General features: G+C 41.9%; 2 protein-coding genes and 1 pseudogene across 3 annotated transcripts; 1 reads left to right on the top strand and 2 right to left on the bottom strand.

Annotated features, from left to right (window-relative positions):
• Nucleotides 1–1,010: 1,010 nt before the first annotated feature.
• Nucleotides 1,011–13,415, bottom strand: SPAM1 (sperm adhesion molecule 1; the record flags this gene model as incomplete). Its single annotated transcript, XM_080665152.1, has 3 exons — nt 1,011–1,027; nt 3,058–3,340; nt 12,462–13,415. 3 exons carry the CDS (start codon nt 13,413–13,415, stop codon nt 1,011–1,013), a joined length of 1,254 nt encoding a protein of 417 aa, XP_080521278.1.
• Nucleotides 13,416–44,909: 31,494 nt separating this feature from the next.
• HYAL4 (hyaluronidase 4) lies at nt 44,910–59,344 on the bottom strand (the record flags this gene model as incomplete). The annotated part of the gene is made up of 3 exons (XM_080664656.1): nt 44,910–45,305; nt 48,004–48,093; nt 58,394–59,344. 3 exons carry the CDS (start codon nt 59,342–59,344, stop codon nt 44,910–44,912), a joined length of 1,437 nt encoding a protein of 478 aa, XP_080520782.1.
• Nucleotides 54,848–56,201, top strand: LOC308246443 (elongation factor 1-alpha 1-like; annotated as a pseudogene). The gene has a single exon. The product of its transcript is annotated as an elongation factor 1-alpha 1-like (transcript).
• Nucleotides 59,345–72,089: the final 12,745 nt, after the last annotated feature.

Here is a 72,089-nt window from a genome sequence, read left to right as displayed (position 1 = left end):
GTGACTGAGTGATGACAAGGAGGACCACAGGGGGAACACCAAGTTTGGGACAGGAAGCAGAAGCCAAAGGGAGCGGGGAGCCTAGCCAGGAGCCCTTAGTAGGGTGTTTTTGGGGAAAGGTAAGGCAGGGCAGATTGAACAGTTTATGATGGGCTAGTTGGGAGTATTTTCAGCTGGTCCAGGCCTTGGGGGGAGAAAAAAGTTTGACTCCACCCTCTTTGAGTTCCTGGCTGGGTATGAAAACTAAACTGATAAAGATAGATCAAGAGGAGAAGAGCATACAAATTTATTAATATAAGTTTTATGAGATATGGGAGCCTTCATAAGGAAATGGAGATGCAAGTGAACAGTTAGACCTGTGCATTTTGATGCTAGTGCTGCTCGTGGAAATTGTGTTCTTTCATGAGATCCTGAGTGAAAGGTTCGGAGTGGGCCGGGATCGAGCACTTATGACATGAGGCCATAATGTATCAAAATAACTTTTATTTCTGGCACCTGGGTGCAGGTGGGCTGAGTCCGAAAAAGGAGTTAGCAGAGACTGAAGGGAGAGGCAAGTTTTTATTAACTTATGTTGGCTGCAAACAGTTCTGCTGACGTAAGGGACCTGTCTGTCCTTGGTTCCTCCCAGCGGTTCACGCCTAGTCATTATATAGGCTATGTGGTGCTCAAGGTCGCAAGCTTTCTGCAAGATATCTGCTAAGCACAACAAGTTTCCTCTGTCCAGGTTCATTCTCTTTAACCCTTTCAGTGAGGAAGGCGTGGTGACATTTATTCAGGTGGAAATAGCAGGCTGCCCCTGGGTTTCCAATGCCCACTCTCTGTCTGCCCCACCATGGAAAAAAATCCAATTTTGTCTTCATCAAGGCAAAACAAAGGCCAGTGACTAGAGTTTCTGTTTCATAATAAAGCTTAGTCCTTTGGAGCTGGGCAGTCTATGGTGGGGGTGCGGGTGGGTGTGGGGGTGGGTGTGGGTGTGGGTGTGGGTGTGGGGGTGGTGTCCCAGATGGCTGCTAGACCTGCATGGTTGCTATAGAGAGAACACGAGAAGAAATGGGGTGAGCACATGTTACTGGGCAAGAGTGTATTACTGGGGGAGACAGAGAAATGACTTTGTTAGCTGGAAGTAAATTATCTTGGGGTTGGGAAGAACCAGCAGCTTTTTCAAAATAAGCAATCAATTTCCCAAGCTTCCACAGGCCTGTACTGGGTCCACCTTCTAACCAATCCATTCTTTCCCCCGGGGACACTGACGGGCCTCTATGATCATCTTCTTGACTCTTATTGCATATGCCTCATCGAAGCACCTTCCCCTACAGCATTTTGCTTACCTTCTCCTGCTCCCCTCACAATCTGGTATGGAAGGGCAGGGTGCTCCTTACATGGGGGAAGAGAAGGGTGTAAACCCCTTGGCAAGGCAATGCTGCAATCCCCCAGAGTGTGTGAAGCTGATTAAATAGGCTGATGCTCCCTAGTTGATTATGCTTAATAATGTCTCCCTTTGCTCCTTTCCTTTATTAACATCTAACACTAGTTTTGATGGAAAGTGGACAGTCGTTCTTTAGTATTTTGTGTGGATCAACTGGATGAGCTTGTGTTCTTAGAGCTCTTTAATGTTTACACTTTATGTACATACCACACACTATGGACAAGTTCTGTTTACATGTCCATTATCTCCAGCATCATACAAGCTCCCAAAGAGCTGGGATACTATATTATCTTCTTTGTACCTGAGCTATAAGCATGGTCCCTGACAAAAATACTTGATCTAAATAGAAATACAACTTTGCTTTTGAAAATCTAATCAAATCTGAGTTATGTATTATATAAACTATTCCTGCCGCGTATCTTTTACTACTTTAGTGGTCTTTTACTGGGTTCATGGCCAAGTCTGCATGGCAGAAGTCTACTGTTTTGGCATTCCATCTTACAACAGCAATAGAAGTACCTTTGTGTGTGCAATAAAAATGTACTCATCCCTTTCCCACAGACACTTATTATTTCTAAGGCCAAATGCTTTCCACATATGATACTACTTAATCCTCTTAAGAACCCTAAAAAGTACATATCATTGCCATTTTGTCGGAATGGAAGCTGAGCCAGGTTAACTAATTCTCTCAGGCTCTTATAGCCAGAAATGTTGGAAGCTGGGATTTGTTTTTATAACTGTCCAACTCCAAAACTCATGCTCTTTCCAATTTGCCTTGCTGCCTCTGTTTGTTCTGAATCCTGATCATCTGACAGCCAATAATGTATTCAAAGTAAACTAGTCCATATAAAGTGTCATTTTCAGGTCATTATCAAATTGTCCCTTTTCACGGCTTTCTTATGCAAAGATGGCTTTGACAGTAGAATCATAATTGGAGTGGAGGTGGAAGAACAGAGCTAAGGAAAAGGGCAGCATTGGTCCAAGAGGACCCAGATTGTGAAAAGTGGTCATGACAACTCCCACACTTAAAAATCTCTAGTGGTTCCCCATTGGATTTTATTTGTTCAACAAAAGTTTAGTGGGCACCTACTAAGACCCAGATACTGTTCATCACACTGTGGATAGAGCAGCAAGTCAGACAGACCAAATACCTGTCCTCAGGATGCTTACATTACAGAGAGGTGATTGGGGGGGGGGGGTGTAAAATCATGTTATGATATGTGTGCATGGAAAAAAAAATAGAGCAGGTCAAGAGGTTTGAGAGTGCCTTTATTGAAAAGTCATCATTTGGCCATCATCTACGTATCCCACTCTCAACACCACACTCAATGTTCCTTCTGAAGTTTCTTCTCTCTCATGTTCCCACACACCTCACTGTTACTCATCTTCAAAGCCATAAACCTATGATCTCTTCCATGACACTCTCAAAATTCTTCTCTGATACCTTCAAAGTCTTATTTGCATGCCAGAATATTCATTTTCCAAAAAAATTAAAAATAAGAAGAAGAGCACTAAACTTGTACTTGAATGGAATATTTCATTTTTCGAGTTTAGAACGGTTTTTATACAAATATCTTCCGTCACACATACATCGATAATAATTTTGTGTGTTAAATCAACTTCCTTCTCACAGTTGGTGTTGGAATAGCAGCTGCAATGAAAATTTTCAGCAAACTGTTTCAGGTCTTCCACCGAGGCTTTCCCTTTTATTTTGAATTTTCCGTTTTTCTCAGTTTCAATAGTGAGATGCATTGGGTTCAGATGGAGATAGTCACTGGAATCAAAGTTTTTCCTTGTGCAGAATCCTTGCTCCTGGCAAAACACCTGGCTACACATTTTGGCTGCTAGGGTGATATTGATTATGTAAGGATTCAGTGTGGTAGCCACGTAATTGCGTAGTTTTGTGCAGGTGGCCTGTAAAATAAAATTATAAGAAGGTCAGCATATCAAAATCCAACTTAGTTCATATGTGAATGTATTCACTGCAATAGGGAATTGCTAAGGAAACATAAAAAAAAAAAAAAAAAAAAACAGACCCAGTAAGAGTTAAGAAATATTTTATCTTTTTTACCTTAACAAACAAACTTATTCTAGTTTTTGGTAACATTTATAAGTTTCACATGTTATTTCATGCCACTGAAATAATTGACTGATTGAGGCTTAACATACCTTAGCTTTGGTCTTCTTTAGTAATTTATAAACTAGTGAGGGGGGGCAGAATGTGCTCTGGGGTCCATCTTCTCTGATTGGATTGGACTCCCAGTGAATTTGTAAGTCTCACAAGCCTTCTACATCTTAGTTTCCTATCGGGGTGACCTTGGGCAAATGAATTAACCTGGCTGATTACTGGCTGTGCTTTAGCTTCATCATCTGTAAAATAAGAATAATTATAGCATCTACCCCATGTTGTTGTTGTGAAGAAAAAGAGACATGAGGTATATAAAAGTGTTTAGTCCAGGGCCCAGCATATTATTAGTTAGCCTTCAAGAAATTATAAATCAATGTAATAAGTACCACTTATTAAAACTTGCCAGCTAAGTTTAAACAGCATTGGAAAGAGGGATTTCTAAATTGCTAGCTCAAAACAACTACACAGGTGCAACTGAGTATACTTTACATTAAATGTTATGTATCGTTCAGGTTATGGATGAATTATAACAACTCTTTTCCAAATACACTTATTTGGCAGAGTATGAGTGATGAGGAACTAAAATGATTCCTCTTGATATTAGCGCATTCTAAAATTGGGACACTGTCTTTTTAAAAACATAGGAGATAGTCACGTTCTTTCTTGAACAACAGTATCAAGTGAGCTGGCTGTGCTAGTCCTTCAGCAGACCAAAGGGACTGGTGGTGGTGGGTCAGCAAGCAAGTCAAGGAATCTTGGCAGCTTTCACTTGAATCTGTTTCTTGTTACCTTCCTTGGGGTGACACCATCGATGATAGGCAGAATAAAGGCCTTCCAAGGATGTCCATCCCTGCACCCCCTGGAACCTGTGACTATGATAACTTACAAGGCAAAAGAGACTTTACACATATGATTGAGAGTATGGACCTTCGGATGGGAAGATTATCCTGAATTATATCAGGAGTCCTTCGAAAGGTAGAAACTTTTCCAGCTGGGATTTAAAAAAACATTAGATGGAATAAGGAGGGGAAAAAAAAAATCAAAGAATCAACCGAGCATTCTGACCGGTTTGGCTCAGTGGATAGAGTGTTGGCCTATGGACTCAAGGGTCCCAGGTTCGATTCCGGTCAAGGGCATGTACCTTGGTTGTGGGCACATCCCCAGTAGGAGGTGTGCAAGAGGCAGCTGATCAATGTTTCTCTCCCATCAATGTTTCTAACTCTATCCCTCTCCCTTCCTCTCTGTAAAAAATCAATAAAATATATTAAAAAGAAAAAAAAGAATCAACCCAGCATTGCTGGCTTTGAAGACAGAGGAGAGAGCCAAGAGCTGAGAAATATAGTGACTTCTAGGATCTGGAAATGACCCTTAGCCACAGCCAGCCAGAAAATAGAGATTTCATTACTACAAGCAAGAGAATATTGTTTAACCCACTGCTTGTTGTAATTTGTATGGCAGCAATAGAAAATCTCCTCTTTTTGTAAATTGATTTTTTAGAGAAAGAAAGGGAGAGAGACAGACATCGATGTGAGAAACATCGATCAGCTGCTCCCACACACACCCCAACAGGGGATCAAGCAACTGCTGTAGCCTGGGTATGTGCCCTGACCTGAATCGAACCCACCATCTTTTGGTGCATGGGACGATGCTCCAACCAACCACACCGGCCAGAGCAAGAAAACTTCTTCCTAATTCTCCAATAGTTTTGCATGGTATTTAAAATTTAACTTCTCTCCACTTGTATATAGACTCATGTGATATAATCCTTTTTTTTGCACTTTAATAACAGCTTTATCCCATCTAATAAAAGAGTAATATGCAAATTGACTGTCACTCCAAGACATAAGATGGCCACGCCTATGTGGTCAAAGATGGCTGCCCCCATGTGGACACAAGATGGCCACCACAAGTTGGCCTGCAGGGGAGGACAGTTGTGGGCAGTTAGGGGTGACCAGGCCTGTAGGGGAGGGCAGTTGGGGGGGACCAGGCCTGTAGGGGAGGGCAGTTGGGGGGGACCAGGCGTGCAGGGGAGGGCTCTTGGAGGGGGGAACCAGGCCTGCAGGGGAGGGCAGTTGGGGGTGACTGGGCCATCAGAGGGGGGCAGTTATGGGAGGGGACCAGGCCAACAGGGGAGGGCAGTTAGGGGTGACCGGGCCAGCAGGGGAGGGCAGTTAGGGGGTAATCAGGCTGGCAGGCAGAAGCGGTTAGGGGCAATCAGGCAGAGGCAGGTGAGCAGTTGGGAACCAGCAGTCCTGGATTGTGAGAGGGATGTCCAACTGCCCGTTTAGGCCCGATCCTGGTGGACATCCCTCAAGGGGTCCGAGATTGGAGAGGGTGCAGGCTGGGCTGAGGGACAACCCCCCACCCCTGTGCACGAATTTTGTGCACTGGGCCTCTAGTTGAGATATAAATTCACATACTGTATCCCTTCCTTCTTCTTTTACAACCTTCCCTCACCAACTCTACCTTAGACATCCTAGTTGTTTCACAAGCATGGCAGTTTCATTTCAAACTGCACTTATTGTTCCCTCTGCTTGGAATACTCTTTCTTCTAGTTTCTAACGTGGTTCACTCTATCTTGTCCTTCAGCTCGTAGCTTTAATTAGACAGTGCCCTTCTCAGACATCTTTTCTACCTTCATACATCTATTTTAATTCTCTGCATGGTTCATATCACACCAAATATTTTTCTTGTGTGCCTATTGTTTCTATCCCTCCAACTTTAACATAAGTTCCATGAATGCAGGGACTTTGTCAACGTTCTTCAATACTGTATTCCCAGTGCCAAGAATATATGAGACTGTATACCAAGTTCAGATGACATTACAGTTGTCCGCAGAGACAAGAACTAGGCAAAAAGTGGAATGGAAGAATGAAAATGATTTGAGAATCATTAGCCTACACAAAGTGTAGTCTTTGAAAAGATCTAAAACTGACTTTAAGAAAAATACTAGTAAGTCCTGGTTTATAGCATTTTTTATTACCTATGGTGTAAATACTCCTACCATTGCAAGTTTTAACCTACCAACCTGACATCACTGAATGCAAAGCCATTATACAGTATGGTAGTATGGTGTGCAGTAACACATCATTGCATAATATTTCTACTTACAGAGACAATAGATATGAACAACGCCAAGAAATGAAGTAAGTTATTGAAACATTGTGGGTATTGATTACTTTATTTTAACACAATTTATTTTATTCTATGTTTTTATAATTTAATTTTTAGTAATTGCTGTGTTGAACAACCAGTTCAGAAAATTTATGAATATTGAATAATCAGGTCTCATGAGCTGGGACCAATAGAAGCTGGTTCTATCACACCAATGGATCTAATAAAATGGAATGGAAAGAAATGGTTTGCTTACATTTGATAACAATTGTTTTAAGTAAATTTAAACTGAATTTGCAATTACCAGTTTCTCAAGTTGTCAGTGAACTCAGGAAACGTGACAAGTAATCCATGACTATTGATTACAAATGACATAGAAAAAGAGGGGGAGTAATAATAGAACTAGCACTCAGAATTATCATAAATTGGGAAAATTGGCAAAAATGTATAGAACAGAGTCCATATGGGGCAATTACAAGGCAATGTCATTAAATAGAAAATAGTGACATTAAGGTTGAAGGACAGTCCCTATATGAATAATACTGAAGACAGTCTGAGTTCCTTGATAAAATATTGTGAATCTAAAATAAAAGTGCAAGTTAAGGAAAGCATGACAATTAAATAGTATGCCACATCATTCTACTAATTAGGGAATGCCTGATTCACTCATCAGAATAACAGGGAGTTCTCAGGTCATAAAAATAAAAAGAAGATAATACAGAGAATTTATAAATGGTCCACCATAACCCATCCAGGACCCTTGAAAAATAAGTTTATAGGTCTGAGAAAACTACTAATGAAAACTAGGAATATACTTAGGTGAATTATAATATTTAAATAATTATCTGACATATGAAAGATTTTGCAAAAGGAACATCTATACCTTTCTCTGAATTTATATTTTATGTTATTTCTCTTTATTGAGGATCAAACCAGAGACTATAGAAGTCTACTTAATAGGCAAAAGGGCTATTATCTTGAAAGTATTTCACAGAGATGACTTCTGTTAAGTACTTTTATAAATGAAGTAAAAATATGACTGGTCTCTCTAAGGACAAGAGATCAAAAGGTCTCTTCTGGTCTTAGAGTACAGTCTCTTCTCTATGGGTCATAGGATAAGACCCCTGGGCCATGAACTTTATTAGATATTCTTCATGGCACCTACATCACTAGTATTTCCATATCCATCAGAGAAAAAGTTCAGCTCCAATTCAGTAGTGTCCATGTGACAGCTTTACTCTTGCTTTGAGACAAGAGCATCAAAGCAGTGGAAGATAAAGCCCTGAGATGGAGAATCAAACAAGGATGAAAGTAAAGGAAGAGAGAAAATGATGAGGCCATGATAGTTAAAGGCTTTTTGAACTAAATAAAATGCATTAGGAGAAAAATGAATAAAATTCATATTCTACAGACCAAAACAGACATTTTTCCCCCCTCATAAAACAAGTTTTACTTAAAATTTTACTTAAAATAGACACCTCTAAATATAACCTGAGGGAAATAAAGAAGGGTTCCTTTTCCTTCCAGTTAAGAAAGCTTTGAATAATTTACTAATATTTTCAAAAAATAACTCCCAAGAACCCCCATCCCAATTTACTCTTTGCCCAGCCCTCACCACACTACTCCTAAAGTCTTCCCCATCTCAGAGGCAATTTCTTCAAGCCAAAAACCTTGGAGTCATTTTAACCACTACTGTCATCTATCCAACTCACCCAACCCCTCAGCCAATCCTCTCAGTTCTGCTGTTGAATTATATTCAAAACCCAAACAACTATGGTCCAAGCCATCAATAGCCTCCTTTTCCTGCTCCCACTTTTGCCCCTCTAAAACCTACTCTCAACTCAACTGTCATTCTTCTGAAATGTTCATCAAAAATTGCCACTCTTCTGCTCAACCTTCTAGTGGCTTTCCACCTCTGAGTAAAAGCGTATCATGGCCTATAAAATCCCATCTCTGATCCTCTGCTATCTCTCTGACCACACCCTTTAACACTCTCTTCCTTGCTCACTGCACTCTAGTCACATTGACTTTCTTGCTTTTTTTTTGAAAAGCACATTCTGGCCTCAAAGCTATTGCACTTACCATCCCCAGGTATCCAGAGACTTGGTCCCTTATTTCCATCAGGTCTCTAATCCAACAGGACTTCAGAGAGGCCTGTTCTATGACTACCACATCCTATCTAATAAAAGAGTAATATGCAAATTAACCACCACTCCGCTATGTCCACAAACCATGCCCACCAGCCAATCAGGAGAGAGTATGCAAATTAAGCCAACCAAGATGGCTGTGGCCATGGAGAGAGCAGGAGGGAGGCTTGGGTTTCCCCAGCGATGGAGGAAGCCAAGTTTTCTGCACACCCTGGCCAGCCCAGGCTTGCACTCCAGGCTACAAAGTTTCAATTATAGAAGATAAATAAATCCCAACAAAAATGGTGGCAGCCACGGAGCTGGAAAGAGCAGGAGGCTAGGGTTGCCCCTGGCTATGGAGGAAGCCAAGCTTCTGAAGTCCTGGCCTGCCTTGGCCTCCATTTAAGGCTACAAAGTTTCAATTATAGAAGAAAAATAAATCCCCAAAAAATGGCTGCTGCCACGGAGTGAGCAGAAGGCTTGGCTCCACTCCAGGCTACAAAGTTTCAATTGTAGAAGATAAATAAACCCCAGATACCAGGGCCTTCGCTTGGGTGGCCGGGTGGTGTGGCCCGCCTGCAAACCACCACAGGCCCGTCGTCCAGGCCGCCCCACACCCCAAGGTAACCCTCACCCTGAACCGGGACACCTTTCAGGGCAAACCAGCTGGCCCCCACCCATGCACCAGGCCTCTATTCTATCTAATAAAAGAGTAATATGCAGATTGACCATCACTCCAACACACAAGATGGCTGCCCCATGTGGTCAAAGATCCTGCCCCCATGTGGACACAAGATGGCCACCACAAGATGGCCAGCAGGGGAGGGCAGTTGGGAGGGACCAAGTCTGCAAGGGAGGGCAGTTGTGGGCAATCAGGCCTGCATGGGAGGGCAGTTAGGGGTGACCAGGCCGGCAGAGGAGGGAAATTGGGGGCGACTGGGCCTACAGGGAAGGGCAGTTGGAGGGGACCCAGGCCTGCAGGGGAGAGCAGTTGGGGGGGACCAGGCCCACAGGGGAGGGCAGTTAGGGGTGACCAGGCTGGCAGGGGAGCACTTAGACATCAATCAGGCTGGCAGGGGAGTGGATAGGGGGTGATCAGGCTGGCAGGCAGAAGCAGTTAGGGGCAATCAGGAAGGCAGGCAGGCGAGCAGTTGGGAGCCAGCAGTCCTGGATTGTGAGAAGGATGTCTGACTGCCTGTTTAGGCCCAATACCACCAGGATCGGGCCTAAACGGGCAGTCAGACATCCCTCAAGGGGTCCCAGATCGGAGAGGGTGCAGGGTGGGCTGGGGGACACCCCCCCCCATGCACGAATTTCGTGCACCAGGCCTCTAGTCTTAAATAATATGATTCCATCATTATCTTGCCTATACTGCTTCATTGTTCTTCATTGCAGTTATACATCAGTTACCTGACATATCTATACTAATAAAAGGGTAGTATGCTAATTAGACCGGACATCTTCCGGACAACCATCTGGATATCCTTCTGGACAAAGTCACAGTAGCTGCCTGAGGCTCAGGAAAGCCGCGAATGGTGGCTGCTGCTGCCCAGGACTGGCCCAAGGCTCAGGCAAGCTACCAATGGCGGCTGCCACTGCAAGGGCCCGAGGCACAGGCAACGAGGGCCAGGCCAAGGCTCAGGCAAGCCACGGTGGCTGCGAGGGCCAAGGCTCAGGCAGCTGCAGAGGTGTGATGAGGACATCACCTTCCCCTGATTGTCCAGTCGCCTCCTGCAGAGGGAGGCCAGACTGCAGCTTAGGCCCACTCCCCACCATCAGTAGGACATCCCCTGAGGACTCCTGGACTGTGAGAGGGGGCAGGCCAGGCTGAGGGATGCCCCCCCCCCCCCAGTGCATGAATTTTTGTGCACTGGGCCTCTAGTCCTATATAATAAAAGCCTAATATGCAAATCGACTGAATGGCAGAATGACCAGTCACTATGATGCGCACTGACCACAAGGGGGCAGACGCTCAACGCAGGAGCTACCCTTAGCCTGCAGGCCCCAGGCCAGCCAAGACGGGTGCCAGCAGGGGCCCCCTGATTGCCCCACCAGTTGCCCCACAGATTAGCCCTGATCACCAGCCAGGCCTAGGGACCCTACCTGTGCACAAATTTCATGCATTGGGCCTCTAGTTATGTATATAATTTTATATTTCCACTTATGAGAATATAGGTTCATGGTGAAAGGACTTTGTTCACTGCCGTAGTTCTAGCATCTAAACAATTACCTGGCACTTAATCAATAAGCCAAAGGTTGGGAACTTTTTCTGTAAAGGACAGACAGTAAATATTTTGGGGTTTTAAATGAGACAGTCTCAGTTATTCCTTTGTACTATAAAAGCAGCCACAGATACCTAAACAAATGAGCTTGACTATGTTCCAATGAAATTTTACTGATAGACACTGACATTAAACTGCACATGATTTTCGTGTATTATGAAAAACTATTTTTTTGTTTTTTAATCCATTTTAAAAATGTAAAAATCACTCTTAGCTCATGAGCTGTACAGAAAGAAGCAAGCAGTAGGCCAGATTTGGCCTATGGACATTGTTTGCTGACCCTTGCAATAAAACTGTCACTGAATTACTAAATGACTAAGTGGATAAAGCAGTGCTTAATGAACAGTAGTTGAATGAGTGAAAGAATGAATGAATGCATTCATTCTTTTGAAAAGAGATATAGCATGGTGTAATAGAAAAGAAAAAAAAATCAACCAAAACTGAGATTGTAGTCCTGGAGAACTTCAACTAGTCTCAATGAATTTCTGTTTTCTCACTGAAAAACAAGTATAATATTTTCTGCCCCCAAAATAACCGCACAAATGATAGTATGATTCAGCCAGTATTAAGCACCTCCTGCTGTGTGCCAAGTATAGTGTTTATTTTATTATTTAATACCTCAACAATCCTCAAAAACATTAAAATTAAAAATGTTTTCATCTATGTCTTATCAATTCAACTTACCACACTTTGGCTTAAATTGAGGCTCCCCCATATTATAAGTCCAGAGGCACCTAGAGAAATAGTTTCACCAATTGTATGTATAAGGTCCTCCTGGCAAATCAGACAGAAAAATTAGCAGATCAGAATAAGATAAAAATGCTATACATAGGACAATAACACCAAAGCTAAGAATGATGACCCAATAATAATAATTTAAATTTTACATAATTTTCATGTATTATGAAATACAATTTTTCTTTTGTTTTCCCCACTATATAGTTCCATCTTTCACACTACCACTACCCTACTATTAAAAAAAATGCAGGTATTCTATTATTTTTAGTTACTTCTATTGACAGTAGAGCAGGCCCATGAAAGAAAAAAAAGAAAATGAGTTAAAATATGGCCTATACTACCTAATCTTCCATGGTTGCTAAGATGATTGCATTAAAATGAAATGTATTCTTATTTTACATGCATGTGATAATGCAGAACTATATATGTGCATATTCCTAAAGGATATTAAAAGCTAAGTTTCATTCCCTTCAAAAATGATGTTAAGCTGCAAAACTTTTATTCTCCAGAGCATTTGACATCTAGCTCCTGGCATATAGTTGTCAGTTTAACTCAAATTCTCATTAAAAAATTTTTAATGATGTTAAATTCTATCACTCACCATTTGTGGGCTTTATTTCATAGTTCTCATACCTTGATTTGCTTACCTGATTAAGGTATTTTGAAGAATCATCAGTAAAAACTGGGCGAGCATATATAAAAACCGGAAGTGGATTTTTTTTACTGGCTACTAGAGAAACCCGAAAGGCTTCCTTAACACGGTTACGGACAAAGGGTGCAGCTAGTGGAGAAGACGTTAGGATGGAAGTCAAATAAATGGATGGGAAAAGGGCAGTGCTTTCATTCCACAACCAGTTGAGCTCATTATTTCTTTTCTTTTCTAATTCAAAGCAAGTCCCATTGTAATTGGGTTTAGTATAATGATGATTGTAACAATCAGGAAAAAGATAGTAACCCCATAAGTGTTTTGGTCGAAGGTGTAGTCCCAATTTCAAAGTGCCTATCATGAACTCCCTTCCTGCTTTTTCATAATTTTCTTTGGCTACATTGGTGGCTTGTGCGAGAGTAAGGGTTGCATTTTGTTGCTGAACCAGCAGAACAGACTCATTCCTGTAAATATCTTTAGGTTTCCAGTTTCTTGCCCAGACAGGCCTCCATTCTTCCCAATCAATGATAGCCAAGCCCAGCTTGTCTGTCGGCATGTAATACTTAATGTCTTGAGCAGCTTTAGCCAGATGCGCTTTTAAGTCACCCAATTGGGGGATTCCTCCATGCTCTTTATTGCCATCCTTATCTATATGAGGATATAAGCCAAGTCTATCAACATAAAATAATGTAACAGGTTGTTCTATGGCATCTCTTTGAGGGTATCCTATAAAAGAGAAGAGGCTCAAATCTATCGACACATTAAACTTCTTAGGACAAGGCTCAGTTGGGGCATTCCAAGCCCAGAGGAAAGAAATATTTGGGAAATAGGGCGGTGCTCTGTAGTCCTTAGTGAAGCAACATGGAATCAGAAGGAAGATGAACACAACCTGGGATGCGCCATTGGACCCAACAAAGTTCCTAAAGAAGATATGCTTGAACCTTAGCACTCCCATGGCAAAGAGCAATGACTACAAAAGTCACATTTCTTCCTACACACTTCGGTTTGTCCAATGTTTGATGCAAAATTTAAGCACAGGAGACAGACTCATGGAATGATGCTTCTTTGATGGGTAAAGGTGTATAACGATATTACTTTTAAATATTATTCTTCCTGCTTCATGTTTTAGGGAGATATTGCAAGTTGCTTCATCTATAACTGAAAAAGAAAGAAATATTGAATCTGTTGTTATACTATATTTCTGTATCAGAGATTGTAAGCTTTACCAAGTTCTTAACTCTAAGTATAGGGAGTTTAACTCCATCTTTGAAGATGGAAGACTCCTGTATTTGAATTAATGAAGTCATTTCCTCTTATGTATGATACAAACCCTATAATAGTGAATATTTGTCTCCTTTTCCCAAATCATTACTGTGCAGCTGCAACAGGTGTATGCAGCTATTTTTCCTCTTGCCTTCCCTGTTGTGCAGAATGCTGTACCGATCAATGCCTTACCAAAGCCCCTTAAATAAAAATAATTTCCAAGTTGAACCTCTCATTCCTATTTATTTTTTTAAAAAACCAATTTATAGTGTTCTGCCAAAAATTGAAAACAACCTCTCATAGAATTGTGAGATTTTATTTTTTTGAAGGGGGGCGAGGGGCAGGTACAAGAAAAGGCAAAATTCACTTCTGAAATAGTAAGTCTAAAGTTTCCCTAAAACTACTGACTCTGTCAAAATCGCCTACTGAAATGGTATTTGGAACAGAGCTTTATTGTATCTCAAAGTAATTTACTCTCATGTTTAAAGTTAATAAAACATTTTAGGACTTTATATCTTCCCCCATATAATTCCTCATCACTTTCTCACAATCTATCACCCCTAGCTCAAACTTCTTTTTCCCTTTGTCTTGCCATACCTGCACAATTTATCATTCTTTCTTTAAATGATATATAAGCTCTCAGACCTATCCTATATTTGGTACTTCATTTCTTTTCTATAATGTCTCCCATCCCACATAAAAATATTAACACCAAATAAATTTTTTTATACTTTTCTCCTGTTAATCTCTCTTTGGTCAGTTTAATTCTCAAGCCCAGTCACAAAATCACCTCCCCTACAGAATTTTACATTGTCAATTTTGTCTTTAATGTCCTCCCACTCAATGTGAGGAAATTTTCTTGTCTCAACAAGAAACCATTTTGATGATGTGGTTTCAACAACATTCCACTGAAGAAGAAATCGTCTTATAGCACGTGTTCAAATTAACCAAATTTAGCAATCAAAGATGTTGTTATTTTAGTATATATTTATGGAACTTGGATACCTGATAAAGTGTATACAGCATAAATATATGCATGTGTCTGTGTCAAGAGGTATATTAACTATCAGTAAAGTTTATATAAGACATTAAATCAACCTTCAAGTTTTGGCCTCACTTTCTTTTATATATTCGAGACAAATTTTATATATATACTTTTAAAAAATTAAGAATAGTAAGGCTTTTATATCTGGTGTGAGTAAAAAAATTTTTGAAAATAAAAATAATGGCAAAGTCACAGAATCGTTTTGTATTAGAACATCTATCAGTGAAAAATCATAAGATAAGTGGGTTTGCACCTGTCCTATTAGCAATAACCAATGTTTCTTTTCTGTTGACCAGTCAAGATGACTTCTGTTTGAATTATCAACATCGTAGTTACTTCTTCTACATATGGGATTATATCAAGGATTCAAATGGCCACTGTAGTCTAACACAAACAGAAAACACCTATCTGTTCATAAATTACTTTTGTCCAAAGGTGATAGGGACCCAAATGGCACCAACATAACTAAGCACATTTAATATTGCTGAAGATAAACGCCATTAAAGAAAACTATATGAGCTCAGCTTCACAAGAGAATGCAACAGATATTTTTTGCTCTTTAGAGATCCTGTAGAGATACCTGGCTTTTAAAATGACCACGTAGGATGCAGACTGATTTTTTTTTCTTTAGAATAGAGAACTGGTTCAAAAATCTCGTCAGCTTTAAGTGATTTGTTAGTTATCTTTCTAAAAAGCCTTGTTTTGTGGTCTAGCTTGAGAATGCACATTTTGTGAAAGCAAAACTCTGGCTGAAGTCTCAAGCAACCAAATATTTCCCCAGCATATTCATCTCTCCCTCCACTTCTGAGGAATGTGTGGTGACTCAGTCTAGGTCAATCTTTAGCCAGCATCTAAAGGAAAATAGAACCCAAATCGTTTATTATTCACATGAAAGTCCTATTTCTTTGAAGAGGAAAGGTTATGTGGTTACAGGTTCTTATGGGCGTAAGTATCTCATTCGGTGGATCCTACCTTGCAGCTCTGGTGTAACCCTCTTTGCCCTGGACACTTTTTAGCCTCTCTTCTGAACCCAGAGAGACATCTCTCAGAGACTGCTTCTACCGGGCAGCCTTGCCAAACAGATCAGACTGTTAAGGTGTTAATCTCTGATTGCCACCAACGCTACTTTAAATGTATCAAGGCTCTCACAAAAATTGTACTTATTACTTAATACCACTCCCAGTTTGCTTTCTTTTTTCTTTTTTTATTGAATCATTTTGTTAAAATCTTTATTGTTGAAAGTATTACATGTCCCTCTTTTCCCCATCAACCCCCTCCAGCTCACCCCTTCCCCCCCACCCCCTGCCCCAGGCCCTCACCACCTGACCGACCATGGGTTGTGCATATACACTGAGTGGCCAGATTATCATTATCTCTGAATGCATAATAATCTGGCCACTCAGTGTATATCCTATATAATAAAAGGCTAATATGCAAATTGTCCCCTCGACCAGGAGTTCGACCAGCAGGCAGGCCAGCCAACCGCCCATGTCCCTCCCCCTGGCCAGGCTGGCCAGACCCTACCCATGCACGAATTCATGCACTGGGGCTAGATTATTATGCATTCAGAGATCATAGTAATCTAATAATCTGGCCATTCAGTGTATACATACAAGATCTTTGATTGATTACCTCCCACCTACCCACCCTCCCCCGCCTTCCCTCTGAGATTCCACACTCTGTTCCATGCTTCCATCTCTCTGGATCCACTCTGTTCATCAGTTTATTTTGTTAATTAGATTCCATATATGAGTGAGATCATGTGATACTTGTCTTTCTCTGACTGACTTATTTCACTTAGCATGATACTTTCCAGGTCTCTCCATGCTGTCTCAAAGGGGAAGAGATTCTTCTTTTTTACTGCTGCACAGTATTCCATGGTATAAATGTACCACAGCTATTTTATCCACTCATCTATGGATAGGCAATTGGGCTGTTTCCAAATCTTAGCTATTGTAAATTGTGCTGCTATAAACACAGGGGTGCAGAAATTCTTTCTGCTTAGTATTTCATGTTTCTTAGGATATATTCCTAGAAGTGGGATCACTGGGCCAAATGGCAGTTCCATGTTTAATTTTTTGAGGAAACTCCAAACTGTTTTCCATAGTGGCTGCACCAGTCTGCATTCCAACCAGCAGTGTACTAGGGTTCCCTTTTCTCCACATCCTCACCAGCACTTGTCATTTGTTAATCATCTGTTGATGGTAGCCATTCTGACAGGTGTGCCAGTTTGCTTTCAAATTCGAAATGTCTGTCTCCTTTGTTAGATTGTAAGGTCACCATTGTGTCCCCAATTTCCAGGACTGTGACTAGTACCTGAGTACTTAATTGAACTGGTGAATGAGTGAATCTATCTATTCATCATTAATCCTTTCATCAAATAATTTTCTTTTCCCCAGTTTCAATCATTCTCTCAAAGCACAAGTTCATCTATTAGAAAAATCCAATTTATCTTATGCTACACATTAACAAGATAAAAAATTAAAGAGGTGACAACTATCAACTTTAAGTAACAATAGTTACTTTTGACCTCACATTGTTATATGGAAAGTAAGATGTGGGTTTTTAAAATATTTTTTTAATTGATTTCAGAGAGGAAGGGAGAGGGAGGAGAGATAGAAACATCAATGACGAGAGAGAGAATCATTGATCAGCTGCCTCCTGCATGCCCCACAGTGGGGATCAAGCCTGCAACCTGGGCATGTGCCCTGACCGAGAATCAAACCGTGACCTCATGGTTCATAGGTCAATGCTTAACCACTGAGCCACACCAGTAAGATGTATTTTAGAGGTTACAAATTATCAGGGGCTATAAAGATAACATAATCTAATCTAATCTTATTTTCTCAGAACTGCCCCCAACTGCTGCCATTTCTTTAGCTAATGGTGTCATACAGTCTAAGATTAGAATACTAGTGCAGTACTAGAAATATTCATTGGTGTCTCCCTTTACAGTGTCTTTTTCCGCCCCCTCTTTTTACATTGATTTTTAACCTTTTTCTATCTTAACAGAATCTTCCACCTCATGGCTCCAACTCCTGGCTGAAGGGTTAGGAGCTCAGATCCAGAAAAGGATTGAGACTTTATTTCTGTTTTCAGCTGTATTATGTGACAGCTGGAGGATTAAAATTATATAATCTTCAGGTATCACTTAACTCTAAAAATACATTGGTAATACCTGAATCAAGTTAACTCCCAGGGATGCTGGGATGATGTGGGCAATGCTGGCTAGGAAGCTCCATAAATCTGAAGCGCAGTGTTACTTCTCCTGGACCACCTACATTATTAAATCTTGCTTATTACAGTTCATTTTCATTTACTCCAAACTATAAGACAAGCAGCTGTCATAGGGGTGGAGAGCATTGTTTTTAACCTATAGTACCCAGAAAATCCAATATGTAATTGGATTAAAGGTCTCTCTAGAAAAATTTAGGGGTTGTGAAATCCTAGTCCAAGAACACCAAGGAAATATTTACCATGGATATGATATCCTTAGACAATACAGAGAAGTTTGGGTGTAATAGCAGTAATCTAAGTCTCCTTTAAAGAACGTGGTCAATGAAGAAGGGAAGCTAGAAAGAAGAAAAATTCACTTCAAATTGTAGTAATGCAGTAAAAGTTGCATTTACAACTGAATCGCCCCTTTACCAGAGATCAGGAGGCATGGAGGGATATCAGTTGCTTTTGTTAAAGGAAACAGGACCCTTAAGTCTACCCTTCCACAGGAGACCTCAGTTAGCCCCCCGCACAGACATCCTCTATGGCCAATTACATCTCTAATTACAAAGAGCATTTTGAACAACTTCACAAAAGTAGTCTTAGACACACATGGAGGGTAATTGTAAACACAATTATCCAAGAAAGTGGTGTAGCCATAAAATTGATTGATTGTAGTGAGCATTTTTAAAATAATAAGTAACATAGACTGTAATAGAGTGAAATAAAACAGGATAGGATAGGAAGCACTAGAATGCCATCGCATTAGTAAGGGCGAGTATTATTTTATGAATCTTTTCTGTCAGTTATATATTTATATATGTATGTACTCACAATGCAACATGTATTTTTTACTGTGGATCAAACCTCTTTGATATACAAAAGCTTTGGATTCTGACACATGTGTTTGGGTTTTCTTTTTTTAATCCTAAAACCATCCCTTTTATAATTAAGTGGTCTTGGGCAAGTTATTAAATCTCTTTCATCTCTTCAGCAACCAGAATAGAACTCTTAACTATCTGAGGACTCCTTGAAGTAATGTTTGTAAGTGACTAAACTACTAGACCAGTGGTAAGCAAACTGCGGCTCGTGAGCCACATGCGGCTCTTTGGTCCCTTGAGTGTGGCTCTTCCACAAAATACCACATGCGTGTGCACACATACAATGAGATTGAAACTTTGTGGCCCATGCGCAGAAGTCAGTTTTCGGCTCTCAAAAGAAATTTTAATCAAAATTGATATTTAGCTCTGTTGACTAATGAGTTTGCCGACCACTGTACTAGGCTAATCAGTTTAGTGTTCTAGATGAAGCCCAAGAGGCCTGGAGTCTGGCTTATTGATGTTGTAGCAATGTGACCTTGCCCAAACTAACTGCACTGCGCTTTAGTTGTTGCTTTTTGGTTTTGTTAATCCTCACCCGAGGATATTTTTCCATTGATTTTTAGAGAATAAAGGGACATAGAGAGAAACATCGATGTGAGAGACACACATCAATTGGTTGCCTCTTGCACACGCCCTGACCAGGACCAAGATCAAGCCTGCAACCGAGGTACGTGCCCTTGACCGGAACCGAACCCAGGACCCTTCAGTCCAAAGGCCAGTACTCTATCCAATGAGCCAAACCGGCTAGGACTAGTTGTTTTTTTAATTTTTTTTTTTAATATATTTTATTGATTTTTTTACAGAGAGGAAGGAAGAGGGATAGATAGTCAGAAACATCGATGAGAGAGAAACATCGATCAGCTGCCTCCTGCACACCTCCTACTGGGGATGTGCCCGCAACCAAGTTACATGCCCTTGACCGGAATCGAACCTGGGACCTTTCAGTCCGCAGGCGGACGCTCTATCCACTGAGCCAAACCGGTTTTGGCTGTTTTTTTAATTTTAAGCTACCTAATTCTGGTGTTCTTGCTCATTACAAGGCCTCTAGTTAAATACTTACATTTGAAGTAAACAGGTCACTCTCATTACACAGATAAAAGTATGAAACAAACAAAGCACATTTTCTGAGAGGGCAGACTGGATATTTTATTGTCTAGTACAGTATAAAGATGATGGACCTTTTTGCTTATATAACTAACCATCCTACTTTGCTACTAAAATCAAACTCATTTGAAAAAAAGGAATTAAAGCTTACTCTAAATATCTTCAAATGAATGCATTTAACTAGACCCCTTTGCAGGCTTGTACCTCTAAACCACCTGCCTGGTTTTGGTTTAGATAATTTTAAAAGAATGGTGACATCTTTTATTAACTTTTTCATTCAACATTTGTGTATATTTACTCCAAATGATTAATGTGTTAGCGTGGCAATAGTTTGCTAAATTTTGATCAAGAAAATAAAAATACTACATGCACATTTACAAACTTTCCAATGTTTGGAAACATTGTCTATATTATTAGCCTTTGATTGGAATGTCATGTTTGAGAGACACATGCATAGACTCATATATGACCAGACAACTTTAAGGAACAAAAAATGACTTTATGGATGCTAATAAAGGACCCTTGGAAAAAATCAGTCTTGTACATGGCTTACACTTCCCAGCAGCTTTATCAGATCAGTAAGGAAGGTTACAAGAACCTTAGGATATTTGGCGGAGCTTGAGGGTAGAGGAGTTAACTCAAATCTAAGGTCTTACAGGCAAAGTGTGATGGCAAATATTTGGCTTGGCTTCTCAACGTCTAGAGGCTATTAAAAGTCCAATCTGGAGATTCCTTATGAAAAGTTTGTACAAAGAAGATTTAAAAGAGCCTGTCTGACCAATTGCTCTTCTTGCTGCAGTGATATAATCAGGGCAAGGTTTTTGAAATTGGACTTTTTTACAAATAAATTAGTATATATAATTTTTTATTGATTTGAGAGAGGAAGAAACAGAAACATCAATGATGAGAGAGAATCATTAATCAGCCGCCTCCTGCACCCCCCACACTGGGGATGTGCCCTGTCTGGGAATCGAGCTGTGACCTCCTGGTTCAAAGGTCGATGCTCAACCACTGAGCCACACCTGCTGGGCTAAATTACTCTTAATGTGGCTATATTTGATTAAAAAATTAGGGTGATATTAGAAAGAAGGAAAATTATGTTTCTATAGAAAATATAATACTCCTTTGTGGATTAAATTCAAGTTCTGTTCATCGTCTTTGAGGTTTTGTTTTCCTACCTGTAAACCGGACTGGACCTTGAATTCTTCTATGGTCCTCAAATATCTGGCTACAACTATCCAACTGATGTTTCCAATTTCTCTCCTACTTTTGACTTGGAATCACTGAGAACTAAAGCTGCCCTTTTTCTGAAGCCTTACACACTGAAGCTGAACAACCTGATATAATCTTAAGAGAGATCAATCACCACAGTAGCTCATGCTTAGACTATCTGTTGTTGTGTAAGCCATTCAGAAAGTTTACCTGAACACCCAATGATATCATAGGAGACATTCCAAGCTGCAAAGGTTGCTTCAACTCTAATATCAAGGAAACTGCTTGACTGGCTACCACCAAGACCCAGAAACTGGTTTATACTTTGCTCCAGCCACTGACCTTTGTCTATCTTTTGTTTCCATAGAAATGCCTTTTATTGAATACCTGGTTGCTTGCTTATATAATAAAGGCCTGACTTTGGAACCCCACCTACGTCACCACCTCCTGAAAAGAAATGAACTGCACTGACCAATGGTCAGGACTAACTGGTTCGATGAGATGGTGGAACTATAGGGGAGTAAGATGTGCCATACCAAAATATGTCTCTTTGGCATGAGGATTAATTTAGGTTGAGTGTTTTTAAGAAACAGAAAACTTGGAAAATATTTCTTGTTACTTCCCCTTTAATTGCCTAAAAGAATTTAGATAAAGGGCGTGTTCTAGAACAGAGCTAACACGGAGGATCAACAAAGAATCTGGCCCAGCTGTGGTGAGGGACACTCTGCAGGGTCTAGAGATCTGAGTGTCCTCTGGGGGGCATTGTCTCTGTGTGGCCCAGTTGACCTGTGTTCCCAAACATTTGCTTCTCTATCTCCATGTCAAGTGCCTTCCTCCACTTTGAAGTCCTAAACCAGTCGGCAAACTGTGGCTCACGGGCCACTTGCGGCTCTTTGGCTCCTTGAGTGTGGCTCTTCCACAAAATACCACGTGGGGGCACACACATACAATGCGATTGAAACTTCGTGGCCCATGTGCAGAAGTCAGTTTTCGGCTCTCAAAAGAAATTTCAATCGTTGTACTGTTGATATTTGGCTCTGTTGACTAATGAGTTTGCCGACCACTGTCCTAAACCACTATGCCCTTCTCCTTAGCGCAAGAAAGCTATAGGCCTCATCTGCCTGATTTTTCATTGGGCCCCATATTCTTACTAGAGGCCTGGTGCACGAAATTCATGCACGGGGGGGGGTGTCCCTCAGCCCAGCCTGCACCCTCTCCAATCTGGGACCCCTTGAGGGATGTCCGACTGCCCATTTAGGCCCAATCCCAGTAGGATTGGGCCTAAACGGGCAGTCGGACATCCCTCTCACAATCCAGGACTGCAAGCTCCCAACTGCTCGCCTGCCTGCCTTCCTGATTGCCCCTCACTGCTTCTGCCTGCCAGCCTGATCACCCCCTAACCACTCCCCTGCCAGCCTGATTGATGCCTAACTGCTCTCCTGCCAGCCTGATTGTCCCTAACTGCCTTCCCCTGCAGGCTTGATCACCCCCAACTGCCCTTCCTTGCAGGCCTGGTCCCTCCCAACTGCCCTCCCCTGCTGGCCATCTTGTGGTTGGCCATCTTGTGACCACATGGGGGCAGCCATCTTGTGTGTTGGAGTGATGGTCAATTTGCATATTACTCTTTTATTAGATAGGATGGAACCTCCGTATGTACCTGTGTAGTTAGATTTGGTTATTTTCTCCTGTTAACCTGTCTCATGTCAATTTAATCCTTAGACCATCCAGCAGTGGTTCTCAACCTTTCTAATGCCACGACCCTTTAATTCAGTTCCTCATGTTGTGGTGACCCCCAAGCATAAAATTATTTTTGTTGCTGCTTCATAACTAATTTTGCTACTGTTATGAATCGTAATGTAAATATCTGTGTTTTCCGATGGTCTTAGGCTCTACAGCAGCGGTTCTCAACCTGTGGCTCATGACTCTCAGGTTGAGAACTGCTAGCAGGGTCACCTAAGACCATCAGAAAACACAGATATTTACATTACGATTCATAACAGCAGCAAAATTACAGTTATGAAGTAGCAACGAAAATAATTTTATGCTTGGGGTCACCACAACATGAGGAACTGAATTAAAGGGTCGGGGCATTAGAAAGGTTGAGAACCACTGATCCAGAGGAACCTGAAAAGGTAGAGGAACATCTCTTTCCATCACTTGGCACCCAACATATGGCCACTTAACTGGTTGGGTGCTACACTTTGGGTTGCTGCAGCTGAGAGACCCTGGAATATCTGATCAGGAAAGCTGATAGGAAGTAAGAGTCCTTACCATGCCAGCCTCCCAGATTTCGGCCAGCATGGTCCATTGGAAGCTAACCTGGTGAGAATCGTTTTTCTCTCTTTCTAAATTTTAATTAGTCTGATAGCATACCTATGAAACTATATCTTTGGAGGTTAGTGATTGGTAAATTTGGCAGGGGACTCTTGGCTTTATGGATCCATTGTCTCCCACAGGTGGTCACTGTTCTTTGTCTCTCATTTCGTTTGCATTGTTCTCTGTATTGAGAGCTTGACTTTTTGGTCAGGAAAAATACAGTGCCACCCAGAAGGTCCACATATCGATGTGCATTTTGCAGCCAATCAAACAGACTGAGGTTCTGAGCAACTGTAGCCAGGTGATCAGAAGCACAGGTAAGAAGCTGGGCCTGTGACTGGCATCGATTTGTGTCTTTGTCCAATCATGCCAGCTAATAGGATAATTTATTATAAGGTGTCTCAGTTTAAGGGGCCAACCTTATAGAGTCAACTTCCGTTGTCTCCGCCTAGGACAACAAAGGTCTATGTTTTCTTAGGCTAGCTCTGGGAGTGAACGTTCTGGATCTTGTGAGGGCTGCCTTTATTTATTTATTTATTTATTTATTTATTTATTTATTTATTTATTTATTATTATTTTTGCAATCTCATGTTGGATGCTTCTTGTGCCCTTTGTTAAGCCATAAAGAGGATTATTGGTTAATAGATCCTGCTTATCAGTGGCCAGATAGTGGATCTTTTTTGAAATGACTATACTTGAGAGGAAAAAGAAAATTAGAGGGCTCTCATATAAAGAAGTATAACAGCAAGCCTAAAATGAAAGAAGAGGAATAAGACTTAAAGCAAAAATCTAACATAAAGAACCCCTTTTAAAAACTGCCCCATTTCTTCATCAATGCCCAAGGAATGGGGAAATAAATCACTTGGAAGCCAATTTTCAAGGGCTAACAGAAGCAACTGTTTTTTGTCTTGTAAATCTGTACAAAATCAGGTTATATAAGCACAGCCCACAATTGTCTGAGACTGAGCCCAGCTAATTCAATTACTAGAACTTGAAATCTAAGTAGGGGGGCAGGGGAGGGGGAGGAGGGAAAAGGGCATTTTTAAAAGTACAAACTGCAGCCTTGGCCCATGTTTCTCAATGGTTAGAGTATCAGCCCTGGCACCAAGGGTAGCGGGTTAAATTTCCTGTCAAGGGCAGGGACCTGGGTTGCAGGTTCAATCCCAGCCCCAGTCAGGGTGCATGTGGGAGGTAACCAATCAATGTGTCTCTCACATCGATGTTTCTCTCTCTCTCTCTCTCTCTCTCTCTCTCCTTCCCCCCCTTTATTTCATTCTCTCTAAAAAATCAATGGAAAAAATATACTGAGGCAATTATTAACAAAAAATAAAAACAAATAAAAGTACAGCTGAAAGGCTCCCTAGTCGAAATTTATCCCGCAGCTCCCTTAAAATTGTTTGTCAAGGACAAATAGAAATATTAAGTTTCTTCTCCACAAATAGTAAAAAACTGTAGCCATCTCAGCTGAGAAACTTAACCTATTCAAACAGTTACTTATAAACAAATGAGTTTTGCATTATTGTACCTATCTCATGACTAAAACTTTTAAACAAATGTTAAAAACTGTATATATGTATGTGTATACATATGTGTATTATAAATGCATATCTTCTACCTCTGAGTGGTATTGCCAAAATTAATTTATGAAGAGTGCTATTTAATTGGCTCAAAATTAATCACTTATGTTAATTAAGAAATATAATAAAAACTAACACAAATAACTTTCAGGTTCCTGTGCTGATCTGGAAAATATTTGGCACTAAAGCTTGTTTGGGTTTATTGGTTTAATTAAAACAGGCATGTCTTTAGAGTTATCCACATTTAATACAATATTTTATACTACCTAGGTTTACTATAAGTCAAATAACTTCATGTTATCTCTGTTTATAATATTTGTTGGCAAGAAAAATACCTTGGTGTGATAAAATTTTCATAAATAACATATATATGATTGTTAAGAAAACAAGTAAATTAAATAAATTTAAATAAGATAATGTTAAGGTATAATAATGTTTTATGGTATATGTACTTAAAAGTAGCTTCCAAAGTCTTTTGGTAACATGAAGCTAGACCTTTGCTAAGTTGAGTTAAATGATGGAAATTTATTGAATATCTACATCATTTTCGAATAAAATAATGAAACATTAATTACTGAAAGTAGGTCTATCTACTTTTGGGCTTTCTATTACAAAAGAACTAAATATAATTTTGAATCAGTTAATAAACAACACCTATATTACATTAAAAGATCAAAAAGGGCATATAATTTTAGGTATTGTGAAAATTTACAAGATTGCCAAGCCACAAAATATAATGTACAGACAGCTCATAATTGTTTACTTCTTAGTTAAGTTTCCTAAGGGTTAAAAATTATAATTAATATATGTGATTAAAGTTGGTAAAAATGAATAAGGAAATCAACTCTGTATACAAGGAAAGTAGGATATGTTTGTGGGGCAGGGGAGGGGAGGGATGTATGAGGAATGGAAATGCATTTTCAAAGGGAGAATGAAAGTAATTTTTTCTTGGTTGTCTCAGAATGGGAAGGGAGAAAATGAGAACTTTCCCTTGTGTAATCAAGCTGTGAACGTTGAATTTATCATTACAAGGGTTTTTAAAAATAAGTGTTAATACCAATGGTGTACTTATGAAAAAAGTAAAGCTTAATTTTCTTTTATCTGCTAAAATGACAAATTTTCTTGGACTTCCATCCACTTTTGATAATAGATTGTGACAGGTTTTTCTTTATATTTTAAAGTTGTTTTCCTAGAAAGCAAAATTTTGTGTCCTACTGTGTCTTCATTAGGTTTTAATATTTAAAAAGTTAAGTTTAGTTTACAACTGTTTAACGTTCTATATTTGTTTGTGAAGTTTTTAACTGTCACCATGGTTAAATGGATAACTATTGTTTCACAATAACTTATGATCCTATTTGACCATAATAGGATCTTTGATATTTCTGACAAACTTTCCCAAAATCAAATTCTAAATTAAATAATTAATTATATGGGTCTAAATGTACTAATGAAGATGGTTATATCATTTTTTGACTTTTTATTTGAAATATTAGTGGTTCTTTCATTTTTTTGTGTGTGTCCAGTTATAAGGATATTTTCTTTTTCCTAAACTGGCTATACCTAGAGCAATTTGGTTACTTAACTTTGTAAGCACACTTAAAACTCTTATCTTTGTCTCCCTATCTAATCTATACAGAATTTTAAAACTTTTAGAGAGGATTCCTATTTTTATGTCAATATAGTTATTCATATAAGTTTACTAAGAATATGTTCCACTTTTAATAGGAGAATTATAAACAGTGTCTATATTACTAGCCTTTGATTGAAATATAATGTTTGAGAGACACATGCATAGATTCAGATATGACCAGACAATTTCAAGGAACAAAGACTGAGTTTATGGATGCTAATAAAGGGACCTCGGAAAAAATCAGCATGGCCCTAGCTGGTTTGGCTCAGTGGCCAGAGCATTGACCTGCAGACTGAAGGGTTCTGGGTTTGATTCCGGTCAAGGGCACATGCCCAGGTTGTGGGTTCCATCCCCAGTAGGGAGTGTGCAGGAGGCAGCCGAACAATGATTCTCTCTCATCATTGATGTTTCTCTCTCTCTCTCCCTTCCTCTCTGAAATCAACATATATATATATATATATATATATATATATATATATATATATATATATATATATATGTTTTGTTTTTTTTAAATCAGCCTGGTACATGGCTTACAGGGTTTCCAGCAGCATTACCAGGTCAGTAAGGAAGGGCACTCCCTGGCAGGCACAAGAACCTCAGGATACTTTGGGGACCTGGAGGAGAGAGGAATTAACCCAAATCTAAAAGTCTTACAGGTGAAGTCTTGATGGCAAATATTTGGCTGGGCTTCTTAACATATAGAGGCTGCTACAAGTCCAACCTGGAGATTCCTTATGGAAAGTTTTTACAAAGATGATTTAAAAGACCCTATCTGGCAGAGCTGGTGTGGCTCAGTGGTTGAGCTTCAACCTATGAACCAGGAGGTCATGGTTCAATTCCCAGTCAGGGTATATGCCCCAGGTGCAGGCTCCAGCCCCAGTGGGGGGTGTGCAGGTGGCAGCTGATCAATGATTCTCATCATTAATGTTTCTATCTCTCTCTACCTCTCCCTTCTGCTCTGAAATCAATTAAATATGTTTAAAAACTAGAGATCCTGTGCATGGAATAGTGCACCGGTAGGGTCCCTAGGCCTGGCCAGCAATCAGGGCCAAACTGTGAGGTGACCAGCAGGACGATCAGGGGACCCCACTGGCATCCCCCTTGGAGGCAACTGGCAGGGCGATTGGGGGAGGGGGGGCCGCGCTGCCCACTCACCAGCCAGCCCTGCCCCTCAATGGCCCCACCACAGCCACTGGTCACCTCCTTCTGTGGGGCAACTGGCAGGGCAATCACCGGGCCTCCGCTGGCACCTGCCTTGTCTGGCCTGGGGCCTGCAGACTAGGAGTAGTTCTTGCATTGAGCGTCTGCCCTCTGGTGGTCAGTGCGTGTCATAGCAGCTGGTCGTTTCGCCGTTCAGTTGATTTGCATATTAGGCTTTTATTATATAGGATAAATAAATAAAAGAGCCTATCTGACCAATTGCTATTCTTGCTGCAGTGATACAACCAGGGCAAGGTTTTTGAAATTAAATTTGTTTTACAAATAAATTAGTCTTAATGTGGCTATATTTGATTTAAAAATTAGGGTGATATTAGACAGAAAGAAAATTATGTTTCTATAGAAAATATAATACTCCTTTGTGGATTAAATTCAAGTTCTGTTCATCATCTTTGAGGTTTTGTTTTCCTACCTGTAAACCGGACTGGACCTTGAATTCTTCTATGGTCCTCAAATATCTGGCTACAACTATCCAACTGATGTTTCCAATTTCTCTCCTACTTTTGACTTGGAATCACTGAGAACTAAAGCTGCCCTTTTTCTGAAGCCTTACACACTGAAGCTGAACAACCTGATATAATCTTAAGAGAGATCAATCACCACAGTAGCTCATGCTTAGACTATCTGTTGTTGTGTAAGCCATTCAGAAAGTTTACCTGAACACCCAATGACATCATAGGAGACATTCCAAGCTGCAAAGGTTGCTTCAACTCTAATATCAAGGAAACTGCTTGACTGGCTACCACCAAGACCCAGAAACTGGTTTATACTTTGCTCCAGCCACTGACCTTTGTCTATCTTTTGTTTCCATAGAAATGCCTTTTATTGAATATCTGGTTGCTTGCTTATATAATAAAGGCCTGACTTTGGAACCCCACCTACGTCACCACCTCCTGAAAAGAAATGAACTGCACTGACCAATGGTCAGGACTAACTGGTTCGATGAGATGGTGGAACTATAGGGGAATAAGATGTGCCACACCAAAATATGTCTCTTTGGCATGAGGATTAATTTAGGTTGAGTGTTTTTAAGAAACAGAAAACTTGGAAAATATTTCTTGTTACTTCCCCTTTAATTGCCTAAAAGAATTTAGATAAAGGGCGTGTTCTAGAACAGAGCTAACACGGAGGATCAACAAAGAATCTGGCCCAGCTGTGGTGAGGGACACTCTGCAGGGTCTAGAGATCTGAGTGTCCTCTGGGGGGCATTGTCTCTGTGTGGCCCAGTTGACCTGTGTTCCCAAACATTTGCTTCTCTATCTCCATGTCAAGTGCCTTCCTCCACTTTGAAGTCCTAAACCACTATGCCCTTCTCCTTAGCTCAAGATAGCTATAAGCCTCATCTGCCTGATATGCCAATGGGCCCCATGTTCTTATGGAGCCTCTGTATGTACCTATGTAGTTAGATTTGGTTATTTTCTCCTGTTAACCTGTCTCATGTCAATTTAATTCTTAGACCATCCAGAAGAACCTAAAAAGGTAGTGTACAATTTCTTCCTCCCTGATGCCTTCTTTTGTTTTAAATCTTTATTGCTGAAAGTATTACATATGTCCCCCTTTTTCTCCAATTGACCTCTTATAGCCCACCCCTCACCCCACCACCTTGAATGCGCCTGACCTCGTCTGCCTTCCAGACACCTTCTAACTTTACCAAGTGATTAATGGAAAAACAGACTTGTTAATAACTTTCTTAGAAAGTACAATGGGAATGATGGATAAAGTCTGGGTTCAAATTACTGAACCCACATATTTTGGTGATATAAGATACACTGAGGAAACAGTGGACAAAGGGTACTAGCTTGAATCTAGCCTGTTAGGTCGCCGAAGGAGGAACACAGGAGGCCAGAGTGGTAAGGGATTACTAATTTATTCAATCATCTGCACACCATGTAGCTGAGCCTGGATGGCTCCAGCCCCTAGTGAAGGGAGTCGGTGGCTTTTAAAGGACTTTTGGTGGGCCTTTTTCTGGGTGGAGACTTCTTTATGCATACCCAGAGGGGAGATAATGGAATGTAGTTGCAGCAAGTGAAATGTGGTCTCAGCAAAGGGAATGTCCATAGTGAAATGACCTGAAAAGCCAGTTCCCTGGGGAGGGGTATTAATTCAATTGTTTGATCAAACCTAACATTCCAGCCTTTTTGTTTTATGGAATAGGGACTGAGGTGGAATATCGAGATCACAGGGGCATGGACTTTGATAGTAGTGAGCTGGACGAGGGGTGCAGCAGCATGATTTCCCCAAGAGACTGGTTGGTGAAATCTCAAAAGTGGTCCTGTTGAGTGACTTGGGAGGTGAAAGCTGGTCCTGAGGCTGCCACAGTGTCACTTGTCTAGCTTTGCCACTTTTCTGGGCCTGGAGTTGAAATACAACTGAGACCTAGATGTTATCTTTAGGTGGGGAAACGATTAGGGGTCTCAGTTGCCTGACTAGTGCTATGAAAGGGGAGAACAGGTTACCCTGGGGGTGAGGTTCTTGTTTTCCCAGTTTTGCCTCTTGCTAGGCATCCACAGGTTTCTTGTAGGGCCTGAGATAGGGTTTCAAAATAGAAAGAGCAGTGGTTAAGCTCCCTATGGCAGTTCCAACCCCTGCTGTGATGCCCAGGGTTATGAGGAGAGGGATTATCTGGACTCCTCTTTTGTGTCAGACATGATGGGTTACGGGGACAAGTTAAGACTGATTTTGGGGGGCTACATCTACATTGGTTGAGAGATAGATGAGAGTACAGGTTCCTGTCCTCTGATGGAGAGACAGATATATGTGTTTTCCCCACAAAGGAAGAAAAATTCCTGATCATGGAGACAAGCTGAATGGTGTAAGGAGAAGAGGTGGACTAAAGGGTATGAGATTCTCTTTCCCAGTTCCACGCTCCAAGCTGAGAGGGTAGTCGCCATGGCACTACCAATAAGGGGTGACAGATGAGTGGCTTGAGATTTTATTGCATTGAAAGTGGGCAGGAAGGCTAGAATGGGATGTTATTCAAGGGGAAAGAGAAAGGGAAGGAAAGGAGTAGTTGAAGCCGGGGACTTGGATGGTTGGATAAGAAGTAAGACAAACGGGCTGTGATCAATTGGTTGTAAGACACCACGGCACTCAGACCAGCCAAATTTAGTACTTTAAATTTCCAGACGTTATAATCTCCCACTCACTGGCTTAACTTCTTATTTTTACTGAACCTTAACCCTTGCTGTTTTTACTTTTAAACCTTAAACTGCTTTGTTAAAGACTTTTACTTTTTTAGTTGCCTTCCAGAAAAACATACTGCGATACTGCAATGCCTATATCTCAAGTAAAAGTAACTTTCTTTTTATTTATGGTGTCTCATTAATGGTGAGATTTAATGCTTGAATAATAACTTTTAGTTTATTCTGTAAATAGCAGTGGAAGAGATTTTTAAATTTCTTCTTTTTAAGCTTAAATCCTATATAATAAAGATGTCATATGCAAATGGTCGTTACGCCGTGAAGCGTAACAATTGACCACATAACGACTGGAACACGGATCAGCAGGAGGGTGGGGTGGCGAGCTACAAGCAGGTGGTGGAGAGCTACAGGAGGGGGCAGGGCAGCAAGCTATGGGGGGGGGTTGGAGGGAGGGAGGCGGGGGGAGCTACAGGAGGGCGGGGCAACAGGCAGAGAGCTGCTGGAGGGCAGCAGCGAGCTCCTGGTGAGCTGGATTCGTGGGCAGGGCTACTAGTTTACTTATAAACAGCATTCCTTTTGGCTAGTGCTCATTTGCATATACATGAAAATTTTACTTTGGACTTTACTAGAACCAGTTGCTCATAAAATATTGGTTTCTCATATGAATGAGTTTATATGCGACCTTGATTATATTGTGAAAAGCTAACTTATCAAGTAATAAGCAAACATATACATTTGACCCATGAAGTACAGATGCCACCCCCGGCCCCAGCCAATCTGAAGAGCAGGCTGGGTGGGGGTCTGAGGCATTATGTACACTCCTGTCTTAAAATTACGCTGCTGAATATTCTGGTTTAGCTTAAGAAGTATCCAGCAACCTTGTCCTGCCAGGCTTGGAGACTGAAACTTCAAGCTTTCTTGCTCAGAGTAAAATGGCCCTTTTACAATTCTTGTAAACTAGAGGCCCAATGCATGAAATTCATGCCAGAGTAGGCCTTCCTTCCCCTGGCTGCCGGCACCGGCTTCCCTCTAGCACCCAGGACCCAGCTTCCCTCCAGCAGCCAGCAGTCACCTGAGACCCAGGCAGCCCTGGCTTTGTACGAAAGGACGTCCGGTCTAATTAGCATATTACGCTTTTATTATTATAGATAGTCAACTTTAGAACTTATTTGTTTCTTTCAACATTTCTCTTCTCATTACATACCCAACCTTCACAAATTTCACACTTTCAAATTAGCCTTCAAACCTTCTTTCTATGTCCTTCAAAAATGCATAACCATGCTTCAAACCTTCCATTAAGTATTTCTACTCTAATATTCTTTCTTTCTGTCATACCTTCAGCAACTTGTACAGACCTTTTCTTTGTTTTTTTAAATGTATCAGAATTCTTCACTCTTAGAAACCTTAATTTTTCAATGATAACCAAAAAGTAAACAGCCAACATTTCTTAGATTGTACTTTCAAGAAAATATACATTCAACAAAGTACGAGAGACCTTCTGTAATAAAAACTAAGAACAGGTGAATTTAAACATGTCTAGCAATCAATGTTTCAGTATTGTATACTATTTTAAAATATTTAGATGTTTATCATTTAACCCAGCAATGCTCCAAAGTCTTTAAGTTAATAAAGACTTTGGAAAATTATGTATAGGCATATGAGGCTAGAGAAAAGACAGGGGGAGTGGGGAGCAGGCCCCACAGCCTGTTCTCAGGCCTCTAGCCACTTGGATTCAAAACTGCCGGATTTTTCCTTAGAGATAACATGCTAAAGTTTGGGAGATAATGAGCTCAGCTTATGATAATAGCCAAACTGCTAAGTAAGCATGTGCAGTAAAGAAAGTTGTTCTTTGGGAAGGGTGTAGTGGGGGCTGGGAGGCTGAGAAGGTGCTGAGGTCAGAGCAGTTTTCAGAGCATTAAAGGAGTGAGAATATTGGCCTTGGGATCTAAAGGCTCAGTGAGGGGTCCCTTCGCCATGTCATGTCATAGAGGAGCTTTGCAAGAAGACTAAAATTGTGAACCTGGAGGCGAGAGTACCCAGTGAGCCTGAGAAAGGAGAAAATTTCTTGTTCAGAGGAGGGGACAGTCTTGGAGGAGATAAGGAGATAAGGCATTTACAGTCCAAGAAATGGCTCAGCCTTGTGGGGTGAGAGAGTGAAACTGAGGTAGTTGACTGTCGTTTGGGACCACTGGGTTTTACGAGGAAATGCATGGTATCCCTGGCCGGACACCAAGGTAGAATGAGAAAAGAGTGAATGGGGGTATTTAGTAAGATGCAGTGTAGAGGTGAGGTGGCTAATGGCTGTGAGACTAATCTATCAACCCCCATAATAGAGACTGAGGAGTGGACAAGGTCCCAGCGAATTCGGAGAGGGCAGAATAAGTGACCCAGTGCCTATTAGAAAGGAGATCGGCTTGCCTGCCACCACAGTCATTACCCGAGGCTCTGTCCTGGTGATGTAAGTCTGTGGGGCCCTGTCAGGGCCTGGGCAGCTTCTTCGGTTGCCAGTCCCAGGAGGTCTGGGAGCTCCAAACCGGATCCAGAGGGCAGCCTTGCTGAATTGGCTGAGGTCCAACCTGGAAGGGCCAGACTACAGTCCGATTTCCAGTGGCCTTCCCTTCCGCACCTTGGGCAGGGCCCAGGCGGGGGTCTCGGGTTTGAGCAGGACTTGGCCCACTGTTCTCTCTTGTTGCGTTTGAAGCATGGGCCCGGAGGAGGCTTAGCCCCTAACTTACCCTTGGTTGGAGGACTAGCTCTTCGTTTGGGGTTCATGAGAGTGGTGGCTAGGAGCTGGAAGGCTTCCTCCTGGGCCTCACCCTTGGCCTGATCTCGCTTTTGTTTTTGGATTTGGGTCTCCTCGTCTCTATTATTAAAGACCTTCAAGGCCAGGTTAATGAAGTCTTTTTAAGGGGTTTGTGGACCTCTGTTTATTTTTTGAAGTTTATGATGTGTGTCAGGGGCTGACTGGGATATAAAATGGGTGTTCAGAAGAAAGGCTCCCTTTGGGAAGGTGGCGTCTAAGGTGGTAAATTTCTTTAGAGGACAGGGGGACATAGATGTCATACCAGGTCAGGTCAAAGGACTGGGTCAGGCACTCAAATTCCTTATTAAAGGTGGTTGGGTCAGTGGAAAAAGACCTGAGATGCCTATCACTCTGTGTAAGACTGGACTTAGAGAATGGGACGTGGACTCAGACTATGCCCTCAGTTCCTGCTACCTCCCTCAGGGGTGGAATTGGTGTGGGACTAGAAGAGGCTGTTGAGAAGGGTGGTCTTTGGGTGGCCCCAGAGCAAGTGTTAGGTGGGAAAAGGCTGTTTTGGAGCTTGTGTTCTTGGGATTTGGGCTCTCAGGGGCAGGGGAGAGGGTGGTTGCTGGTTAGGAAGGTCTGGGTTTTGGGGATCTACTGCAGGTGAGGGAGGGGATGTTTAAGGGAGTGGAGATCGGTGGTCTGCTGGGTCAAAAGTAGATTCAGAATCAGAAGTGTTAGTGGTAAGATGTTTTGTGTGAAGGAGAAAGATCTGATGGGTAGAGCAGGACTGAGAGAGAGGATGGAACTGAAGGGTGAAAAAGGACTGGACGTAGGGAATCTCTGACCATTTTCCATTGCAGTGACAGCAATTATTTTCTCAGTGTGTTAAAATTGAAAGTGCTGTTTTCAGGCCATTGAGACTTATTATCTAGTTTATGTTGTGGCCAAACAGTGTTACAAAATAAAGTGAGGTGGTTGGGCATGATCTCCCCCGTGAGTGTGCAGAGGGAGTATGGCACGGCCCACGAGAGAGGAAGGGTGAGTGACAGACTACAAATCCAAAGGTGACTGTTTAGGACAGGCATCCCTGCTGCTAAACAAATCACCACAAGACACAAGAGGTGACCCTCAGGACTGGGCGTCCCGAATCCAGAAGGACCCAAAGCCAAACGGCTGAGGAGTCTTCTGGCCTAGTGCTAGGACTTTTGAGACGAAAGACTTGCGAGAAGTCAGTGAGAGAGAGTAGGCAGAAGACTCGAGACGAGGGGAATTGTGGCATGTCACTCACCTAGAGAAGATTGGCCTGTGTGGGATGGAGGATCAGCAATGGAGAAGGAGAGATTCCCGGTCCAGCATCATCCTTGGCTGGCTGGGGGGGACCCTGCAAGGAAGGGAGGCCTAATGGAGGCCGGCAATCAAGTCACCCAAGTAGGATTCGGAGGTAAGCCCAGGACGAGCTGCCGCTGCCTACTGCTCTCCGAGTAGCAAACTCGGGGTGACTGAAGCTGGGACGATGGCTCCCCATCCCCATAGGATCCTCCCAAGTTTCAGCACCAAATGTTAGGTCGCCGAAGAAAGAACGCACCAGGCCAGAATGGTGAGGGATTATGAACTTATTCGATCATCCTCACACCAGGTAGCTGAGCCTGGATGGCTCCAGCCCCCAGTGTCAGGAGTCAGTGGCTTTTAAAGGACCTTTGGCGGGCTTTTTCTGGGTGGAGACTTCTTTATGCATACCCAGAGGGGAGATAATGGAATGTGGTCACCACAAGCAAAATGTGGTCTTAGCAAAGTGAATGTCCATGGTGAAATGACCTGAAAAGCCAGTTCCAGGGGGGAGAATTAAATAGTCATGAACAGTTCAATTTTTTTTCCTTTTCTTCCTTTCTTCTACCTCCCTCTCTCAGACACTTTACATAACATATTAACATAACACATTGACACATTAAGTCCCAATTGTTAGGCACTCTTGCGCTCCATTATGCCCTGCTGGGGGCTCTTGCGTCTCCTGGCAATTTTCCTGTTATTCTCATTGTATGTTTCATGATTAATGGCCTGGTCTTCGGCTTCCAGTGAACTGCCTCCCTCGGTTTCCAGTGACCACCTACATCTGGCCCCCACTTGGCACCTGACAAGAGTACTAGCAGGAGAGACAGAGGTTATTCCACACCCCAACCCTACCTCCTTTCATATTCTTACTAGTAGCAAAATTGGGGAGTCTCCATTATTTGTTGTATTTCTACCTAAACTGACTGGCACCACAAATGTTCCCCTCTTTACCCAAAAATAATGCCACGTATTCCCTATAATTCCTCTGCAACTATGGGGCGTGCTATTCTCTCTAGGCCAGTGGTCGGCAAACTGCCGCTTGCGAGCCACATGCGGCTATTTGGCCCCTTGAGTGTGGCTCTTCCACAAAATACCATGGCCTGGGCGAGTCTATTTTGAAGAAGTGGCATTAGAAGAAGTTTAAGTTTAAAAAATTTGGCTCTCAAAAGAAATTTCAATCGTTGTACTGTTGATATTTGGCTCTGTTGACTAATGAGTTTGCTGACCACTGCTCTAGGCTATTGTTATAACCCATTGTTTTTTAAATTTTCAATCTGTTCTGATGCCTTCACTTTTCTCTGTGCCCTGCTTTTTCTCTTCTCTGCTTAAAGCATTCTGATAACCAGTAGTACTCTGCCTGCTTTGGTTTTGATTCTGTTTTGTTCTTGTACTTGATTTTAAGATTGCTCTTGGCTATAATCTCTATAATCCAAGTAAGTCTCCCCTTGACTACGGCGGTCTGCCATCTACATGTTTGCAATCAATTAAGCCCGATTCTACACTTGATCTTAGCCAAAAGGCTAAGAAGCAATTAAAACTGATTCTGATTCTCATCTTACCTGGATGTTGGGGGAAAGCCCCAAAAGTCTAAATTCAAGGAACTAATTCAAGGAACGTATGCAAAGTATAAAAGCTTTAGTAGGAGAAACTTACATACACAGGCAAAGGAGCTGCTCTCAGTGGTGGCTGAAGGAGGAATCCAAACCCGTCCTCCGACAGCTTCTCTTTTTTATAGGGGCTCACAGTGAACCCATATGGTGGGTAGTCAAATAGAACCCCAGGAAGAACAATACATTCCTAAGTTAACAGATAACACCACGCATTATCACACTCTATACATTCATTGACCTCTTTCCTGGGAGTGTGACATTTAACTTTGGGCAGCATTCTGGGTAGTCAGCCAAGCCTGGGGCTACATAGAGTTGAATACATTTCCCAGAGGCCTTTTCTGCTGGAACCATGTTGCATCTCAGTGAGTTCACTTACATTGGCACACGGTCTCTGTTCAAATTTACTTCTCTTTCACTCCAACCCCTTAGGTAATTTACTTCTATTTAGATTTGATGGTATAATTGTTTGATGGACTCCCTCACTGTCTTCATTGATTGCCTAATTGAGAATTTCAGACACTGCAGAAAAACATGAAAGAGACGTTCTAGAGTCCCTGGGCATCTCAAACCATTCCACAGGTTCCAACTACTTAATTTATTGATTCAACCATTGTAAATGGAGTACTTATCACATGTGAAGTGTAGGCATGGACGACACAATATAGACCAGGCTCTGCTCTTTTGGAGCTTCTGTTACAGAAAACAGAAAATAAGCAAATAAATAAATAATTTCAGAGTGATAAATGCTGTCCTAGTGCACTTGGGCTGCTATAACTGGGTGACTTAGAAACAACAGTGAGGGCCCTCTTCTGAGCTGTAGACTTCTTGTTGTACCTTCTGATGTGGAAGGGCCTAGGGAGCTCACTGGGGCCTCTTTAGAAAGGTATTCATTCCAGCCCAAGCTGGTTTGGCTCAGTGGATAGAGTGTTGGTCTGCGGACTGAAGGGTCCTGGGTTCGATTCCTGTCAAGGGCACATGCCCAAGTTGCGGGCATGCAGGAGGCAGCCGATGGATGATTCTCATCATTAATGTTTCTATCACTCTCTCCCTCTCCCTTCCTCTCTGAAATCAATAAAAATATATTTAAATAAAGAGAAAGGTATTCATTCCACTCATTAAGGTTCCTCCTAATGGCCCCGCCTCCTGATACCATCACATCAGGCATTAGAATTTTAACCTATGAATTTTGAGGGGACACAAACATTCAGACACTAGCAAATGTCATTACAGAATTTAAAAAGAAGAGTGAGAAAAAGAGCAATTAGTATTGAAAAGGCAAGCCATTTTCATTTTAAAGTATAATATGTAATGCTAACTCTCAAAGAGATTGTATCAGTTAACACTTCCTCTACAGGTTGAATTTTATTTCCCCCTATCCAAGCTAATACTCTATTATCATACTTTGTTAAGTAATGTAAAAATGGTATCTGCCATTTTAATCATAATTTATTTTATTTTGAGAAATTAAGCTATTCATACTTTCTTTACTGTGATTTTAATGTTCATGTCCTTTTTCCCATGTTAGGTTTGGGTCACTGTGAATTGACTTGCTTAAGAACTCTTTACATATTAAGGGAATTAGCTCTGTGTTATAAGTTCCAGGCATCTTTTTCCAATTTGTGCTTTGACTTGTTTAAGGTATTGTTTCCATGCAAACGACAAACTCTTTTCTATGTTTATTTCTAAATATTTGGAGAACAAATGGTCAGGTTCTCCAGTTGTAGACCCTAACATGAGGTTTTATGTGCAAGAGATTTATTAAGAAAGTTTTACCAGAAAAAAAACCTCTTAAGAGAATTAAAGAAGCAGGAAAAGGGCAGGAAGCCAAGAAAGGTTGCAATTTCACATAAAGTCCTACAGAGGACAGCATTTGCCTGATCATACCAGGGATCCAAGGAAGGCCACTAGAAGCAAACCATGCTGAATTAATGGGAGGGAGGGAAAACAGGAAGCGGGGGAAAGGGGTGTACAACAGACAGTGAGAGGGACATTGGGGATCCCTGTGGGCCGGTGGCTGTTAACAATCTGTGAGTCAAGGGTCAATGAAAGGAAAAAATAGAAAAGTTCAAACCCAGAATTTGACCTAATCACTCATGAATAATTTATTTTCTCCTTTCCTTCATCTCTTCCTGGATACATAGTCAGACCTGATGGTGCCAAAGTTATTGGGAAAGTCCATTTTTAGAAAGTTGAAGGCCAAGTATCTGTAGATGTATATCTTGGGAGTCTGTGGAAAGAGGGAATGGATTGTAAAGGGGACACTTGGTCTTGGTTAAGGAACACAGAATTCAGTTTTTCATCCTTACTACTAAAGGATATCTTTGTTATATTTCTGACATAACTGGAAACTAGCCCTGATAATGACTTTCATTAGCATCTCGGTCTATTTCCTTTTGTAGGATGCTTGAGCACCACTAAGGAAATGTCTTTTGCAATCCTGGGGTGAAATAACCTTTAATCCTGTAAGGTAAGTGTCAAGCTGAGAGCATTTGAAAGAATCTTATGATTCTTTTAAAAACTAACACTTCTCTGGCACAAAGTACTACCTAATTTAGGATGCCCTCCCCAGGCACGCCCAAGTGTGTATGAGTGTTTCGCTATGGTTGGGGGGAGAGGGGAATCAAATAGTAAGATTGACAATCTCCTTTCATTCTTTGTAGAGCAGAGTCTAGGACCATCTGCCTCCAGAGGGCAAAATCCATATATATATATAAAGAGGTAATATGCAAATTAGCCAGGACATCATAACAGTCATGACCAGCTCAAGAGGAGGTTGCATGCACAGATGGGTGGGAGGGGACTACTTGCACTATGAGGCAAGCCATGGAGGGCGCAGCTCCAGAGTGGAGAGGCAGGGGGGCATGCCCAAGCTGCTGCCGCCGCCGCCTTGCCCCAGCACGCCTGCCTCTGCACATGAGCTGCAGAGGAAACACCTTTTCTGACCACTCATTGGCTAAGCTCCCTGTTCGCCACTTGCAGCGTTCTTGATAACTTGGGTAATAAGAATCCAAGAAGGTGATCTAGGGTTTTTCCACCTCACTCCTGGAGGAAAAAATGAAGGTTTGCTGCTGGAGGGGCTAAGAAATGCCATATCCTGCCCTAGCCAGTTTTGCTCTTGGATAGAACCTCAGCCTGTGGATCATAGGGTCCGGGTTCGATGCTGATCAAGGGCATGTACCTAGGTTGCAGGCTTCTCCCTGGCCAGGGCCCAGATCAGGGCTCATGCAGGTGGCAACCAATTGAAGTGTCCCTCTGTATTTCCCTCTCTCTTCCATGCTCTCAAAAAATCAATGGAAAAATATCCTCAGGTGAGGAAAGAAAGAAAGAAAGAGAAAGAAAGAAAGAAAAAAAGAAAGAAAGAAAGAAAGAAAGAAAGAAAGAAAGAAAGAAAGAAAGAAAGGAAGGAAGGAAGGAAGGAAGGAAGGAAGGAAGGAAGGAAGGAAGGAAGAAAGAAAGAAAGAAAGAAAGAAAGAAAGAAAGAAAGAAAGAAAGGAAGAAAGAAGGAAAGAAGGAAAGAAAGGTCATATCCTATGAAAGAGACATCTTGAAAATGCCTAAAGAAAGTTGTCATTTTTTCGTGGTAAAGGGACTGGAGTTCGTGTGGATGAAATCACCTTGGCAGCTGGCAGTGGCAGCAGCAGTGGGGTGATGGGGTTGGTGCCTTCCCCTGATCAGCCTGAAGAGGGTGGCCAGACTGTGGCTTAGGCCCACTCAGTAGGACATCCCCTGAGGGCTCCCGGACTGTGAGAGGGGGTAGGCTGGGCTGAGGGAATCCTGCCCCGACCCCCCCTGAATTTTGTGCACCGGGCCTCTGGTAAATTAATAATTTTAAATAGGGAATAATGGCACATTTCTTAAGGCCAAAGGGAAAATGGTTGTAAGTATACACACAAATTAAAATCAGTAAATGTTCCTAAGTGAAAGAGTATAGCACCCTGTTACATTTAGGCGCACAAACAGTGCAACAGGTAGTACGTTAGGAATACAACATTTTCTATCCATTTTTCCTTGACAAGAGAATTGTAAGTTACGTTGGGGTAGCAATAAATTTCATTGCAGAAAATTACTTTTCTCAGCGTCTGAACAGAACAAATGTGATGAGTGCTCTCAATGATGACCTAAGACCTTTACTTCCCAGGTCCAGTGAACAGAGTACCCCATTCCAACTTCCTATAATTAAAGTGAAATTTAAAGTGAAACATTGATGGTTCCTGGTCCCACAGAGAAGAACACAGTGTCAAGTTCATAGATGAATGCTCAGTAACATTAAAAAATTTTCAATGTTTTAAGGTTAGCATTAAAGACAAAGGAAGCAGTAAGTTTATATATTTAATTCTCTGGTAGAAACAAAAAGCATACTACTATCATTCAGTGTAGAGGGCCCCCTGGGAAGGCACATGGGCATTCTTTAAATTATTGTCAGCTGAATCCAAGGTGACAGGCAGAGCCACGTCTTGGATACACATTTACCAAAAAGGCAGATACACATTTACCAAAAAGGCAGATGTGTTATCAGCACTGACTCTTACCTTTGCCCAGGTGTCGGGGAGTGGGTTTTGATATGTAAATCCAGTCTAGCACGGGGAATGAGGGAATGAATAGGACCTGGGCCCACCCAAGCTCCTTTGATCCTAAGCTTTTGGTGAAACCCCCTGGTATTTGGAATATAAATAAACATGCTGCCTGGGCTCTGGGTCGACTGTCTCTCCAGCAGAGGAGGGCAGCGGTCCCACCCGGTTCCCAGCTTTTTTCCTTCCATTTTGTGTCTTGTCTCTTTCTTTTATTTCTCAATCCCCAGCCACCTCCACTCAGAACCGGTTCATCTCTCTTCATGCTAGAGGCGGAAAAGGGAGACCCTGCCATAATTCACTTTGACACAATACTTACTTTCCCATTAAATTTTATTCTACAATTTTTAATTATAATAACATAACAGGGTTGCTGCTCAAAGCTCAGAATAAGAACATATCTAAAAAATTGATAGCACGATACATTACGTATCATATACATGGCTTAGTAGTGGCTTTCTTGATGAGGTTATAGTTGGTCAATTGCTTATGGTGTCTGTATCAGTATCCCTTAGAGTTCCACGACCAGTAGATGCTTAAGAAACTTTAGATTTGTTTAGCCATACCCAGGAAGTTGTTCTAAATTATGATTTGAAATACACTGAGTGGCCAGATTATTATGATCTCTGAATGCATAATAATCTAGCCACTCAGTGTATTTGTATCTCAAATGGGTACCAAAAGTATTCTAGACTTTTGCTGGAGATCAACCACCTATTTGCCCTGAGCTTTCTATCAGCCAGTGCAAAGGGGAAAACTGATCAGGTGCACGATTTATAGTATCTTTGGTATCAAATAAATGAGGTACTCAAGAGAAGTACACTGAATGGCCAGATTATTATGTGGTCAGAGATCATAATAATCTGGTCACTCAGTGTACTTTTCTAATGTATTAGATTATGAGTTTTCCTCAATATTAAGTACTAGTTACAATAACGTCTAAACAAGATAATTGTATTTTAAACATCTTTTTTAAAAATTTATTTATTTATTTATTTATTTATTTATTTATTTATTTATTTATAGAGGGAGAAGGAGAGAGAAAAACATCAATTTGAGAGAGAAACATCAATTGTTTGCCCCCATATGTACCCAGACCGGAGATCAAACTTACAACCCGGGCGTGTGCCCTGACTGGGAATCAAACCAGCGACCGCTCCATGCACGAACAATGCTCAGCCAACTGAACCACACCAGCCAGGGCAAAACATCTTTTGACATGAGCATATAGAGAACTTCCTCAATTCTTTTTAAAACTGAATGCTATCTCTTTGTACAAACGTATTATAATTTATTTAGCAAGCCACATGTTGATATACATAAAGGTTCTTTTTTTCTCCTTGATTTTTTTTTGCATTTGTTTGTTGACAAAACCAACTTTTAAAAAATACATTTTTTTTTTTTTATTGATTTCAGAGAGGAAGGGAGAGGGAGAAAGAGATAGAAACATCAATGATGAAAGAGAATCATTGATTGGCTGCCTTCTGTATGCCCTCTACTGGGGATCAAACTCGCAACACAGGTACACACCCTTAACCAGAATCAAACGCAGGATCCTTCAGTCTACAGGCCAATACTCTGTCCACTGAGCCAAACCAGCTAGGGCAACAACTCTTATTTGTCCTGTAGAATTCCCTAGGTTCTGAATTTTGATCATTACATCCTTGATGTGTTGCTTTATATTTTTCTTTGTTTTTTATGTTTCCTGTGAATTGGTAGAGGCAGATCAGATTTCAGTTTGATTTTTATAAGGATTTCTTCTTAACTGATGCTGACACCTACTTCAATTAGGTGGTGTGTAATGTCTGGTTTTATCTTTTTGTGTGATGTTAGCAGTCATTGAGGATCAGTGCCTTTCCATTAATTCATAGAAACTGCAAAATAGTTATATTCTGTCATACCTTCTTTAATCATTGGTTTCAATAAGATGAAATTTCCCTTCCTCCACTATTTGGTTACCCTGAGATATAGTTCATATAGAATATGTATGATAAATGGTTGATTCTTTCCCTTTATTTACCTGTTTTCAGAGTAATGAGTTGGTTCTTTAACATTCTTCAAAGGCGGTCAATAAAACCGCCTCTTGTATCATTTTGACCTCATGGTTTTACATATAATTCACGCATTTCAACCCACTCCAGCTATTCCTTTAGTTATTTTCAAATTTTCCCTCTCTGTCAGTAGGAGACTGACTCTAAGTTAATGAGTGAGCATTTTTGTACAATCCTAGTGACCATTGATAGCATCCTTGTTCTATGATATAAAAAGATGTTCCAGACTCATCTTGCATGTTTCCCTCTCTTAGGCCAGGAATCAGACATTTTCCTAAGAGACCTTGATATTTTTAAGGGTAAATGATATTTATATATTTAGATTAGGAGAGCTCAGGCAACGTTGATAGTAGATTAGCTAAGGAAGTTAACAGCTTTTCTTCCATGTGGTCAGAAAAAAAGCACTGACTGCCTAAAATCAGAATCACTGTACTTGTGGGTTATGATTCTATGTCAATCAGTAAAAAGAGCCCAGCCGGTGTGGCTCAGTGGTTGAGCGTCAACCTAAGAACCTAGAGGTCACAGTTCGGTTCGATTCCTGGTCAGTGCACTTGACTGGGTTGCAGGCTCGATCCCCCATGTGGGGCGTGAAGGAGGCAGCCAATCAATGATTCTCTCTCATCATTGATGTTCCTATCTCTCCCTTCCTCTCTGAAATTAATAATAATAATTATATATATATATATATATGTATATATATATATATATATATATATATACACACACATATATTTCTTTTTAAAAGAAATTTGGTGCAAATAAGTCTTCTGCAAAAGACACCAACTGTATTTTCATTCACAAGGCTCAAGCTTCCGGATCTAGGCAAGGTCAGCCTAGGTGAGCATGAATACTACCCTGAAGACTTTCCCAGAGTTGAGATCGCCAGGGTCTGTGAGGGAGGGGCTCCGGTGGGTAAGAGGGGCCCATATTTGAGCCAAGGCCTGTGCAATGCATTGGGAACAGCTCCCCTTGCCTCAGTCCCTGAACCCCCGTGAGAAGCCACACCAGGAGCTGGCTCTTCGCTCCAGGAGCCCAAGAGGGAGCAGAAGCCTCGTTGGAAGCTAATGCTGAACAGGGACTCTCACTTGACCTCTTCCGGGGACCCAGATGGCCAGGTCACACCTGAGGGGACCCTGTTTGTTGAATCAGATGATTACTTAGTCATCTGTCTCTCCACTAAACTGCTAGTTGGCAAACCAGTCTTTGAAATCAGTAATTTAATATTTATAGGTATACTTTACATATATATTATGTTCATATAAAGACTAAAAATACTAGCTCTAGTTTAAAAACAACTTAAACTTTTTCCAATAAGGAAAAAGAGTGCATTGATTTTTACTCCTGGGTCTGGTTTCTTAGCTAAACTGAAGCTAAAGAGAGTGCTATGTTACTATTTATGTTAAGTGGCATCCATCATGTCAACTTATAATGCCTCTCAGTGGATTTCATAAGAGAAAGATTGTTGTAGGTTTCATCTCTTTCCTAAATGACTGCTCTAGAGACCACACAAGTCCCTTTACACTCAGTTATCTCACAATCAGATGCTTGAATAACCTGCTAAAACCAGCAGACACAGCGTTCCCAGTGAGCCAGGGGAAGGGGAAACCCCAGAGCAGGTATCAGCAGTCTCCACATCTCTGCAGTCAGCCCCTTCGTATCCCTGATAACAATGACAGGAAAACTTCTCTGCCATCCCTGCCAGGTCTGCATCGGATGCTTCTCCTTTCACATTAAATTCTCCGTCCTCAGAGGCCACTATGTGGTAACTTGCAGGGTTCAAGTGGAGGTAATCCGGAGCTTTCCACGCCTTCCGTACACACCTCCCGTTATTCCTGCAGAGGTGAAGGCTGCACATCTCAGCGGCTCTGGTCACGTTGACGATGTAGCTCCCTAAATCGGAACTCACAAACCGCTTCACCTTTGTACAGTTGCCCTAGACATGTAGAAACAAATGCTGTTAGTGTGTGTGTGTGTGTGTGTGTGTTTCTTTGTGTGTGTGTTTTGTTTTTGGTGTGTGTGTGTGTGTGTTTGTGGGGTTTTTTTGTTTGTTTGTTTGTTTGTTTGTTTGTTTTGGTACTGGTAGGGTTAGAGCATTCTAGGTCCAGAAAACGTCAAGTGAAACCTGACAGCTTGGTTCCAGTTGCTCAGGCAGATAGCACAGGGGACCCAGACCAGAAAGGGGGAGAAGTCAAAGGCACAGGAGATGGAGAATGTGACAGTAGCGCTAACAACTGAACGTGTAAACGGGCCCCAGAGTCAGCAGACATGGCCTTGCCTTCTTCCAGTTTACATCCTTTTTCCTCCTCCTAGTTCCCAACTTAATGGGTGTGAAAAAAAGAGGAACAGACCTAGTTGAGAAACCATGCCACAACTGCTGTTCTCCTGCCACCCTTCAGGTCTGTGGTACCTTTAGCGGTTGTGTTAGAACCTGAAGCATCATATTCTATGAATTTATGGTTTACCGCCTAGCCTTCTGGATGCTCCTGTTAATGATGCTCAAATATCAATTCTCCTGGGTTCTAGTTGTCTGTACACAATTCCAATAGGGGAAAGCCTGGAAGCTGACTAGGTGTGTGTGTGTGTGTGTGTGTGTGTGTGTGTGTGTGTGTGTTTCTCCTATTATGGTTCTAAGTAAAAGCCAGCCGGTTTGTGCAGTCAGCTTCCTTATCAAGCTCTTCTCGTGAGCAATACAGGCTGGAGGGGAAATGTCACACCTGGAGAGACAGGAATTAATTCTGTCCATTTTTACCTATTCATATGTGCACAGAGGAGACTTTTAACCTTATATTGTCACAAATAGTTTCATGGACAGTATCTTAGTAGCAACAGATTGAGGCTATGAAATTTGAAGAATATCAGATGATTATGAACATTCAAAAAATTCAACTTAACAAAAATTGCTGAGGGTACAAGTTAAGACAAAATACATTGCACTACAGTGATATAAACACACAACATCTGGAAATACAGAAGAGATTGTGATTAATGTGGATTAGGAAAAACTAGGAAAAGACTTCTTGGAGTAAATAGTGTCTGAGCTGGGAGAAATTTGAAGAGCCATATGTCTTATTTTAAATGCTATTAATTTTTAGCTGATTTCTTCCTAGAAGAATAATAAGTTCAATGTGAGGATTAAAAAGTTACCAACTGTTTCTTTTTCTCAAAATAGGATATAACATATTTTATGTGATTGTTGAATGCAAGGGCTCCAGAGTGAAACTGTGTGTGGTTAACGCCAGCCCCACCACTAACTAGCGTAACTAGCTATTACCTCAGTTTCTTCTTATTTCATCAGCGGCAAATAAGGATAGTAGCTTCTACCTCATAAAGGTTATTATGATTAACTAGAGGCCCGGTGCACAAAATTTGTGCACTTGGGGTAGGGGGTGTCCCTCAGCCCAGCCTGCACTCCCTCCAATCTGGGACCCCTCGAGGGATGTCCGACTGCCCCTTTAGCCCAATCCCAGTAGGATCGGGCCTAAACAGGCAGTCGGACATTCCTCTCACAATCCAGGACTGCTGGCTCCCAACCACTCACCTGCCTGCCTGCCTGATTGCCCCTAACCGCTTCTGCCTGCCAGCCTGATCACCCCCTAACCCAGGGGTGGGCAAACTTTTTGACTCGAGGGCCACAATGGGTTCTTAAACTGGAGCAGAGGGCCGGAACAAAAGCATGGATGGAGTGTTTGTGTGAACTAATATAAATTCAAAGTAAAGGAGCAGAGGGGAGAGCAAGAGAACTGGATAGAACAGCCGGATCCAGCCCGCGGGCCGTAGTTTGCCCAAGGCTGCCCTAACCACTCCCCTGCCAGCCTGATCAACACCTAACTGCTCCCCTGCTGGCCTGGTTGCCCCCAACTGCTCTCCCCTGCAGTCCTGGTCCCCCCCAACTGCCCTCCCCTGCCGGCCTGGTCACCCCTAACTGTTCTCCCCTTCTGGCCTGGTCCCCCTCAACTGCCCTCCACTGCAGGCCTGGTCCTCCCCAACTGTCCTCCCCTGCAGGCCCGGTCACCCCTAACTGCCCTCCCCTGCAGGCCTGCTTTCCCCCAACTGCCCTCCCTTGCAGGCCTGGCCCCTCCCAACTGCCCTCCCCTGCAAGCCATCTTGTGGTGGCCATTTTGTGTCCACATGGGGGTGGCCATTTTGTATGTTGGAGTGACGGCCAATTTGCATATTACTCTTTTATTAGATAGGATAAGTGAGCAAATCCAAAACAAAAAAGCACTTAGCACAATCTTAGCACATAAACATTCAACAAATATCAGTATTTTTATTACTATCTTTTTAAAAATAATTCTTTATTGTTGAAAGTATTACATATGTCCCCCTTTTTCCCTTACTGACCCCCTCCAGCCTCCCACCCCAGGCCTTCAGCACCCTAAGGTCCATGGGTTATGCATATATGCATACAAGGTCTTTGGTTGATTACCTCCCACCTGCCTTCCTTATTACTATCTTTAATAAAAGTTAATATTTATTGAGTTCTTTCTGTGTATCAGGCACTAGTTTGGACTTTTTTTCTAAAGTCGGTTTACTGGGAAAACCATGAGACCTCTGATAAGTGAGCTCTCTAGGAAAACAGAGCAAATTCTTTAAACAACATGAACTAGACCTTCAAGGTACTGTCTTACCTTGGATGAAGTTAAATTCATGTCTCCCCAAATAACAATGCCTGCAGCTCCCAAGGCAGCACTTTCTCCAATGGTCCTGATTAGATCTTGCTAGATTGAAGAGAGTAGAGTTCATCATTCATTTGATTATAATACAACATGCCAGGAATTAGGATTGGAGGCTGAGTTCAGTCTAATAGGATGAAACTATTTTCTATTTTCTCAGGATAACGAAAATGTTGAAAGACCCAAGGCTCAGAAATTAACACTCTATAATCCTATGGACAAGCCTATTAACTATTTTTAAAGAAACACTTACATTTAGTCCAACAAGATATTATTTTGAAGGCAAGTAGCCTGTAAGTAGCCACCAAAGGTTGTTTCATCGAACCTGCTATATGTATAGGACCCAGAAACAGAATCCAAAAGTTTTCCTTCTCCAAATGTGAGGAATGGCTCAGATTTCTCTTTTCTAAGTTACCTTTCCAGTTTTCAACACTCCGCTAAGAGCGTCAACTCTGCAGTGACTGGGAGGATTTTGTGTCATTTGGATCCCAGGACCAGGCAAAGGAGTTCAGTGTGAAGGAGCTGCAGGATCTGATGGGTCTGGCCCTTCTATTTAGTCCCTGAAATAATTTGTGTTTAATATCAGAGTACCTGTCTCAATAAACTTTACTTATGACTCGTCAAGTTCTAGTAGGCCTGCCGAAACTTTTGTCAACATGGCTAAGATAGATGAAAACTGAATTTCAGCAGGGAGAATTTGATTTTGTAATCCTAAATGATCATCATTTTAGTGTTTAAAGATTAACACTGATCCCTTGATCTCAGAGGGAAATTCAGAGTTGAATGTATGCAGCTGGTTTCCTAAATGAAGTTCCTACAGAAGGTTTCCTAAATAAGTTTCTTAAACTATAAAATAGTCCCCCATTAGTTATATATGCTGGAAGGTGTAATTGGGTGAAGAAATTCTGGCAAAGAAAAGCAGAACTTGAAGCTGTATTTTGCCTGGGACATTTTATATTAATACTAGAGGCCTGGTGCACAAATTCATGCATCAGTGGGGTCCCTCAGCCTGGCCTGCAGGATCAGGCCAAAAACAGCTCTCCAACATCCCTTGAGGGATCCCAGATTGGGAGAGGGCCCAGGCCAGGCAGAGGGACCCCACCAGTGCATGACTGGGGAGGGATGCAGTAGGTTGGCCAGCCCAGGAGGGACTGCGGGAGGGCTCCAGGGCATGTCCAGCCCATCTCACTCAGTAGTCCCACCCAATCGGCCGGATCCCAGCAGCAAGCTAACCTACGGGTCGGTGCGTCTGCCCCTGGTGGTCAGTGCACGTCATAACGACTGGTCGACTGATCAACTGTCTGCCCTCTGCGGGTCAGGGCACGTCATAGCAAGCAGTTGAGCAGCCTTAGCATATTACACTTTGATTGGTTGAATGGATGACCAGACACTTAACATATTAGGCTTTTATTATATAGGATCAATACTTAAGAAATAAGTCTCCTTACCTGATACTTTTATCTGATACCACTCAAATTAATGGTTTTGCAATCTCAATTTTTAAAGTGTTTTTTTTTTATTCTGGACATTTTCAAAATGAAAAATTATTTTGGTTTAAAGTGATTTCCCTTTCAGGCGCACATCCATTTCCATTTGCAATGACCATAGCATCTGCTGAATAGGTCACCACTAACATGACAGGAAGGGGGGATTTTGTGAGGCTCAAGTGAGAGAGTGCAAGTGCCCAGAATGAAGCCTGTCCATGGCCATTTTTGGCAGACTTAAGAGAGCGGAGATCCTCCCTCTCACTCACTTTGAAACGTCCCTGAATACAGTGATGCCATTTTGCATGATGTCAGACTGTGATCTGTGGGGCCCAAATCCCCCACAGGCCTTCTATGAATTTCAGCGATCTCCGCTATCATGGATATTCTGTTCTGGTTTTTTGTTTTGTCTTAGTCTTTATTTGCTTTCCTTTTCAGTTTTGGAAGCTTCTATTCAGATACCTGAAGCGCAAAGACTCTTTTCTCAGTCATGTTCAATCTAACAAGCCCTTCAAAGACACTCTTCATTTCTGTTACAGTGTTTTTGATCTCTAACATTTCTTTCTGGTTCTTTCTTAGAATTCCCTTCTTTCTGCAAACCTTGTTCATCTGTTCTTGCATGCAGTCTACTTTATCCATTAGAATCCTTAGCATATAAATCCTTAGCATATTAAATTCCTGGTCCAATCATTCCAACATGCCCGCCATCTATAGCTGGTTCTGAGGCTTGCTCTGTCTCTTCAAATTGTGCTTTTGCCTTTTAGTATGTCTTGTAATTTTTTTCTTGATAGCTACACATGATTTAATTTTTCTTGATGGGCAGATAGCTCACGCTGGGTAAAAGGAACTACGATGAACAGGCCTTTAGTAATGTGCTAATAAGGTGGGGGGGGGGATGGAAGGGTTTACAGTGCTATGATTAGGTTTGTCTTTAGTGACTCTATATCTAGATTGTGAACTTCACAAATGCTTTTCCCCATCTTAGGGGGACAGGCTGGCTAAATGGGACTAGAGTTTGGTATTTCCCTTCTTCTAGGCCTTAGAATCTAAGGGGAAGGCTGGAGCCAGCTGAAGTTAAGTATCTCCTTCCCCCAGATCAGCTAGGCTCTGATAAGACCCAGGTAGCCAGGTGGATTTGGCTCTGGTTAAATTGTTTCTCCTGAGAGTGCATTCTGTTAAGAACAGACAGCTCTGGAGTACTCAAAATGTTTCCATTAGAGTCATTAGAGTGCAGAAACTCCAAGGGAAAGGGTGTGTGTGTGGGCGGGGGGGGGGGGGGGGGGGGGGGGGGGGGGAAGGAGGTAATCAACCAAGGACCTTGAATGCATATATGCATGGCCCATAGACACAGACAATGGATTAGTGAGGGCCTGGGGAGAGGGGGAGGAGGCTGAAGGGGGTCAATGGGGGAAGAAGGGGGACATATGTAATATTTTCAACAATAAGGGATTATTTTTAAAAATAATAAATAAAATAGAAATTTAAAAAATAAAAATAAAAATTCCAGTGTAGACCTGGAGAGTATTATGCTAAGCTAAATAAGCCAGTCAGAGAAAGACAAGTATCACATGATCTCACTCATATGTGGAATCTATAAACAAAATAAACTGATGAACAAAATAGATCCAGAGACACAGAAATCAAACAAACAAACAAACAAACAAACACCCACCCCCCCAAATGTTTCCATTTCTCCTCTGCCTGACAGATGCATGTGGGGATTTGTCTCCGATGTTCACAGTAAGGACCCGATGAGCTCCTGGAAGTAATACTCACATAAGTGTACCCCTCTCCCCACTAGCCATGATTGAGTCCCTAGCATTTTTAATCTCTCAGACCTGTCCACACAGAACCTCCAGCGATTATCTGTCACAGTTCAGCTTTCCCTACTCCATACAGCAGTGGTGCCTGCAGAAGTCTCTGCTCACAGGTTTTGGTGAGTTGTGATTCTCTACATTCACCTGTCTGCCTCTCCAATTTTGAGGGCAGCCCTCCAAAGAACACAGCCCTTAGGACTCCAAGAAGAGCTGATTTTTTCAGTTTGTTAAGATGAAGTGGTAACTTTCAAGCTTCTTACATGCTGGACTGAAAACCAGAAATCTCCCATGAATGCCTTTGGGTTATGGCATTGCCATTAGAGGGAGGAGGAAGACACATCATTTATATTTTGTATTTATAGGTTATTGATCCATATTAAGTAAGGAAGCTACAGAAGTTTGTCATGAAAGCCACACCTTGCGAGGTTGATATCAGGAGAGAATATTTGTTTCTTCTCTCTTTAGTGTCATCATCAGAAAGAGTTTATTGGGTCTGATTCAAAATGGCAGGTCTTCATGCACATGTAGACTGGAGATAAGGAGAAAGTAGCAGAAGTAAATGGAAATTTCTGTACCAAATTAGCTTACCGTCACCTCACTGAGAGCAGGGTTCTGAATGAATCAGAGAATAGCTGTTTTGGGGATCAAAAAAGCAAGGGCACTACTCAGGGAAGTCATAGTTAAGGTGCCTCTGGGAGTAGATTGGGACCACCTGAATAATGTCCCATGAAAGGAGAAATAAAGAAAATAAAGAAATTAATAAAAAGCAAAGCCCTGTGTCAGTTGGTAGAGCATTGTCCTGATATGCAAGGTTACAGATTCAATCTCCAGTCAGGGCACATACAAGAACCAACCAATGAATGCATGAATAAGTGGAACCACAAATTGATGTTCTCTCCCTTCCTCTCTCTCTCTCATAAATAAAAAAAGAAAAAGCAAAGGATGTAATAGCAACAAATCTCCCAGGCCCTAGCATGGTATAGGGCTGTTTGCCCTGCTCGTAGACTTTGGAAGTAGAGCGTATGGGTACCCAGAGGACTCATAATCCACATTCAGGTTTCTGTCCCGGGTAAACCACAGCACAAGTACGTACGGTACCCACTGTGGGAGCTGGAGCATCACTAATAAGCTTCCTTGGTGTGTTCCCAGAGGGAATATTAATCCGTTCCAGGGGAAAACATCTTGAAATCTACAGTCAAGAGAACTTCTTGCATTATTATGTAATGCAGACATCAAATGATATCTAGGTTGTATTTATATGTAAGTAATGTAGGCAGTCTTCTGTGTGATGTGACGTGTTATTGCTCTTTATCCTTCCCCCAAGCTGTGGCTACTGACAGGGATTCCATTCTGAGGTATTCCCCTCCCAAATGTAAGGCTTGAACGCTTGTTAAAAAAAGTGGTGGCTTTACCACATGCATTTCTGTAGTGTTTCCAATTCTCACATTTATTTTCTCATTTGACTTCCATAAGACTTCTGCTATGTAGATAGGCATGTAATACTGTCCCATTTCATAGATTAACACAGTGAGGCACCGAGGTCTGGAGAGATGAATAGATTTGCTACTTATTGGTAAATCCTTTTCTTTTAATATTGATTTTTATTGATTTCAGAGAGGAAGGAAGAGGGAGAGAGAGATAGAAACATCAATGATGAGAGAGAATCATTGATTGGCTGCCTTCTACATGCCCCCTACTGGGAATCGAGTCTGCAACCTGGGTATGTGCCCTTGACTGGAATCAAACCCGGGACTCTTCAGGCCACAGGCCGACACTCTATCCACTGAGCCAAACCAGCTAGGGTGGTTAATCCTTTTTCTAATCCTAACTACACGTGTGTACACACACACACACACACACACACACACACACACACACTTTATAAAATGCAGATATCTTTGAGAAGATCAGAAAAGGAAGCCATTACTGGTCACTTATGTGTTGGTATCAATAAATATCAAGTTTCTAAAAATGTGTGGACATGTTTTTATGGAGGCTAGAGTAAAATGGTGGTTCAACTGATGGCGTCAAACATTAGAAAATACCTTGCCACCCAGAAAATTTTCCAAATGATACAGAATGATACCTTGGGACGGCCAAAGAAATCTGCTTCTAGATAAGACCCTAACTATTGTTTCCTCTTTCCCACAAGAGAACATGTGCTTTTCTGAGGCTGCAGCTACTCACAAAGTAGCTTTCTCTGCATCCTGGTAATGTGAAGAATGTGCCAGGAGTCTAAAATAATCTCACTGAAATGAACACTTTGTCCCTTGAAGTTTATTGTTTCTTCCTAAAGTGAATGTATTATCACTAAAGAAAGAAACTTATTTAAGCCAAACACAGAAAAGGAAAAAAAGTTTCAGAGAAGAAGGTGGTAGTTAACTTTCAATCCCAGACTCAAGACTATTTTGTAAAGATTTAGATAACTTTTTTAAGCCTTCCTATATGATGTCTATCATTTGTTTCTAATTTTTCTGGGTAATACAGATATAAATTCACAATAGAGGGTTTTTTTTAAATCTAGTTCTTATTTTTATATTTTTTTATTGATTTTAGAGAGGAAGGAGAGTGAGAGAGATAGAAAATCAATGATGAGAGAGAATCATCGATTGGCAGCCTCCTGCACTCCCCCAATTGGGGATTGGGCCCACAACCCAGGCATGTGCCCTTGACTGGAATCGAACCTGGGACCCTTTAGTCCGAAGGTTGATGCTCTATCCACTGAGCAAAACAGCTAGGGCTAGAGGGTTTTTTTCTTACTCATCTCATTAATGGTGTAAAGGCATAGCATGTTCTAAGTCCTCATACCTTAGTGCCATTCCTCTGAGGAGACAGCCTACTCTCTATGCTCCACAGACACCTACTAGCTATGGTAGAGCCCTCCCCTGAGAGTGTCCTGAATCTCTGCCTTTGGATGCCTAACACTCAGAACATCTCTATAGATTTATACGTTTAAAACATGCTGGAGAACTGACACTGTAATGGTAGACAAAGAAGAACTGTGATGAACCCGTCATATCTTAGAGCACCACTGTACCGTATCACAAATGGGAAGGCATGAGCAAGCCGCATTACAGAAAAGTTAGGCAGAATTATTCAAGTCCAAAGGTCAGTGTGCCACTTACTGTTAAGTTTTTATTTCTAGAATTTTTTCATTGAAGTGACTAGAGTAGCCAAGGGAGAAAAGGGGAGGGAAAATTAGGCTGAAAGTTTATCTATTTTAAAAGTTAACCTCATGGTTTGTGTGAGGTCTTTGGCGATGTCTGTGACTTAAGTAAAATAAACAGAATAAAACTTCTATTTGTAAGTTTTAACCTAGGATCACACAACCATCTACTAGTGATGAATTTATTACTGAATTTTAGAAACTCATACTGCTCTTACCAACTTCCCATTAGCCGTGGTCATAAAGTCAAGAATAAGCCAGATGGCTTTTTCACAAAGGGTTTGCCACCAGAACACAGGTGTTGTGAAAACCACCCCTAAGTCAAACCCAAAATGGGAAAGGAGACGGCTCCTATCAACATCGTCATCATTGGACACATAGATTCTGGCAAGTCTATCACTACTGGCCACCTGATCTACAAATGCGGTGGGGCTGACAAAAGAACCATCAAAAATTTTGAGAAAGAGGCTACTGAGGTGGGGAAGGGCTCCTTCAAGTATGCCTGAGTCGTGGGTAAACTGAAAGCTGAGCATGAGCATGGCATCATCACTGATATCTCCTGTGGAAATTCGAGACCAGCAAGTATTACGTGGCCATCATTGATGCCCCCGGACACAGAGACTTCATCAAAAATACGGTTGCAGGCACGTCGCAGGCTGCCTGTGCGGTCCTGATTGTTGCTGCCGGTGTTGGTGAATTTGAAGCAGGCACCTCCAAGACTGGACAGACCCGTGAGCATGCCCTTCTGGCTTACATACTGGGTGTGAAACAGCTGATTGTTAGTGTTAACAAAATGGATTCCACTGAGCTGCCCTACAGCCAGAGAAGATACGAGGAAATTGTTAAATAAGTCAGCACCTACATTAAGAAAATGGGCTACAAACTTAACACAGTAGCATTTGTGCCAATTTCTGGTTGGAATGGTGACCACATGCTGGAGCCAAGTGCTAACATGCCTCGGTTCAAGGGATGGAAGGTCACCCATAAAGATGGCAATGCCAGTGGAACCACGCTGCTTGGAGCTCTGGATGGCATCCTGCCACCAACTGGTCCCACTGACAAGCCCTGCGCCTGCCCCTCCAGGATGTCTACAAAATTGGTGGTACGGGTCCTGTCTCTGTGGGCCGAGTGGAGCCTGGTCTTCTCAAACCCAGCCTGGTGGTCACCTTTCCTCCAGTCAGTGTTACAACTGAAGGGAAGCCTGTTGAAATGCACCATGAAGCTTTGAGTGAAGCTCTTGCTGGGGACCATGTGGGCTTCAATATCAAGAACGTGTCTGTCAAAGATGTTCGCTGTGGCCATGTGGCTGGTGACTGCAAAAATGATCCACCTGGGGAGGCAGCTGGCTTCACAGCTCAGGTGATTATCCTGAGCCACCCAGGCCGGATCAGTGCTGGATATGCACCTGTGCTGGATGGTCGCACAGATCATATTGCTTGCCGATTTGCTGAGCTGAAGGAAAGGATTGCTTGCTCATCTGGGAAAAAGCTGGCTGGTGATGTCAATATGGTTCCTGGCAAGCCCATGTGTGTCGAGAGCTTCACTGATTACCCTCCTCTGGGCTGTTTCGCTGTTCGTGACATGAGACAGACAGTTGCTGTGGGTGTCATCAAAACAGTGGACAAGAAGGCAGCTGGAGCTGGCAAAGCCACCAAGTCTTCCCCAAAAGGTCAAAAGGCTAAATGAATATTATTCCCAACACCTGCCACCCCAGTCTTAGTGGTGGAGGAACGGTCTCAGAAATGTTTGTCTCAATTGGCCATCTATATAAAAGCCTAAGAGACCTTTACGACCGAACGACCAGAATGACCGGAATGACTGGTCGACCAGTTGCTATGACGCGCACTGACCATTAGGGGGAAGATGCTCAATGCAGAAGCTTCCCTCTGGTGGTCAGTGCACGCCTACAGGGGGAGCGCTGCTCAGACAGAAGCCGGGCTCACAGCTGGTGAGCGCAGCTGCTGTGGCGGGAGCCTCTCCTGACTCCGCAGCATCGTTACCAAGCAGTGGCGGCAGGCGCAGCAGGCCGGGATGAGAGCAAGTGGTGCAGAGCCCAGCCCCAGTGCCCAGCCCCAGCTCAGGCTCCTCCCTGGCCACCTGCTGCTTGGCACACTGCTACATTCCTCGAGGGATCCTGGATTGCAAGAGGGCCCAGGCCAGGCTAAAGGACTCCCCCTCCCCCCCGCCCGCCATGCCCCTTTTCACGAGTCCGTGCACTAGGCCTCTAGGTTAAGTATATAGTAAAAGACTGATTAATGATTACAATGCACTGGAAAACCTCCGGAAGGAAAGAAGGATGTTTTGTGGACCACTTGGTTCTTTTGTGTGTGTGGCAGTTTTAAGTTATTCATTTTTAAAATCGGTATTTTTTAATGGAAACAACTTGACCAAAAATCTGTCACAGAACTTTGAGACCCATTAAAACAAAGTTTAATGAGAAACCTGTGTGTTCTTTTAGTCAACACTGTAACCTTTTATTGTACTACTCAGGTAAAAGACTTCAGAGTTGCCATGACCTATTTCTGGTGTTATATCTGCTGATCCTTCAGAATTGGCTAACTTCCTTAACATTTTTTTCTGGGTGAGAACTTTGTTTCTTTCACTTTGTCTTAAAGGAAGGAATCATCTGTTTCTACATGATAAAAGCTATGGGAGGGGCTCTGTTGGTGTAACACTAAATAAGTTAGGACAGATAAGCAAAGCGTAACTTTGTTTATGTGTAAGCTAGTTTCTAAAGGCTAACTTCTGGCCCTAACTGGTTTGGCTCAGTGGATAAAGTGTTGGCCTGCAGAATGAAGGGTCCCGGTTTCAATTCTGGTCAAGGGCACATGCCGGGGTTGTGGGCTCAAATCCCCAGTGGGGGGCATGCAGGAGGCAGCCGATCAATGATTCTCTCTCATCATTGATGTTTCTCTCTCTCTCTCCCTCTCCTTTCCTCTCTGAAATACATAAATAAAAATATATTTAAAAATAAAGGCCAAATTCTAGAAAGTCCACCTTTACATATAAAATTTTGCAGTTACATCAATACCGAGTAAATTGGTTGGTACGGCAACTTTTAGTTTTCTAGTTTTATTGGAATGTGAATTCACATTTACAAATTCTGAGTTAGTCTAAGAACCTAAAGTGAGGCTTAAATAGTATTGAGCACTGTCTTGCTATAGTTAATTGTATCCAAATTCTAGGAAAAATAAATTATGATGGAAGTTGGGAGGGGGGTGGAGGGTGGAGAATAAACCAGATGGCTAAATCTATAAATTCACCTACTTTTAGCAGATTTGCAACTCCCTTATGCCTTTAAATAAGAAAATTAATTGTGGTTAAAAAACATACAGAAAATTAACTATCTTAGCCATGTCTAAGTGTACAGTTCAGTGGTGTTAAGTGTATTCACGTTGCTGTGCCTCATTTACACCTTTCCTCAAAGCTGGCATTATACATTAAAAAGAAAACACTTTCTTCCCTCTTGACATTTTAGATGTCACCTTCCCTTGCACTTCCACATGTGTGAGCAAACTACTTCATTTTCAGACATCCTCTCTGACCTTCAACCTGTTTACCACCAGCTGTTTCAATAACCTTTCCAACGGGCCAATCGCAAGGGAGCACAAAGTTGGGGAGCAGGTAGCACTAGTGGCTGATACTGCACTTTAACCTGGTCCCTCCTTACTTCATTCCTTAAAAGAACAATAATAAATTAGATCAAAATGTATGTTGCTTACCTAAAACTTAAGCGGATGACTAGTCAAAGGAGGACGTATGCTCCTTTCTAGCGGACCACTAACTGGGAATTCTTCAAAGAACTAAATTAACAAAGAAATGGCTCTTTTGGAGATAGGGAGGAAGTGCCCTGTCTTTGGCAAGGGGTAATGTCTTACCTTGGAAAGAAAGAATAAAGGTTCGTCTCTGTAGTCCAGCCTTGTGTAGACGAACACAGGCAGAGCATAGTCACGGGACGTCATGGCGGAGATCCTCATGGATTCGTGCACCCGAAATTGCGAGAAGTGCAAAATGTTCTCGCCGTCTCGGAGAGATTTCCTGACGCCGATCGCAGGATACAGAGCTGCACTGCTGTTCCAAAGCCAAGAGAGCTCATTGTTCCTCAAAACCTCCTTTTCTGGGCATGACCCCGTATAGTTTGGGGCATAAACATTATAATTGTGGCAATCAGGATATAAATAATAACCCCAGAGACCATTGGGTCTGCTCTTCAGCCCCAATTCGATGGTTTCCTTCATGAAAGCGTTTGCACTTTGTTCAAAGGTTGCTTTAGCTAGACATTCAATGTCAGCAGCGGATACATTCTTCAGCCTATCAGAAACGAGCTTTCTTGACTTCTGTCTATAGACATTTTTTTCGCCCCAGTTCCGGGTCCACTGAGGTCGCCAATGTTCCCAGTCTATAACAGCGAGTCCACTAAAATCTTTAGCGGGGATATAATAATTAATATCTTGGTCAACTTTTTGTAGATGAACTTGCAGACTTGTGTTCTGGGGCAAACCCCCATTGATGGGAGCCCCCTGGGATGTGTACCAGGGATAGTATCCCAATCTGTCGACATAAAATATAGTGACATTTTGCCCCCTGGCTTTGGCAAATGGGCTTCCGATCATCTGAAACATTTTCAAATTTAGTCTTATATTATATTTTATCCAACACTTATCGACTGGAGCATTCCAAGCAGCTACAAAAGGTTTCCTTTGGTAAATTGGAAGCCGGGCAGGTTTTAGAGAAGAGATAGACTTCAGAAAGAAAAATATGAGCAGCCATGAGGTGAGATGCATTGGTTGGACACAGAACTTTAATTGTCCTTCAGGTAATAGTTTCATGATAAGATGAAAATGTTATCTTCTGCTTTTATGATACTCTCAAAGACCTGTGGAAAGATGTAATTTTCTGTTAGTGGTAATTTTGAGGAAAAAGGCTCAAACATTGGATGGATATTATTCTTGTTGTTACATATTTATATTTTAAAGTATATTTTATTTAAAGGTTTTAAAGAGGCCTGTAACTAAATTGAGATATAGAAGCAAGTGTAGTAACCTAGCTTGTATTCAAGGGCAAGCAATGCAATTCAGCAAACATTCATTGAGATCAGACCCTGTGTCCAGAATTTTAAAAAAAAAATGAATAAAATGAGGTCTTTGCCATCAAAAAAGCTCATGATCAAATAAAGATGTAAAATATAAATGCTCTTATTTTGGAAAACTCATCAAATCCTAGGCACTGTGCTTAAATACTCTATAGTTATCTCATTTAATCTGGTAATAACTTTTTAATTATTTCATTAAGTAAGCCAAAATGTCCAGCTGCTTTTCCAGCCTTCCTTGCAGCTAGGAAGGTCTGTGACCATGGCTGGCCAGTTAGACACATCCTATTCCAGAGTTGGAATTGAAATCTTGGGAATCAAGAGTCTGAAAGGTGGCAGCACCGGGGATTGGGAGTGGCAGTGCCTGCCAGGGCCGCCAGAACCTTCATCCACGGTGCTAATGTTCAATGGCAGCATTGTCCTCGGGGGACAACACTTTTCTGCTCATGTCAGTGAGGTTTTGTTTTGGTTACTTAACACTGGGAACTCTGTTTCACAGCAGATCTTTCCCTGAAATGTGTGACTTTTGAGTATTTCCTTTAACCAAGCTGATCACCTGTTAGTATGCCTGTTATACGTCATTGTCATTTTATACCACCAGCTGTCACCAGCCAAACCTTATAGCATTCTCAGGCCTGGACACTGAAGTAAACAAAAATTTAAAATAATTTATATGGCCCTCACTGGTTTGGCTCAGTGAATAGAGTGTCAGCCTGTGGACCAAAGGGTCCCGGGTTTGATTATGGTCAAGGGCATGTACCTTGGTTGCCGGCTCCTCCCTCGCCCAGGGCCCTAATCGGGGCTCGTGCAGGAGGCAACCAATTGATGTGTTTCTCTCACACTGATGTTTCTCTCTGTCTTTCCCTCTCTCTTCCACTCTCCTTAAAAATCGATGGAAAAATATCCTTGGGTGAGGATAAATAAAATAATTTATATGAAGTCCTATAACTAAGGATATAAAGAAACCACGTTGAGACTGGAAGAAAGGGCAGAGACACAAACAGGCTGGTCCCACACCCATGGGTGGCAGTTGTAAAACTGGAGGGATATCTCAGCTACAAAAGTCCCTCCGAAGGAGAGAAGGGTCTGAGCCCCAGGCAGAGCTCCCCAGCCAAGAACACCAGTCCGGAAAAGGGACTCACATGACATCGAGCTGTGAAAATCAGAGGGCATGTGACAGGGGATAGGGAAGGCTGGGGGAAGGTCAATGGGGGGGAAAAAAAGAGATATGTGTACTACCATATGTAATACTTTAAACAATAAAAAAAAAAAAGAGGGGATTCCATCTGTTTAGCTGAGCTGGAAGGAAGGCTGCTGAAAACCCAGCTGGTCTCTAAAGGGCCCGCACACAAACTCACTCACAGGCACACCCCTGGGCTCTGTCAGAGTGATAGTGGCTCTGGGGGCATCGGAGGCACACAGATAATGAGTTGTGTGGCTTCAGGGCGAGTGCTAGAAATGCGTCCACCATTGTTCCTATGTGGAGCCTTCCTTCCTCATGACAGCCAGGGGCCATCTTTCTTGTGTTGAGTCCTCTCCCAACCAAATCTGAATCTGTATTAGCCTGATGTCCTCCCCTAGCTCCACCCTGCTGACTCCCTGGGACCCTGCCCAACCGGGAAGGTTTGGAAAACCCAAGGCTCACCACAGAGTACCCTGAGACTTTTGCTGAGTGACCGCAGGCTCAGCAGTGGTGTCAAATTGGAATCTGAACTAACCTGGTGAAGACCACTTGCCCCATTCTGGTTATTCCCTCAAACCTTGCTTCACCCAACTCATGTACTCCTAACAGGTTGTCTCAGCAGCCGAGACTTACAGGCAGCCAGCCTGGGCCCATGACAGTCTTTCTGAAAAACTCTCAAGAAATTCCACTCAGGGTCAGGAGGTGCCACAGACACACAGGGAGAAACTGCAATGTGTGGCTTCAAGATGAGGACTGGAGATTTGGCTACCATAGTCCCTGTGTTGAGCCCTTATTCTGGATGGTCAATGGACTCCATATTTCCTGTGTTGCACCCTCTCCCATCATAGTGAAATCTGAAGCTGCATTAGCTGGGTAAACTCCACTGGCTTTTCCCTGGCAGCCCCTAAGGCCTGGCGCCACCCAATTCGCTCAAACTCCAAGGCTTTTCAGAAGCTGAGCTTTATAGGGAGCCAGCAGGTGACAGCAGGTCTCAGGTGCCTTGAGTCCTTTGGTGACCTGTCCCAGGCACAGTATGGAAAGTTGCTGGCCTTGGTTCTCAGTGTGGCCTCTCCATGGATGTCCAGGCCAAGCACAGGCAGCTATTAACCACAGATGGCTTTGAGAGCCTAATAGGCAGCCCAGGCCGGTCACAGGCAGCATCTAACATTGACCTGCACTGGAGGCCTTCCCAAGAGGTCCCAGAAACAACACACACAGTAGCTGACTACAGACCACAAAAGAGCACAATCCAATGAGCTCAACAAGTGGCATGACATAAGGGTAATCTCAGGTAATCTCAGCAGAAACCAGATCCCACTAGGGCAAATTCTGTTCCATGGGGTTAGCCCTACACAGCGGCTCATACACTGTGGTCATGGCCGAACCTCACAGTCGGTCAGCCTGAGTGAGGGTCAATCCCACTGACTGGTGTGACAACAGCCATTGAGGCTCAACTACAACAAGGAAACACACCACCCACATGAGTGGCACTCTTGGAGCACCTGGCTCAGGTGACCAGTGAGTCTGTGTCACTGAGCCCCACAGGCCACCTACTACATAAGACTACACTGCCCAAACTGGAAGATGTAACTGATCTACTTAATACATAGAAACAAACACAGAAAAGAAGCCAAAATAGGAAGATAGAAACATGTCCCAAATGAAAAAATAGCAGAAATCTCCAGAAAAAGAACAAAATGATATGGAGACAAGCAATCCACTAGAAACAGATTTCAAAACATTGGTTATAAGAATGCTCAAGAAACTTAGTGAGAACTTTAACAAAGAGATATTAAGAATGAAAAAATATGTGGTGTGCATAAAAAAGAACCAGTTAGAAATAAAGAATACAATAACCAAAATGAAAGATACATACAGACTAAAAGAAATCAATAGGAGATTAGATGAAGGACATCAAAATAGCAATTTAGATCACAATGTACCAGAAACACCCAATCCAAACAATTAAAAGAAAAATAATTTTAAAACAAGATATAGATTAAGGGAACTCTGAGACAAGATTAAGCATACTAGCATTTGCATCATAGGGGTACCAGAAAGAGAAAAGAGAAAGCAAAGAATTGAAAACCTATTTGAAGAAACAATCACTGAAAACTTTCCTGCCCTGGTGAAGGAAAGAGACATACAAATTCAGGAAGTAGAGAGTCCCAAACAAGATGAACCCACAGAGTCCCAAACCAAGACACTTTGTAATTAAAATGCCAAAGGTTAAAGACAAAGAGAGAATCATAAAAGCAGCAAGAGAAAAGCAGTGTGTTATCTACAAGGGAACTCCCATAAGATTGCTGATTTCTCAACAGAAACTTTTCTGGACAGAAGGGACTGGCACAAAACATTCAAACTGATGAAAAGCAAGGACCTACACCCAAGATTACTCTAAATAGCAAAGCTATCATTTCAAATTGGAGGAGTGATAAAGAGCTTCCCAGACAAGAAAGAGTTAAAGGAGTTTATAACCACCAAACCAGTATTATAAGAAATGTTTCAGGAACTTCTTTAAGAAGAAGATGGGGGAAAAAAGAATATAATATTACTAATTAAATGGCAATAATTTCATACCTATCACTAATTATTTTAAATTAAAATGGATTAAATGCTCCAATCAAAAGACATAGAGTAGCTGAATGGATAAGAAAACAGTACCCAAATATATGCTGTCTACAAGAGACCCATCTCAGAATGAAAGATACACAGACAAAGGGATGGAAAAAGATATTTCATGCAAATGCAAATGAAAAAAAGCTAGGCTAGTAATACTTATATCTGACAAAATAGACTTTAAAACCAAGGTTATAATAAGAGACAAAGCAGGATACTACATAATGATTAAGAGAGCAATCCAACAAGAGGATATAACCCTTGTAAACATTCATGCAATCAACATAGAAGCACATAAATATATAAAGCAAATCTTGATGGACATAAAGGGAGAGATAGAGAGTAAAACAGCCATAACAGGGGAATTTAATACCCCATTGATATCTGATCTTCCAGGCATCAACAAGGAAACAGCAGCCTTAACTGACACATGAGATCAGATGGATTTAATTGATGTCTTCAGAGCATTTCACCCCAAAGCAACAGAATATATATTCTTTTCAAATATACATAAAACATTTTCTAGAATAGGACACATGTCAGAACACAAAACAAGTCTCAATAATTTTAAGAAAATTAAAATCAAGTCCATAATGGTACAAAACCAGAAATCAATCACAAGAAAAAAAACACTGAAAAGCACACCAAGACATGAAGGCTAAATAACATGTTACTAAACAATGCATGGGTTAACAATAAGATTGTGGACAAATACGGGCCACATAGTAAACCTGATAAGCTCAGGGGAGGCCTGTACAGTGGCCTTACAAACTCAGAGACCTAAGGTAACCACATAGGATGGTCTGAAGTAAAAACTTTTTAACTGAAAGCAGTTTATGATGGGTAGTCATATCCTAGGCTAGACTCTTCCCTGAGAAAGTTAATCTTTACCTTAATTGACCCTGTCTATTATCTTTTGTATCTATGATAACATACCTTTGGAATATAAAGGTAACTTCTCTTTTTCTGGATTCCTCAGAGCAATACAACCATGCCAGAGCAGACACTATAAGTCCTATAATTGTAATTGTTAGCGTGTTAATTGTTGACTGTTAACTATCCTGTACCCACCTATGTAAAAGATGTACATGACTAGCCCTAGCTGGTTTTGCTCAGTGGGTAGAGCATTGGCCTACAGACTGAAGGGTCCCAGGTCCGATTCTGGTCAAGGGCACATGCCTGGGTTTCAGGCTCAATCCCCAGTGTGGGACATGCAGGGAACAGCCAATCAATGATTCGTTCTCATCATTGATGTTTCTATCTCTCTCTCCCTCTCCCTTCCTCTCTGAAATCAATAAAAATATATTTTAAAAAAAGATGTACATGTCTATCATTTTACTTTTTATTCAATCCCAGAGGTTTCCCCACTTTGCTTTCTCTCAACTCCCTAATCTATCACCAATAGGCTTCATGTAACACACTCTCATCTTCTCCCTTTTAAAAAATAAAGTGATCTAAGCTTTATTTTTATTTTTAAAATATGTTTTTATTGATTTTAGAGAGAGTGGAAGGGAGAGGGAGGGAGAGATAGAAACATCAATGAGAGAGAAACATTGATCAGCTGCCTCCTACACACCTCCTACCGGGGATAGAGCCAGCAACCCAGGAATGTGCCCTGACCAGGAAATGGAACCCTTGTGCACAGTTGGTGGGATTGCAAATTGGTACAGCCAGTATAGAAAACAGTTTGGAAGTCCCTCAAAACATTAAAAATAGAACTGCCTATGACCCAACAGTGCCACTTTTGGGTATATATTCAAAGAAACCCAAAACACTAAAACTGAAATGATATACACACCCCTGTGTTCACTGCAGCATTGTTTGCTATAGCCAAGATATGGAAGCAGCCCAAGTGCCCATCAATAGAGGATTGGATAAAGAAGATGTGTGTATATACAATGGAATATTATTTAGCCATATAAAAGGATGAAATCTTACCATTTGTGACAACATGCACAGACCTAGAAGGTATTATGCTAAGTGAAATAAGTCAGACAGAGAAAGACAAATAGCATATGAATTAATTCTTATATGGAATCTAAAAAACAAAATAGCCCTAACCGGTTTGGCTCAGTGGATGGAGCGTCAGCCTGAGGACTGAAGGGTCCCAGGTTCGATTCTGGTCAGGGGCATGTACCTTGGTTGCAGGCACATCCCTAGTGGGGGTGTGCGGGAGGCAGCTGATGGATGTTTCCCTCTAATCGATGTTTCTAGCTCTCTATCCCTCTCCCTTCCTCTCTGTAAAAAATCAATAAAATACATTTAAAAAAATAAAAATTAAAAACAAAATAAATGAATAAACAAAACAGGAACATACTCAGATACAGATAACAAACTGAGGATTGCCAGATTGGAGGGGGTTGTTGGGCTGGATAATTAATAATTAAGAAGTACAAACTGGTAGTTATAAAATAGCCAAGGGGACATAAAGTACAGCATAGGCAATATTCTCCTATATAATAAAGAGGTAATATGCAAATTGACTGTCACTCCAACACACAAGATGGCCGCCCCCCATGTGGACACAAGATGGCCACCACAAGATGGCCGGCAGGGGAGGGCATTTGTGGGCGATCAGACCAGCAGGGGAGGGCAGTTGGGAGGGACCAGGCCTGCAAGGGAGGGCAGTTGGGGGTGATCAGGCCTGCAGGGGAGGGCAGTTGGGGGTGACCAGGCCTGCAGTGGAGGGCAGTTAGGGGTGACCAGGCCAGCAGGGGAGGGCAGTTAGGAGTGACCAGGCCTGCAGGGGAGGGCAATTAGGGGTGACCAGGCCTACAGGGGAGGGCAGTTAGGGGTGACCAGGCCTGCAGAGGAGGGAAGTTAGGGGCAAACAGGCTGGCAGGGGAGCAGTTCAGCATCAATCAGGCTGGCAGGGGAGTGGTTAGGGGGTGGTCAGGCTGGCAGGCAGAAGCAGTTAGGAGCAATCAGGAAGGAAGGCAGGCGAGCAGTTGGGAGCCAGCAGTCCTGGATTGTGAGAGGGATGTCCGACTGCCCGTTTAGGCCCAATCCCACCGGGGCCTAAACGGGCAGTCGGACATCCCTCAAGGGGTCCCAGATTGGAGAGGCTGCAGGCTGGGCTGAGGGACACATCCCCCCATACACGAATTTCATGCACCAGGCCTCTAGTATTGTAATAACTGTGGTGTCAAGTGAGTACTAGGATTATTGAGGGGATCACTTCATAAATATATATTTGTCTTACCACTAAGCTGTTCACCTGAAATTAATATAAAATATTGAATAGCAACTGAAATTGAAAAATTTAAAAACTATTTTAAAAGAAAAAATAAAATAATTTATAACATTTTATTCAAGGACATTTAAAAAGACCTAAGCAAATGGCTATACAATAAAATATATATATTAGTTTTTAAGAGCTATGAAGGTAAATATTTTCTTCATCCATTCATTGAATAAATATCTGTACTCTTCCACAATATAAAATGATTAAGATGGCTTCACTTAGTAGCATGAAATATATTCCACTGAATTATAAATGAAAAAGAGAAGAGTATTATTAAGGAAATATAATTTTATAAATACTATAAAAATTGTGGTTTTCAAAACTGTTTTTGTTTTATCGTTTATTCTGCCTCAGGTTAAGAAAAATGAATCTGCATACATATTTATTAATGGGGGGAAGCTTTTATAACAAGTTAAAATTCAGTCATTTAGAGAAGGCTATACCTGTGTACAAAAAAAAAGTCTATTCTTCCAAAATCCTTCCTGCTTTGGGTTTTATTCGGAACATAGCTTTTTACTGAGTATCATTTGCCTTTGGTCAGCCCCCTCATCACTGCCACAGAATGTACTCATTCATTTATTACAAAGTTACCAAGTGATTCTCTTCTCCTCTCCTGGGACATTATTATTCTCCTAATTCTGTTTAGTGGAGGGTACACATTCCATAGCAGGTGATAGGCAGAGCTCCTGATAAAATGTGAGGGTGCACAAAGAACACTGGCAAAATAAGTAAGTCAAATGCTGTGCCTATGTCTTCTGTTTGCTGTGTATCTCAGATTTAAGGCAGGTGATGGTGCTGATGAACCCTCTATCCCCCTCCTAATCCCGCCTTGCTGAGAGGAAATCCCTTCACTTGGTACCTCCTTTTTCAGTCCCACCCCCCACACCAGGCAATCATTAGCTGTCTGCTTCTCCTACGCTCCCTCCCTCACCTGGATCTTCCCCAGGCCTGCCTTTCCCAAGAGTACCCTTTGCTTCAGAATTTCTCTAGACCTCTTTCTCTCATCCCATCCACTCCATCAAAATCCCTTCCTGCTGCTGAGCTCTACCTTTATCTTTTTTTAAAATATATTTTTATTGATTTCAGAGAGGAAGGGAGGGAGAGAGAGAGAAACATCAACGATCAGAGAGAATCATTAATTGGCTGCCAACTGCACAGCCCCTACTGGGGATTGATCCTGCGGCCCAGGCATGTGCCCCTGACCTGAATCAAACCCGGGACCCTTCAGTCTGCAGGCTGACGCTCTATCCACTGAGCCAACCCGGCTAGGGCTCTACCTGTATCTTGACTAGTTACCACAGCCTAGCAACCTATGCAATTACCCACACATAATCGTGAGTCACCAATAGCAACCTTCTTCTTTTTCTCCCTCCTCCCTCTCATAATCTTCCCAGGAAGGTTTGCTTCTTTAAACAAATCTCTAATTAGTGGGCTTTTAGAAAGAGTTGGCAAGATATTGGAGAGGGGAGGACAAGTGAGAAGTTTTGTTTTTTCTTCTTAGGAGTAAGGTTTGTTCTGGGAACAGTTCATCATGAGGAACTGAACTTTATTATAACTCAGTTTTGTTTAATTATCAAAGAACACTGGTGCCCCTCCAGCTGAACAAATTTTAGAACTGCTGAATTATCGTGGTTGTTCAAAACTATTTCCCTTCCAGTCTTCTTAAAAATAAGCTTAAGTTTAGTAAGTAAATAAAAAACACTCTCTCAGCCCTAGCTGGTTTGGCTCAGTGGATAGAGCATCGGCCTGCAGACTGAAAGGTCCCAGATTTGATTCTGGTCAAGGGCTCATGCCCAGGTTGTGGGCTCAGTCCCCAGCAGGGGGTGTGCAGGAGGCAGCTGATCAATGATTCTCTCTGATCATTGATGTTTCTATCTCCCTCTCCCTTCCTGTCTGAAATCAATAAAAAATATATTTTAAAAATAAATAAAAAACACTATTTCGGTGTCAACTGTGCTAATGAAAAATTCACACCTCACTATGAAAGGCCTTGTTCTTTTATGAAGCAAGAACATTTTGGAGAGATTCTCCTGCTGGCCTTGAAGAAGTAAGCTGCTATGTAGTGAGAGCCATGTGCCAGAAAACACGGGGGATTTCTAGATGCCGGGAGCAGGCGGTAGATGACAGCCAATAAGGAAACAGGGACCTCCATCCTGTTATCACAGCTAATCACAATTCTGCTAACAGCCATGTGAGTGGCAGAGGACTTCAAGCTCAATAAAAGAATACAGCTTGCCTGCTGAAACCTGGATTACAGCCTTCTGAGACCATAAGCAGAAGACCCAGTAAAGCCTCTCTTGAACTCCTCACACACAGAAACCATAATATACAACTTTTGGTCAAGATAGGGGAATAAGTAAATGTTAGGTTCGCCTCCTCCCACAAACATGAAAATTACAACTAAACTTCAGAACAACTATTATTGAGAACCTTCATATATAATATGAAGCCATGTCAAGACTGGTAGGAGGGACAGAGATGTGAATGAGCTGGCCCCACAGTCATGTGTGGTAGTTATCTTGGCTTCCGAGGTCCCCCTGGAGGAGCCTGGGGTTCCATCCCCACACTAGGCTTCCAGCCCAGGGTTTCAGTGCTGGCAGGAGAAGTTCCCATAACTTCTGGTGTGGAAACCAGCAGGGATTGCAGCTAAGTGAGACAGAGCGCTGCTAGAGTCTCAGGTGTTCCTCTTAAAGGGCCAACACATGGACTTGCTTGCTGACAGACTCATTCACTCTGAGCTCCAGTACTGGAGCAGCAGCTCAAAAACCTGAGGGCCACACAGGAAAAAGCTAAATTGTCGGCTTCAGAATGAGGGCTGGAGGGGGGACAGCTTTCTCTCAGACGGAAGTATTCATAAAGGCCATTGTTTCTTTGCTGAGCCCTCCCACTGCAGGTGCAGGCAGGTACCATATTGGAATCTCCATCAACCTGTCTAACACCGTTTTCCTGGTCCTAGTGTATCCTTGAGACCCTGACTCACCCTCCTTGTGGGCCCACTCAAGCCATTTACAGTGGATTTTTTCATACAAACTGTCTATTTGGCTCATGCTCCAGACTGCCAAAAATTCTCTCAGTGGTTCACAACCCCAAGCAAGCAGCACCTGGCCTCACCATGCTACGCGATTCCAAGTCAGACACTAGCGGCCACCAGCCTTGGTTTACACCTGAACCTCTCCCAGGTGCCTCCAAGCCAAGCAAAAGGGGCAATGATCTGCAGATTACTTTATAGCTAATACCAGGTGTCACTGGACAGAGCAAAGACAGTGGCTGACCTTGGCCTCTACCAGAGGCCCGCCCAAGAGACCCCAAAACTAACACACCTAGGGGTCAGCTTCAGACCACACCAGAGCACCACCCAACCACCCCCTTCAAATGACACATTGAAAGGGAAGATCCGGCAGGCACCAGAGCCCCACTAAAGCAAATCGTGCTCCATAGTCACAGCCAGTGCTCACAGTCAATCAGCCTGAGGGTTGATCCCTCCCACTTGGCATGCCAAAAGCAATCAAGGCAAAACTACAACAGGAACATGCACACACAATCCACACAAGGGACAAACTTGGAGCACCCAGCTCAGGTGCCCAGGGAGACTGCAAGACTGGGCACCATAGGACACCTACTACATAAGTCCACTCTACTGAGACTGAGATACATAGCAGTTCTACCTAATACAGAGAAACAAACACAGAAAAGCAGCCAAAATGAGGAGACAAAGAAACATGTCCCAAACGAAAGACCAGAACAAAACTAGAAAAAGAACTCAGCAAAATGGAGACAAGCACTCTACCTGATGCAAAGTTCAAAACATTGGTTATAAGGATGATCAGTGAGAACTTTAACAAAGAAATATGAAACAAAATAAAGGAGATAGAAAGCATAAAAAAAGAAGCAGTCAGAAATTAAAAATACAACACCTGAAATGAATAATACATTAGAGGAAATCAACAGTAGATTAGATAAAGCAGAGGACTGAATCAGGTATTTGGAAGACAAGGTAGCAGAAAACACCCAATCAGAACAGAAAAAAGAAAAAATAATTTCAAAAATGAGGATTGTTTAAGGAGTCCCTGAGACAAAATCAAGTGTACCAACATTTGCATAATAGAAGCACCAGAAGGAAGAGAGAGCAAAGAAATAACTTATATGAAGAAATAATAATGGAAAACTTCCCTGTCCTGGAGAAAGAAATAGTCATACAAGTCTAGAAAGCATAGAGAGTTCCAAACAAGATGAACACAAAAAGGCTCACACCAAAACATATCATAATTTAAATGCCAAAGGTTAAAGACAAAGAGAGAATCTTAAAAGCAGCAAGAGAAAAGCAGCTAGTTATCTTCGAGGGAGCTTCTATAAGAATGTCAGTTTATTTCTCAACAGAAACTTTTCAGTAAAGAAAGGATTGGCACAAAATTTTCAAAATGATAAAAAGCAAGAACCTACACCCAAGATTACTCTAAACAGAAAGTCTATAATTTCAAATTGAAGGAGAAATAAAGACAAGACAGAGCAAAAGGAGTTCATCATCACCAAACCAGTATTATAAGAAATGTTACAGGAACTTCTTTAAGAAGAAGGAGCCTTGGCCAGTGTGGCTCATTCCATGCACCTAAAGGTTGCTGGCTCGATTCCCAGTCAGGGCACATACTGAGGTTGCAAGCTTGATCCGCTGTAGAGGGTATGCAGGGGACAGCTGATCGATGCTTTGCTCTTGCATTGATGTTTCTCTCTCCCCACTCCCTTCCTCTCTCTCTAAAAATCAATAAAATCTGGGGTAGCAATACTTACATCTGATGAAATAAACTAAAACAAAGATTATACAAGAGACAAAGAAGGACCCAGCAATCCACTTCTGGGTATTTACACAAAGAAATCCAAAACACTAATTCAAAAAGACACATGCATCCCTATGTCCATTGCAGCATTATTTATAATAGCCAAGATGTGAAAGCAATATAAGTATCCATTGATAGACAAATAAAGAAGAGATGGTACATATATACAATGGAATATTATTCAGCCATAAAAAAGAATCAAATCTTGCCACATACAACAACATGGTTAAATTAGAGGGTACTAGGCTAAGTGAAATAAGTCAGACAGAGAAAGAAAAATACCATATGCTTTCACTTATATGAGGAATCTAATAAACAAAAGAAACACAAAAAAAAGAGACAAACTCATAGATGTAGAGAATATTTTGATGGTTTCCATATGGGAAGGGATTGTAGGGCTTTGCTAGCTATAAAAACAGGCACAAGATATGAGGTACAGCATAGGGCATGTAATTAATAATAATGTAGTAAATATATATGGTTTCAGATGGTAAGTAGACTCATTGGTGTCATCACTTCATAAGTTACATAAATGGGAGAGAGAACCAAGATGGTGGCATAGGTAAGCACCTAAACTGCTGCCTCGCACAACAATTTCAAAACTACA

Source organism: Plecotus auritus (genome assembly GCF_963455305.1).
Source record: "Plecotus auritus genome assembly, chromosome: 4".
Taxonomy (NCBI): domain Eukaryota; kingdom Metazoa; phylum Chordata; class Mammalia; order Chiroptera; family Vespertilionidae; genus Plecotus; species Plecotus auritus.
Note: the sequence above shows the minus strand (reverse complement) of the source record. Positions and strands in the feature narration are given on the sequence as shown.